At 45.2% G+C, this 71,937-nt stretch overlaps 1 protein-coding gene across 2 annotated transcripts; it reads right to left on the bottom strand.

Moving 5' to 3' along the window:
- Nucleotides 1-11,447: 11,447 nt before the first annotated feature.
- ARHGAP20 (Rho GTPase activating protein 20) lies at nt 11,448-71,617 on the bottom strand. 2 transcript variants are annotated; one of them, XM_032208168.1, is made up of 15 exons: nt 71,519-71,617; nt 61,573-61,658; nt 43,864-44,034; nt 38,225-38,374; nt 36,342-36,383; nt 35,042-35,126; nt 32,182-32,259; nt 28,059-28,125; nt 25,932-26,114; nt 20,973-21,151; nt 18,431-18,592; nt 16,991-17,100; nt 15,828-16,017; nt 14,927-15,038; nt 11,448-12,578 (listed from the first exon to the last, which is right to left on the bottom strand). In XM_032208168.1, exons 1-15 carry the CDS (start codon nt 71,615-71,617, stop codon nt 11,515-11,517), a joined length of 2,778 nt encoding a protein of 925 aa, XP_032064059.1. In that variant the 3' UTR covers nt 11,448-11,514. The 2 variants fall into 2 exon arrangements, with proteins under 2 accessions (XP_032064059.1, XP_032064061.1); XM_032208170.1 differs by lacking the exons at nt 35,042-35,126; nt 36,342-36,383; nt 38,225-38,374; nt 71,519-71,617 and having other exon boundaries at nt 61,573-61,631.
- Between the last annotated feature and the right edge of the window lie 320 nt (nt 71,618-71,937).

The following is a 71,937-nucleotide window of genomic DNA, read 5'->3' as shown; positions in this document are numbered from 1 at the left end:
AGGAGATGGGCTGGAAGCATCGCGCTGCCGCTCACTCATTAGCCTGCGATGGGGAGAGAGAAAGCCAGAGATTCGCTTGGTTAATTCTGCAGCCAAAGTCATTGCAGGGTTTCTGAAGAGAAGGAAAGGATCTGAGAAATACAAATAAATTGGATTGGTGCGGTTAGTCAAGGGCATGTTACAGAAGCATTTGACAATTTCCCTGGAATTATCTTTTAGAAGAAAAACTTTTGGGGCGATTACAAGACTGACAGACAAAGAGTAAGTGGCTGCATCTCCTCCGCTGGCTGCTCACTCTGGCACAGCCACACCACATCAGCTGCTTCCCTTCCCCTTCTTCTTTTTCCTTTTCCCTTTCCCCTTCCCCTTCCCTAGGGGCACACAACCCTGTGTGGGGATCCGCTGAGCAGTAAAGCCTGCAATGGAAGCGTCTCTCCCGATGCATTCCTCTCTGGTGTGGAGACACTCCAGCTTTTCCCCCTGTTAGGTTCTCTTTGGTGCATCACCAGCTGCCGAGGGCAGAGACTGATGTTCATTGTCAAAGCATTTCCTGGATGGCCTAATTAAAAAGGAAGAGCTCACTTGATTAGACATATAATTAATAAAGCCTGAGCCTCTGGTCTGGTGAAAAGTTGCCCAGAACATCTGTGAGGAGAGAAATGATGGTTTGGGGAGCAGGGTGGGTGTCCCCTGCCCAGCCCACCCGAGCCCTCCTGCACACATGCTGCTGGGAGCCTGCCTCTCTCCTGCTCAGAACCTGTCCACTTCAAACACAGACAGAAATTTGGGGGAAAAAATATTTAATTGAGAATAATCTATTACGAAAAATGTTTCTTGTCTGTCCTATAAGTAGTTTCCTTCCCTTAATTTCTTACTTTTGGAGTCACCTGGATAGCAGGAGGTTGAGGAGGCAGAGGATGCTCTATATCAGGACTTCTGGTGCCAAATAACACAGCAGGCTTACAGGAGACACGAAATATGCCATGGACAAAAAGCTGCACTCCAAGGGCAGTCACCAACAGATGAGAGACCCCCGTGGCTGTCTGCTCTGGAAGCAGCTCCGTGGGGCTCTCTCCTTCCTCATTCACCTACAGACTGTTTGGGGGATGGAGCTGAGAAGATGCTTCTGCAGACAATGCCAAGGTGAAAGGGATGGCAGGCTGGGATCTGGGCTGGAGGCAGGCATTTGGGTGCCACCAAGGTTTAGGTGTGTATGCAGAGGTATACTGACAATACTGGAATAACAAGACATCAACTGAGCAAAATTGACGTGCACTTATGAAATGTTTTGATTTAACCCTTGTCTTCCTAGAGAAACACATTCTGGCCACAGATCCCCACCCAGTTTTGTTTGTGACCCACAGCATCACCTGCAAGGAGCTGAGGGTGAAGGCAAGCTGTGCAACCACCAGACACAAGCCTCGTGCCTCCCTTTGTCGTGCGAAAAGCTGCTCTCGAGTCACTCCTGCAGCAGTAATAATTGCCAATACTGCCAAGAATTTGCATTTCTGGTTATCTTAAAGCTTGGCATTTCAAATGAGAGATTTCACAGAGCTAATTAGCACACGGGCTCATTAATTGCTAGAAAACGCTCTAGGTAGACGGAGCATGCAGGCTGTTAACCCATTTCCCAAAGGCAAATGCATCTCTGCCTCTTTAAGCTTTACCCACAGCAACATGAAACCTTGAAGCCACTCAGGAACGCAGCTCCTACCATCGACCTGATTTTGCCTGTGTGCTGTGGGACCCAGACGCTGCATTATGGGGTGGTGGCACGTCCCCATAACCACACCGCCTGCCCACGCAGACTTGGAGCTGGCAAAACCGAGCAGCGAGCAAGGCTCAGCAGAGGAAACCCAAGGGGTGTGGGAGCAGCTCTGTGCTCACGCTCGCTGCTGACTCTTCCTCAGAACTGACAGAGCTGGCTGTGGCTTTTTGTGGCAGTCAGTGAATGATAGTAAATAATATTTCTTTGTGCTAGGAGTGAAAGTGCCCTCTATTTGGACATCACTGTGTGATAACGCTTTATATTTCATTCAGCTTCGTGGCAGAAGCGCACTGAATAATTCATTGCAAGTAAATTATCTGAAGAATACAGCCCTTTCTTGCCATTTGCCAGCCCAGCCTGCTTCCTTTGATGCCCTTTTCCGCAGCCAGCAGTGTCTCTTCAGCAATTTGGGCAGCCAACACTCAGCACGCGGCTTTTGTTAATTGTGAGTGCGTGCCTGCATGTGCCGGGGGGGGGCAGGAGGAGGGTGACGGCCTCTTTGTCTTGCTAACGGGATCAGAGAAGCTGTGAGCGGGAGAGATGGCAATAAGTAATGCTGAGCGTGTTCTTCATCTATGAATATACAGAGTACGCATGTGTGCACATGTGTGTCTAGCTTTTCATACACACGGCTGTTCAGAGGGCACAGGTTCCCGGTAAATCCCGTGGTGAGTCTGCACAGAAGGGATGCAGATGACACCCTTTTGGGCTGATTTTGGTGCTCTGTGTTACCTATAAAACTCATCTACTCCATATTCAGGCAAATAAAAACTTCTTGTACACAGCCACAGCCAGTAAAAAATCCCTGCTTAAAAGCAGAGGGATGTCCCCAGGCTGTCCCCAAGGAAGGAGGCAGAGCTGGTGTCATCTCCAGCCCCAAGGCTCCCATGGATGCTCCCACCAAGTGGGCAGCTCTGTCCTCATGTTCCTGGTTCCCACCTCCAGAAAGGGTTGCTGCTACAGGAGATTTTGCCAAAAAGCTTTAATTTCATCAGCACTTGATGTTTCTGGCAGTGGATCCCCCAGGTCTGGTGGCACGGGGCAGCCTCTCAGGAGTGGCTCCACACGGGGCCCATCAGAGCTGCACTGGAATGGAAATTCCCCTGTTGGCAGCCTGAACGCTGGGCAGGTGGCAATACGTTATTAAATCTTGAGTTTGAGTCTCATGGAAAATGAATGCACAAAAGAAAATCATGAGTTTTCCAAGCTTTTCACACAAAAGTTCTGCTTGCCGATTTCTGTCATTTTGCCTATTTATTTTAAAGAATAAGGGCACCTTTGTAAAAAGGGAGTGATTTTCTTGTTAAAAATATCAGTGTAAGTATTTTTTTTTTCCTTTGGAAATAGCTAAGCTGACAGAAAAAGAAATCTTAGATTCATGTTTTCAGCTATTTCTTGTAATCAATAACACCCACTTAAAAAGCAGAAATTAAGCATCAGCAAGGGAACGGGCTGGGTCCGTCACATTTGGGCTGACCTATTTAGTAGTCACATTTGCTAAGGGGGAAAATGAATCAAAGCAATCCGGTCTCCTGACCCAAATCTGATGCATTACCTTGGGTTGGTTGGGTGTTCACACCAATGCCCTCCAAGCACCATGTGAGGACAGCACCCAGATGCCTTGGCTGTGGTCCTGCCATCAGTGGGGATTTTCAGGAGATGTAAGAGCTGGGGGGACGATGTGTGGGGACGTGATGCTCAGAAGATGCTGAGAGCTGAGTTTCTCTATCCTGGGAATAAGTCTCCTAAACCTGCTCCTTCCTGAGATTCCTTCAGTAGACCCGTGTGGGATGTGAGATGTTTTCATTTTTTTGGTTTGACTTGCTAATGTATGGAGATTCATGGTAAAATGGGTGTGCTTCTCCCCATGGATCTGCCTGCTGAAACCGAACCCCGAACCACCGCGTCTGGCACACGCAGCCACATTGTGGAGCTGAGCTCTTCTGGTGTCACCTGGATAGAAAATGGAAGAATTAGAGACAGACAGAAATAAAATAGCAGAGGGCTTTTAATAACAAAAGGACAGTGAGTTCTTTCAGTGAAGATGACACGTGATGTCTGAACTGCTCTGGAAAAGCAAGAAGTGTCGGGGGCTGAAGGCTTGCTGCTGTGGTGGCTTACACCACAGATCCTGATGACTCCAGGTGTGGTAAACACCGTCCTCTAGGAGACAAAAGATCCACACTCCATGAGGCAGTTTCTGCCTAAAAAACAAAAGGTGGGATCAATTTTCTCCCAGGGATTGGGCATATTCTTTATTCATGATTTTAGGAGAGCAATGAATCATTTCTCCTTGAGCCAGCGCCTGCATTGCCGATACATGCATGGAGAGAAGGAAGTGTCCGTGGAGCTATTCAGGGAGAGCGTGTCTGCTGAATTTAGGTGTCTAAATATAGGCAGAGAGGATCTCCCCATGGACTCCCTGTAGGGCATCTGCTTCTTCCTGCTGACTACGCTGGAACTGCAGGCACTTTCCCGAGGGGAAGGCTGCATTAATGCTGGAAATGTACATGAGCAGTGTTAGGTTTTTTTTAATAACTGCAAGTAAAGCAGGCTTGTGAGGTTAGGTGTTGACCACCACCATGTCACTGGAGGTCACCATCTCCCAGACATAATTTTGGGGGTACTATTACCCAGAGCAGCCTTCCAGGCTAACCTTGGGCTACAAGTGGGTTTGCACCACCTCCTGCCTGACCTCCTGTCTCCCACCATGGTACGGCCTCAGCCTCTTCTCCCCTCATGGACACAGGGAGCATGGGCAAGGACCTGCCCTGCCCCGGGGCTCCTTCCAGCCCCGTACACGCGCTGCTCATCCCTGGCACTGCTGTGCCAGAGGCAGAAGTTATTTGCTCAGTTCCTTGCACAGAGTTGCTGCATCAAACCCCATGCTTTGGCCGGCTCTGCTTTATTTCAGGGCCTGATTCTGTGCCAGCCATGGAAGAAAATCAGATTTGAGAGCATTCATCACTTTATGAGAGTCCATGAATTCCTAACCGAAAGCTAAGTAAATTCATATGCGGAGTGTATTAAAGCTATAAATATTTCGGAGTGATGGGCCCGGGCTAACAGATCATTTTACAAGGGAACCTGTTGTGCACCCACGTCGTGTGGGTCTCCCGACCACGTGGCGGGGTGGGATTTTGTTCCCAGGGACCTGTTTGCAGACTTGTGGCTTTTACGGCCTTTTTGAAGGTGAGAAAAGTGAAGAATTTGCACAGTAAAAATTCCTGGCAAAGTCAGAGCCTCCAGTTTCTGCGTAATAAACTAATTACTGTGCTGTTGAATTTACACACCTCAGAAAACTATACTGTAAAGTCATGTCCCAAGGTAAAAAAATGCAAAAAATTCAGACTTTGGCTTTGCCAAACAGTTTATTGGACAAATTCTTCATTTTTTTTAAATCTAGACAGGACGCAGAAGTACTGAATACTTTTTTTTTAGTCCTTACCACACTGAACAAATATTTTCAAAGGCTCTACTTTTCAAAATAATAGATAGATCTCTGTAACAGAAATTAAAATTGGAAATGGAAACTTGATAGGGAGCAATTTTTCCAGCAACACAAGAGTAGCTGGTATGGTTTCTGATTTATTTAGAAAATAGGCACGTGGTCTCCAGTCTAGCAAGAAATATAAGCACATAAACAACTTTATTGGACTTCTTTGGGACTATTTGCACATTTAAGCCAAGCCCAAGCCCAGGCATGTTGCTGAGGTTCACCTTGCAGGCTCCTTATTCTACATAGAGAAGTACAATGTCATTCGGATGCTCATACATGGACTATTTTCTTGTGGGCAACGAAAACTTATCAGAGCTTGAATAGCTCTTGGAAATAATTAATAGAATAAAATACATAGAGCAAGTTTTGCACATTTCTGGAATTATTTGGATATTTAGTAGAGGGACAGCAGCGACGTGGAGGTATTCAGATGGGCCTGAGCAACAAAGTGCATCTTTATCTCCCCTTGGCTTCAACTGCTCTGATCCATGGAGACCAAGTTCTGCTTGAAAAGGAGTTTTTGGGGCATGGAATTCCTTGGCTGCCTGCTCATTGAGGCAAAGGTGTTTCTGGAAAAGGGATGGTGGTGTCAGACGTGCGTTTCATAAGCAGCTGTGCCAATAAAGGACCTGACCACGTTCCTGCTACCCCACCAAGCTGGCTTCCCCAGCTCTGCAAGGGGACAGCCCGTCTCGGTGCTTTCAGGGGTGTTTCAGACAAAGCTGGTTTGTTCAGGTAAAACACTCACAGTAGGTCACTTGCATTTACAAAGCTGCTATTGCCTGTTCTGAGGCCAGGGGTTCGTTCACATGAGGGGCTCCCAGTAGCAAATTGTATGGAAAATGGGCCTCTGCAGGAAGAGGAGGAGGAGGAGGAGGAGGAAGAAGAAGAGGAGGAGAAGGAGGAGAAGGAGGAGAAAGAGGAGGAGGAGGAGGAGGAGGAGAAGGAGAAGGAAAGGGAGGAGGAGGAGGAGACAGGGAACTTTCCTTCTTCCTTCATGGGTAATTTCAGAATTACAGCTGCCTTTGAGAGTGGATTTGTAGCAGTTTGATGGAAACTGTTTGTGACAAGAGAATCGAGTGCAGAGAAATAATTTCTGCATTGGAAACACCTCTCTCACATAGGGTCACTGAATGGCTAAATTCTGAAATATTTAACTTAATGCAGCTGGCAGTAGTTACCAGACTACTTGTCCTCGAGGAACTGCTGACATTTGCAGTGAAGCCATTAAGAAACCTCAACAAAATAAGGCCTGGAGCAAACCTACTACTAAGAAAAAAAAAAAAAAACAAACAAACAAAAAAAAAAAAACAAAAAAAAAAACTACAGAGTGCATTGTACATATTTATAAAACACAAGTGATGACCCAAACCTTTAGGCCCTCAGTGTGGCAGCCATGCCTTAACAGGAATATTCAGCACCTTTAACCAAAAAGTATTCCCCTTTGGTCCATCAATTAGTTTATCTCCACAGCGGCCTCCATGCAGAGGCATTGTTAGCTCCTGAGAGTAAGGGAAATCATGCAAGCGCTCCTGTGAATGGCAGAAAGCTGCCTGGGTGCCCTGAGGTGTTACTTAGAGCTCGGTTTGGCCAGCAGACGTCCTGCTCCACCACCTTCTGCTCTTGGCAGGAGTGGAGGCCTCCCCCATGGGGATGTGGCCTTGCACAAATGCCAAAGCCGAGGCCTAGCATGGCCGCTCACTCCCCTCTTCCCAAATCAGCCCTTGCTGAGGGACGCTGGGTCCTCCTTTAGATGATTCCTCAAACACATGAGCACATCAGGTTGCCCAAGGGTGTCACTGAGGTTATCTCCCTATTTTATTCCGGTATTTTGGGTCCAGGATATGGGGAGATGTTAAATATTGAGGGAAAACATGTATCATAGACATTCAGTCCTAATATAAAGACAACCTGAATATTGTACATAAGACTACAGCTTTTCCTCATATTTTATAATTTTTTGAAATTCTTTAAAAAATCATCACCATTGTCTGTTACAAAAGGTTTTATTTAGGTGTCTGAGCCAGCTACCTTTTCCTCAATTTTCCATCCTGATGACTAGCAGTGAACTGCCGAGGCATTGCTATCTTTGCTCCAGACATGAACCAGGTGGAGTTTTAAGCCCTTGTCAGGAGGCTGGGCCAGAGACCTCCTGAGTTCCCTTCCAGCCTGAACTATCAGTGCCCCTACATTTTTATGGATCACTATGAGTGTGTCTGGCTCTATCAGACTCCAGATCTGGGGGGCAACAATGCGAACAGCCATCACTGTTTGCACCCTGCCGTGTCCTGCTTAGGGTGAGGGGAGTTTTAGACAGGACTTCAGGAAGAATTTCTTCATGGAGAGGGTGGTTAAGCATCAGAAGGGGCTGCCCAGAGCAGTGCTGGGGTTCCCACCCCTGGAGTTGTTAGAGACGTGTGGACATAGCCCTAAGGGCCACAGATTAGTGATGGGACTTTGTAGGTCAAGCTGATGGTTGTACTTGATGTTCTTGAAGGCCTTTTCCACCCTAGATGATTCTTTGATTCTAAGACGAGTCATGCAAATAAAAACAGGGAATGGAGGAGGCAAATAAGTCAGCCAAATGCCACAGAGCAGAATGGGAACAAAGCTGGAAATGAATTGTAGACCGCCAGATCCTGAAGCAACATTACATCTCCGGAACAAGGAAGGAGTTGGACCAGCAGGTATTAACAGAAACCTGGTGGTTGGAGGCAGGGATATAAGGACACCTTCAGTTTAAAGGCCACGCTTCAGCCCCGAGACCTATAGTCTATCCTAGTTGAACTCTATAAACTGCTTTAAGAAGAGAATGGATGATAGATCTTCCCTCTTCCTGAACTGGGAGAGACAAAGCTTGCAGGGAAGAAGCAATATCATTTATGAGACTGACAAACAGATTTGAAAGAGCCCTTACCAAAAAATACCATGAAAATTCAGGCACACGGTTCCTTTACTAGGGCTAAAAACAAAGTCAAAATTTTTCAATGGAGGTCGAGAACAAATTGCCCTAACTTTATACTATATTAGTCTCTGAAACGACCCAAAAGGCAAGGTGGATAGTACTTATGAAACACGTAGGATGCTCATCATTTACAAGCTCAAGAACCCCGCTGGGACGGAAAGTCCAGGCAAGAGAGGCCATTAGTCAATTTGCTTCATTTTGTTCTTGACAGCAGCGAGTGGGGAGTCACTGCCGCTGCTTCTTCCCTAAGTCTTTCTTTCTTTATTTATTTAGTTATTATTTTTATTTTTCTGTGAGGCATTGCTGCTCCAGGAAGGAAAACGTTGTGGAAACGTCTCACTGACCACTTGTCACTAAAACTCAGGGATCTCCTCCAAAGCAGCCCCCCTCTACTGCCAGTCGAGGGAGGCTGGTGGCTTGGGAGACTCCTTGAAGCCTCCTGCAGAGACCGGGCAGGGTCCTGGGCATGGACCAGTGTCACTCCTCAGGGCTGAGAGGCCAGCCTTAGCCTAAGTCTTTCATGGGCCATAAGCAATGTCATTTGAAAAGTTTTCAAATTTTCAACATTTTCATTTTAATATTCCCCAAAACCCAGCCCTCTGGGGTGCTCAGGGGAAGGAGCAGCAGGGACCCGTGATCCACTGGTGTCTCCCCAACAAGAGCACACCTGGAGCCACTGCATATTGGAGTCCTCAAGGGTGCATCTGACACTCTGGAAAGGCTCAGTACAATCCATTTTGGCTCTTAGCAGCATTTAATTCCTTTAGTAAGCTCTGCAGACAGTGATCTTCTCCATTAGTGCTTGTTTCGGTGCCTGTCACTGAGCAAGCCTCACACAGCAGCAGGGTGCATGTCTTTCAAGACAGGAGTGCATTTTAAATCGTACTGGGTCCACATCCAGCTTGTTCACCATATGTTTAAATTTGAAAGCACTCTAGCTTTAGCTACAGCTCAAAAGCAGACACATAATTTGTTTCACATCGAGGCACTTTTGGATATGCTTTTACTTCAGACTAGCAGAGATAAACGACTTGCTGGAAGATATCATTTGTAGGACAGAACATTTATATTGTAGAGACTAGAGATTTTTCTAAGGCTTTATTATTGTTGCAATGAATCAGCATTTGCTACTTGATGTAATCTTGGCAGCATGGCAACATGCTTTTTGCCATTTTGAAAAGAAGTGCAGAGTAGCTGCTTTATTTCAAAATAGCATCATTTTTTCTTTTAAAGGAGGTGCATGCTTAGACCTGTTACATGACAGGTCTCAGGATACACACAAAGGGTTTTACCTTTGAAAGGTGACTATTACAGATCAGATTCTGCAAATCACCATTTTTATTAAAATAGCTAAATACGAAAAATGCAAAAAAAAAAAAAAAAAAAAAAAAAAAAAAAAAAAGAGAATTTCCAGTTAAAAAAAATGAGCTTGTAAACAATTATACATGCTGGTATACTACCAAGTGCATGATATTTTATTGCATTATGTAGGTCTCTACAAATGCCTTTCTGTTCACTGACATAACCATTTGCAGGATTAGAGCCCAAAATAGTAAGTCTCTGATTCTGTATTTTCAAGTTAACTCCCACCCTGAATCTGCTGGAGATAATCCGTTCTGTCTGATACAGAGCTAGAAATCTTTTTACACTGATAATACTTGGAAATAGCTTAGAGCACTGGACAATGTTTATATATTTTTTTCAGAAATACTGAACAATTTAGGAGCATAAGCACCTTTACCAGAGTGTGGCTGAACAGAACAGGATCTGAAACTCCACCGTTGGCCAGAATTAACTGGAGTGGGGGATGAAAATGGAAAGCTAATTAATGAATTTATGCAATTTCAGAAGCACTTTACGCATGCACGCATGCACACATGCACAGATGCTTAGTTTAGCACTGCTATTCCTTCTTGCCTTCTCTACAATCCTGCTGATGTTAAAGAATAAATCTTGCTCCCCTCTCTGACTTGCTCCCCACCCCAATATCTATTACCTGAAAATCTCTTTCTGCACCTCAATATTGTTCACATTATCCCCTTAGCTGAAAACGCTACCCACTCTCTAGATGAAAAGCAAAAGGGTAGGAATTCTTGTTTGAAAATTACCCAAATTTACAAATGCTAATAGCTTTCATGACACATATAGTATGAATGATGCCACCCAAAGGGGAGGAAAAATGCTGCGGTCCTTCCCCAGGCAAGATTTGCAGTGGCATCACTGGGACTTCTGCTTCAGCGATAGCTTGTAGAACTATAAAAACACCTAAAAATCATTACAAAGAATATAAACTGAAATTATGACATAACAAATAATATTTAATATATAGCATTGAATGCATACACATCAGTACCAGTGCTGTAACAACAAAACAGAACTCATAAAATTAGCAGCAGTTTTTGCAAGTACAAAAATACACATTTTTTCAGAACATATATAATAGCAAAATTTATCAGGATATATTATACAAACTCAAAGCATTTAGATAATGCATTACTTTTAATATATTATATGATGTTTTAGATGCTGCATAATAAAATTACATGTGTTCTGCTTGCAATAATATATAATGCCATTTACAGCAATGTTAAACTATTCACAACTTAAACATGAACAGAACAGCCAACGAAGCACAATAAAAGAAACACACGGAGTTGGGAGGTGTTAGTTACAAGCTTCAGCATTTATCTTTACATATTTTTGAGCTTATTTTTTTTTCTTTCTTTTGCAGTGTGAAAGAAATAACTACACCTATTGAACATACCTCAGAAACGTACAGAAAACAATACACTTATTCCTTGGAGGACAGTGAAGGTAATACCTATCAGTTTCAGAACAGTAGTATAATACCACAGTTATGGATTCTACGCTGACTTTGCACGCTACATCAAAACCACAAAGGACCAGGACCCACATCCGCAAGGCTCAACACACAAGTGGTCAAGGGGGAGAGTCCCAGCAGGAACCCTGCTGCCTCGAGAGGCTCACAGAACAGGTCCCTTCTCTTAGCTCCTGGGACCTTATCAGATTTTTCAGGAGGTTTCTGTTTGCTTGCTTTTAGCAATTTTTGTTATTCTTACAATATTCTTGCAAAGCTTTATGTGGGAACATTAACAGTTTCCTAGAAAAAGAAAACCCACGAATTCAGGGACTGCTCAATTAAATTTGAGCAGCCTGGATATTAAACTTAAAATGAACACACACTAACACCAAAGGCATTTTCTGTATGGTGTTTATTTTAAGCGTTAAGATTCCTCCGCAAAAAAGCTTTGGTCAGTCTCTTCAAACTTTGGATTGCTGTAATGCTCTCCTAGACCTCCTCTTTGATCTTGGATCATGAAGTCTCTCTTTTCCTGTGACTTTCAGAGGTAATGGCTGAATGTCAGGCTTAATCAAGTAGCCGTCGACTCCTTCAGTAGGTTTCAGGGCTGCTGGCCTGCTGTTGGGCTCCACCAAGCCCCCCTCAGCCAGCGCCTCGGTAGGTTGTGGAGATGGTGGCACCCTGGTGGGTGTGACCAAATAGTCATCGGCCGCATCAGCGGCAGTCTCTTCGTGTTTCTTTACTGACTGAAAAGTGCTGATATCAAAAGGGGAGGAGGTTTCAGTTGGGGTAAACACAGATTGGTCTGAAAACTGAGAGAAAGCACTGTCCAGGGAGCTCATTGACGACACAGACGGAGATGTCCCAGGAGAAGACAGGCTAGAAGAGCTAAATCCTGAGCAAATATTTAATCCCTCTGGCGTTGGAGGCAGGAGGCAGTGGGACAAGTCTTTCTTTTCAACATTTTGGTTTGTGTTGTCACTTTTACCAACGTTAATCCCTATAATCAAGCTCTGATTGATAAGCTTTTGCCCTTCCATCTGCAATGACCGAAGCTGACGAAGATAGTCTTCGTCTTCGTGAGACAGGACAACGTCACAGCTGGCCTTGCGCGCTGCCTTCTCGTGACTGCCACCACTGTGGGTGAAGCTGGGGGCAAGGAGGCCGATCGCGGGCTCTGAGGAGCGCCTGTGTCTCCTCAAGGCTTTGAGGACACCTGAGGTAGCTGCTGAAGAGAAGCCCAATGCACCGGAGCAGAGAGACTCCTTCTCCGAGTTCTCTTGCGAGGAAAACTTACGGTGTACATCAACAGAAATCGTCAACTGTTTCGATTTGGTTTTACTTTGGATTTCATCCACCTCTGTCTGCTCCGAATCGCCGTCGCTCAGGGTGAAGACAGACTCCCTGCTCCTGTTGTCCTGATCCCGGTTCTTAATCCAGTCGCTGGAAGAGGAGTCGGCCTCATCGTTCGCCTCATTTTCCAGGCTGTCGTAGGACGAGTCGTTCAGGTGCAGGGAAGCCACATCTGCAGGGATAAACCAAGAGTTAGCATGGCAGCGACCCTGCTGACAGGCAGCTGCATTTTTCTTTTTTTTTTTTGCTAGTATCTTTTACTTTTAGGAGCATTTGTCAGTTAAAGTCTCTTCAAACAGCAATGTCAGTAATTTCAGAAATAAATACTGTCTAAATTTGGAAAGGAAAAACTGAATGAGTGCTAAGTAGCAGTTCAGTCAAGAAACACAGGATAATGGGACAAATAAGGGTGAAGTTTCTTTGTGTGTGTTTTTTTTTTTGAGTACTTCAGCAGTAAATAATCCAGCTGTGAACATTAATTTATATACAGAATATTAAATCAGCAATTTATTGAATGTTTCTTTTTGTTAGTGAAAACATCATTTAACCTTTCTTTCCCTCTTCTAGAAAGATGAAGAAAACAGGGCATACTTCATGCTTCTACGGTCTTCCAGAAATTACATTTTTAAGAGCAGCACTAGGAAAAAAGTTCCAGTCTCTGTTTAAACAGTCACCTCATCTCAACTGAGCTGTGCACACCTGCACCCTGCTCCATATATGCGGTAATTGGCATTACATCAAATCTCTTTTGCTCAGGGCGATGCTAAGCGGGGTTATCTCACACTGCAGCAGAGCTCACACATGGGCAGTTACCGTGCCTCAGTGCCTGCCTGAAAATTTGCTCAGCTACCGTAACCCACCGTGGGTCTGAGCTCTCGGTCCCAGCACAGCAAGTCAGCAGATCAGAGAATCACAGAAGGACTGAGGCTGGGGGGCACTGTCACAGGTCAGCTGGCCGTTTGCTGCCAGCCCTGCCCAAGCAGGGACACCCAGAGCAGGCTGCCCAGGACCACGTCCAGGCGGCTTTTGGAGCTCCCCAAGGAGGAGACCCCACAGCCTCTCTGGGGGTCACTGAGCAGAGCCTGGCTCCGGCCTCTCTGCACCCTCCCATCAGGGATTTAGGGACACGGATGAGATCCCCCTGAGCCTCCTCTTCTCCAGGCTGAGCAGCCCCAGCTCTCCCAGCCTCTCCTCACAGCTCCAGTGCCTTCATCATCCTGGTGGCCCTGCCTTGGGCTCTCTCCAGTGTGCCCAGGTCCCTCTGGTACTGGGGAGCCCAGAACTGGACCCAGCACTCCAGGTGTGGCCCCACCAGTGCTGAGGAGAAGGGAAGGATCACCTCCCTTGACCTGCTGGTGATATTTTGCCCAGTGCAGTGAAGAATACCATTTGCCTTCTTAGCAGCAAGGGCACATTGCTGGCTCATGTTCAGCTTGGTGTCCACCAGGACTCCCAGGTCCTCTTCTGCAGAGCTGCTTTCCAGCTGGGTGGCCCCCAGCATGTACATGTATTGGTGCCTGGGGTTGTTCCTCCCCAGCTGCAGGACTCCACACTTCTCCTTGCTGAACTTCATGAGGTTCTTGTAAGCCCTCCACTCCAGCCTGTCAAGGTCCCTCTGGATGACAGCAGGGCCTTCTGGTGAGTCAGCCACTCCCCTCAGTTTCATGTCATCCACGAATTTACTACGGGTGCACTCCACCCCACTGTCCAGATCATTAATGAAGATGTTAAACCAGGCTGGACCCCGTATTGCCCCCTGGGGTACTCCATTGATTACTGGAATGCAACCTGGCTGTTCAGCCCAATTCCACATTCTTCTACTCTTAGGGAATAGAAATGCATTCAGAGTAGAAGTAGAAATGCAGCTTTAGACATGTATTAAGGAGGACCTGAACTTCCAGTCAAAATCCATGTTACCACATTGCTAGAGAAAGGGGTATTAATGATATTCTGGAACATGCTGCATATCAGTCAACTACTCTGTTGGACAGTTTCAGTCCCCAGTTTTGTGACTTTTCTGTGCTAAAAGCAAAATCTGCCTGTCCCATTAAAAATCTGGAGAATCTCTCTCTTTTGATAATAAATAATGCTTTCAGCACTCATATAATGATGTGACAGGTGTATTATAACCATTGTTGATCAATGGCTTTCAAATATTCCGAGAAGACACATGCGGGGACACAAATTCTGTATTTGAGATGAAACCTTCTCCAGATTTCTTTCTTTCTTCCTTCCCTTCTTTCTTCCTCCCCTCCTTTCTTCCTTCTTTACATCCTTTCCTCCTTTCTCCCTAACACCCCCCATTTTTCAAACATTGTAGCTCAGATGACTGGAATAGGAACGGGGGATTATTTGGGACAGCACGTGGAGGTATGCTCTAGCTCTGTGGTAAGCTGAGTCACTATCACCAATACTTTGGGCAAGGTGAAGGAGACAGCAGCGGTATCTGGGAACACCATGTGAATCAATCTTTTGCCTGGCTGTGTTTAGCTGATGGGATCAAAACATTATCTGCATTACCTGAGCCATTTTCTCTCTTGCATGTCATCAGTATTTCTCCAAAGAGGGAGTTAATCTCCTCTCCAAAAATCCTGCAGCAATTCTCAGTGAGGAACTGCACCAGACTAGAAATCTGCAACAAAGCAACGGCAGAGAGACGTCCTGTCACTTCTTGCATTACTACATTCAGGGCAAACACACCATGCAGAGGAAGAAAATGAGCAACAGCCATCCATGAAGTACCCTGATTAACACAGTCTCAATGCAGAGGCTTACCCCAGACGACCTGTACCAGACCTCCCCATGGTGGGCCAGCCAGGGGCTCTTGCCATGAGCCATCCCGATGAGCTATCTCCCAGCACTCTGAGCCGGGGCATGAAGGGATGTGGCTCCATAGAAGGACAGAAGGAGCCAGGGAGAGCAAGGTAGCCTCTCCTGGGGTATCATCCCATCTCTCCTGTTATGCCCTGTCTCTAGAGTTGTTTTTACCACGTGTTTCCCACATCACATCAAGTTCCATCTTTTTCAGTAAAGGCAGATGACATTAATTCCCCACTATCTCCTTCCCTGCTACCTTTTGCAATCCTCTCCCCTACCCATATCCCTTTGTACCCTGGAATAGGGTCCAAATACTCCTGTCCTTCTTGCATATGGATCTTCCATTTTTCCTCTGTCCTGTTCAAGGCTATAACAACAGGAGATCTTTTGGGTGACAGAAGTCCTCTGCTAAAGCACTGGGTATCTCTTTTGATCTCTCTCCCCTTCTCCCAGGCAGATTATGAGAATGAATCGATGAATGTTTGTGGAACCGTGGTAAGAGGACAAGGATCTGAAGGGGTACTAACTATTTTCACATTTGTAAGCAACAGATTGTTTGAAGAGGAAGATGGTTATTTTTGCTTAGTACACTGCAGTCTCCTACCTTTTTTGTGAATTCACTTTCCATATCAGGAGTGGAGGAAACAGGAGGCCAGAGCAGGCTAGGTGCAATGCAGATAGCTAGATTAAATGCATTCATCTGGTTCTCTTCAGATCGCATTTCTATACCATGTAGTACACCAAAGATGTAACGTAGGAGAACAACGTTAGCTCTGGGGAGCTGCTCTATTAACCTGAAAGCATATACAAACATAATTCTTCAAATTAGTGACTGGAAAATACCAAAGCCTTGAAGATAACATTTTCCATAGATACACACAAGTCAAGACAATGAAAATACAGGAACAAGGTAACACGGTCCACTAATTGAAGCAGGTAGTGTGCTGATGGGGCGTTCTTGCTCAGCTGCTTGCCCTCATTATAACACATCTCTAAACAGTTTCCTGGGCTGCCACAAAATACCCTAACAGATAATTAAAATTACAGTCTGTCAGACTAATGAACCACATGCAATGCATGACATGAAACTGTGTTTCACTTAAGTTGCCTGATAGTTCTCTATTCAATTAACCAAGCAGTTCCATTGCCACTACCTACCATCGAGTTGCCATAGCCATGTATACACGTACAGAAGTATGTATGAGGTCAGCTAGTGTACAAAGCTCTGCTTCCCATGACAGAAACTTTGCCCACTTTCTGTTTTATATCACCTTCAAGTGTGTAGGATTCCCTTGCCACTATGCTCCAGTGTTTTATTTACAATCCCATCTTGGCTTCAAAATGGTCACTAAAATTTGAGATGAATGAGGGGGAAATACGAGGAACTGATTTCAGCTGCTCTGTCACCCAGCATGCCCAGGTTCCCTGTGGATGACTCTGGCTTTGGTACCTGGCAGAAATCCAGATCTTGGACAGCATATTTATAAGTATTATAAATATTTTATTAATAAAAAACAGTATTTCATTTATTTACTGGCATCCACAAAAGGCAGAAAAGCGTGACAAGAGAGTCATAAATTTGCCCCATACAGGCTCTCCCTTAAATATAAATGTGTGTTTGAATGCTCTGTTATATGCAAAGATATTTTTAGCATCTATTTAAAGTTGTGGGTTTTTAATTGCAGGTTGTAAATTGAGTGTTTGGGATTCTGCATTCTGGGATATAATTTTACAGGAAGAGAATACGGAGAATATAAGTAACTCTACCTTTGGATGCTTTTTATCTTCTCTTCGTTATTTCCTTGATCCATCACAGAGACCCACTTATCACAGAGCTGGGATGACAAAATGCTGCCTGGGATGTTGCGAAGAAAATCCTTATCCAGAGAAAAGAAGAAGAAAACGTGAACAGCTGTTCTGGAGTGTGGGAGGAAACAGGAATAATCTATGCAGATACAAGAAGATGTATCAGTAGGACAGCACTAGCTGACAAGCGTCTTGATCCACACAGCATCCAAAACCATCAGAAAATCATCTGAGATAAAGAAGTTCTTTGAATTATGCTGAAAGTGGATATTTTCCTGACTTGTCCTCACCCTTTCCTATCAAAATAGAGGTATTGGGATGCTTCATCTGCTATTGAACTAAAAAACAACACCTGCATTGGGGCCAGTTATTTCGATACAGTTTGTCTGCCTTTACTTATCACTTGAGTCCATCTGTAGCCCCTGTTTATTCTCCTCAGATGACAACCTTCAACCCCACCAGACCATAAGAACCCCAAGGCATCCCTGCCTGCCCCTCACTGAGCAGAGTCCTTTTTGATAATGGAGTATTTGTACCAGTCCGGGATAGTCTTCCTGTTCCTGTCTCCAAATACCTCAACTACTGGCAGGCAAACTGTTGCAGCTTGGGAAGAAGCCCAAATCCCAGCTTCCCCAACACATTAGGGTAAGAGAAGCCATGGTGTGCATGCATAACACATTTGCTCTCATGTGGTGACTGCCCTCATGCTCTTACAGGTGTGCCCTAAACCCACCAGCAGACACGCAGCAGTGTAAGTCTCACCCACGAAAACCTCTCATGTGGCAGCAAGAATGGTTTTCTGTGGTAAAACTATTCCCCCAAAGCAATGCTTGCTGGAGAATGGATATTACAAATTCTTTTAAGCTAAAAGCTATACATAAACAGATGTACTGTAATAAAATATGAAGAGAAATACACTCCTTGTGGCTGGTGTTCTGCTGGAGGTGTGCGATGCTTTTTTGCACAAGCAACATTGATTTTAACACACAAGTTTGTAAGAAAAGATAATCCATGGGAAAATTAACCGCAGTATTTCAGGCAACACTGTATGTTCACAAGGGCCTGTGGTGTAATGTGTTATTGATGAATAAAGAAACAGGGCTGCAAACTGGCCTTTCTAGGATTTCATTGACTTTAAGGAGAGATTAAGAGAGTTACAGGACCAGGATGTAACTGAGACCTCAGGAAAGCTGGCAGCAAAACAAGCTGACCGTTCCTCCTCCCCATCCTAATCCAGTGGCAGCTTCCCTCAGTGGCCCTCATGTTCATGTGCCAGCCCATTCTTAATTCAGCCTAACAACTCCCCTCTGGGCCTGGCCCTGGTGAAAAGCCCGACTTGTTTGTGCCCAGGATCTGTGCTGCTCTCACCCCAAAAGGGAGAAAGGAACGTTCTTCACGTACCTTAAACAAAGATGCTGTCACAAATATGGATTCACAGGCTAAGTCCACTTCGGCACCCGAATCGAGCTTCTCCTTGAGTTCTTTGCAGGTTTTTGCACTTCCAGAGCGTCTGAAAATACCCTCGGTGGAAGGACCTTCTTGGTAGAGGAGGGAAAGCATGTCCTAAACAAAATCAAAAGGCAGAGAGGCTTTCTCAGAGACATATTTTATTGTCCAGCACCACTGAAGTGTGGTTTTACCACTTTTGACACAGGCAAGAACCTCCGAGTCCTCAAAAAGCTCACAAGTTAAAGGCAAATCAAGGCTCACCCTCCAGGCTATGCCAAACTGCACAGCAAAGCTATGGTCCAGAGAAGGATTTTGGAAAATGTCCCTTCAAAAACACGGTGCCACCACTGAGGAGCACGAACCTTGTGAATGATCTCTTCCAGGATTTGTACAAGTTTTAGCCAAGTCACTGAAATAAATAAACACTGTGGTATGGGAAAAGGCTACGTGTGCCTAACGCAGTGCCCTTTGCAGGAAGACAAAAAATCCTCCCCACTTGTCAGTGTGCTTGGTATGAGCACTGACCAGAGAGGAAGACTCCTGTTCCAACTTATCAGCCTGAGGTCTGGAGAAAGGAGATGTTATCCAAGCTGGAAAGTGCTTCTTTTGTTAATATCCATCCGCACTTCCACATCAGAGCTGGATTTTGCAAGCAGCTCAGGGGAAACAAGTAGATTTCAGCTTCTAAAATAACACGAGGGCCTGCTTTCTTCTGCTAAATAAGAGAGGAAAATGAGCAGAAGAGAAGATGACAGAGTTTTTCCCGGCTGTTTCATTCTCTGCAGCCTCGTCTGGGGTGCCTCTCAGACACGCTGATCACTTCTCTGCAGCCGTGTTCCGAGCAAGGTAGGATTTGTCAGGTTTGTCTCTTTTGAGGGAAAACGCATGCAGACAGCCTCTGAATGATGTGCAGGCACGCAGTGCTCTGAGGACCAACTTATCAAAAGGGATGGTGGGAGAAGTGTTTGCCTGAACAAACACTTTAAATTTTATTTTTTTTTTGAATAGAATGCCCACAAAATAAAACGGGGAAGGTCCTCGTACAGTAATTAACCCAAAACACATGAATGAAGCTACAGGTGTAAGACAATTTGGTGTAGCGATGCCTAAAAGAGAGCTCTTCAGCTGTGAAAGTGAGCGCAGGGCTTTGCAGCAGGGCTACTGAACACGCCTGCAGCATTCAGCCCTGATGTTTCTCTTCTCTTGCAGGTGTAGCCCACACAGTACCTTGGATGCAGTTTTCCATTCTCCAGAGACGCATGAGAAATCAAAAGCGAGTTGTATTTTGGGCATAAACACAGTGTGTTAAGATTCAAACCACGAAGTCTACCAAGCTCTGATGCTATACTTAGTAACTTAGATATGTTAGATGTAACTTAGATATAAATTTCTGAATATTTATGTTTTGGAAAAATTTCCAAAATGCAGCACTGGCTCCTCTCTTAGACGGAGGAAAAGAGAGACCAGATTCTTACTGAGCCCATCTCTGGCAGGCTTACTTAAATAACCTAAATGATAAAAATGTACAATTCCCCCTTGAAAGGAACTAAAACCCAATGCTATTACAAGACTCAAAAAGTCCTGGTATGATTCACTATTTGGGCTATGATGAAGCATCAAGCACAAGCTTTGGAGACAAACCATCTGTTACTACAAACTGATGTAACCCCACTGATTTCAGTGGGGTTCTGGCGAGCTGTGCCAGCTGGGAGGCAGCCTGCTAAGAGGAAGGGCCCAGTCCTGCAGGGATCATGGTGGGCGCTCTTCACTCCCCCTCCACAAACACTTCAATTACTGCATTAATAACAGGGCAGTCCTCAGGACACCCTCATGACCAAAAAAACGCTACACATCTGCCTTAATTGTGCCTAGGATGGGCTCTGGGATGTTTCTGCTGTCCCTGGACTGGGTGGAGAGGGAGTTTTGGGCACCCACAGCACGAGCACTTGCTTGACACAGGGTGAAAAGATGCTGAGGAGTTCCTGAAGCCTCCAGCTATGCCAAGTGTTTTTGCAGTGGCGATGCCAGATCAAAAATGAGGACCCAGAGTGCTGGGATGCCTCCAAGAAAGGCTCTGAAGCTGCCTGCTTAAGGGCAGGAGGCATTTCTATACAAGCATGGGCTGCCTGCAGTGGGCAGCAGGCACAACCTGATTGGAGTTAGGGGTTTTACAGAGACTTTGGGAGTGGTTTAAGAAATGTGCATGAGCATGGTGTGTACTTACAGAGTGTGAGTGAGGATTAGGGAGCTGTAAGGAAGCTGTAAGGAAGCAACAGCCTGGAGGAGTTGGCCCATCACACACTTCTCAGGCTGCCTGGTACCGACCAGGGCTGATCACAGCGTATGTTAAAAACCCAAGTTCTTGCTGGGAAGCATAAATGAGGCTTCCTTCTGTTTGCTCTGCTCAAGTAGTTTCAGTGTCCCATTTAACAGCATCCCCATGTTCTCAAAGAAATTCCACCACTATAAGACCAGCCCCGAGCCTGGGACTCACCAAGAGAGGTTTGGGCAGGTTGTCATCCTCACAGATGGCTGTTAGCAAGAGGCCAAAGAGCTTCCCAGGAGCAGCAGATGTTGAGGAGAGGGGCACGTTGTCCAAGTGAGTGCCTGGGCCACGCCAAAAAGCCCAGTTTATGATAGATCTTTTCCTTTTAAACGACTTTTGGCTCAAGTCTGGGAAAAGAGAGAGGCGTTTATTAGAAGAAATGCATTTCAATCCTAATTCCAGTGTTTGTTTTGCCGTGGCTACTATGGTTTCAAAGGAAAAAATGACACGAACCAAACCAACTCCTTGGCACCCGGCTCAGCCTAATCCCCCACGTGCATACCTGTGCGTGTGTGCATGTGGAGACTGTGCTGCCCTACCCACACTCTGAAGAGGCTCACCAAGACCTGCACTGCACGGCTCCAGCATGGCTCCAGCACCTCCCCTCAGTGCAGGATGGTGAACCTCAGCCCGGCGGCTTCCCATGGAGGTGTGGGCCGCAGACCTTGTCTGGTAAAAATGGGTAAATAAACACCACGGCCCTCACCTTGGCTGACCATCCGGAGGCGTCCTAGGTCTGCTGGCAATGCGGGAGATGCTCTCCACAAGTAACACCAGAGAATGACAGAATCACAGAATGTCTAGGTTGGAAGAGACCTCAAGATCATCAAGTCCAACCTCTGACCTAACACTAACCAGTCCCCACTAACCCATATCCCTAAGCTCTACATCTAAACGTCTTTTAAAGACCTCCAGGGATGGTGACTCCACCACTTCCCTGGGCAGCCCGTTCCAATGCCTCACAACCCTTTCGGTAACAAAGTTCTTCCTAATATCCAACCCAAACCTCCTCTTGGGGCATCTTTAGCCCGTTCCCCCTCACCGACTGGGTGAGATGTTGTCAGGCTATGAGAAGCTGCCACCTTTGCTCTCCTCTCTGCAGAAGCAGCGTGTCCTCACTGACCACGGCTCAGGGATGCTGCCTGCCCTTTGATCAACGCCTTCCAGATGGCATTTCAGCACGCTGCCAGCATGCCGATGGGCTCCATTGGTCTTCATTTATTTTAATGCATTTCAGGAGACAGCTAAAGAGCACCGCTAATTGAAGCCCTTGTTTGCAGTGCATGAAGAAGGAAATAGTGATGTTAAGACCCAGAGGTTTTTAACGTGACCTCTCTCAACATCCGTGAGTTAAATGCTTCTTAAAAGCACGGGCTACTGTTCAAGGGGAGCTGACACCATTTCCAATGGACGTGCTAAGTGGGAAAAACTTATTCCAACATGTTTTTCCTTTTCTAGACGTCTTCAAAGCCACTCAGCTTCGATTTAGTAGCTCACCCACCCTATGCACCTTGCTATCAGCTGGTTCTTTCACCGGGTCAAACATTCAGCTTTCTGCTGCTGTGGAGGGCAGAGGGTAGAAGCAAGGCTTGCAGAAGCATGGACTGCAGTATAAGACCACATTTTTTTTCTCCTGTACTTCATTTCATGCATTTTTTAGCCCCAATAGTGATTTTCTGTTATACATCATTCCATTCTGGAGGATCATGCTCCCTTCGGGAATGGGTGGAAGTCTTTTCACTAGCGGTTTACGGGATGAAAAGTTACAGTTTAATGCAAAATGTGAGCATATGAATGCTAAAGCCCGATGAAAAATTCTTTTCATAAAAAGTAACGAGGACATACATTTTAAGCAGTCCAAAGCTCCATGAAATATCAGCTTGGCAATGTCTGAGGCTTTCCTTGACACGTCTTTTTTTGGGAGAACATAACGAAGAAAAACTTTCAAAACAACATTTTTTCTTTCGGATGAGCAGGACATGAGCATGTGACTGTGCCTCTTGCAGTTCTAGTCACCCAGTCACAAATACATTTTGATGTTTTTTTTTGTTTGTTTGTTTGTTTGTTTTTTTTCTGGTAGACCTGTAGATCTAGCAGGAGTAAAAATTAAGGAGAGATCCTATTTTGGAGACAAAGGAATAGCAGAAATAACAAGGAAAAAAGTCTTAAAGACCTTAAGTCTCTCACTGTTTGCTCCACTCCTGAAAGCCAAAGCCCAAACGGACAAGGTGACCGAGGGGAAACTGCTTGAATGCAGTTCTCCTGGGGCAGGAGGAAAATCTTGAGTGGTGGTCTTCAACAAACCAGGATGCAAACCAACAACTAATGCACAGCAGCGAAATGCCACCTCGCTCACAAAATCAACACTCACCAATAACAGAGCTCATGTGTTTCCTATCCCTGCTTCGAAGAGGTTTGAGAAGTGTCAGGGCAAAGAAGAGATGGGAAAGGGAGGACGTGCACTTTCTTTTCTTGAACCTGTGCGAAGTTACACTGGGTGCCCAGCCTCCTCTCAGCCCAGACAGATGCACAACTTCCACAGGGAAATGCCAGCGCTGCACCCCAGGCCTGGCTATGGGGGATAATTCCCAGCCCAGAATCAGAAGAAAAAAAAACACTACTTTGGTTGCAGATCCTGCTCAGAGCTCACAACAACAGCCATCTGCCTAGGGATCAATTCTACTCGTATTTTATATGAGGGAATTTAGTCCATTCATTGTAGTGTCTCAGCCACTCAAGTGCCATTTCCTCTGCCTATAGACTGAAACTTCCCAAGAAAACCTCAGATCTCTTCAAAAACCCAGCAGCCTTTCTGACCAAATCCCTTTCAAACAGAAAATCCCTTTTCAAGCAGAAAGGGATTTTCTTTCAAAGACCTCCTTTCTGTATTGAGACCACCTTGCTTACATTTTGCTTTCTCTTCTAACAGACGATTAAATAACAATTTGGATGGCAGATGAGCCACTGAGAGCAGTCAGTTCCTTCAAGTCAAACCGCAGGCGTCAGCTGAGAGCCTTGCTGGAGGTGCTGCTCAATCTCGGTTTCCAGGTTTTATCACATTTTAAGGAAAAATCAACAGAATTATCTCAGGGCTCAGGTAAGTCCCACCACCAGAACAGCAATCACTGCTTGAGGAGGAGGTACGGCCTCTTGTCCCAGGCTGGATTTCCATGGAGGGATGGAGGGAGGGTTACACGGCAGGTGGGCAGCAAAGCGTGGGCTCCCAGACCCTTCTCCCTGCGAGCTGCCCTGCACGTGGTGCTGTGCCTGGTGGTCCCCAACAACACCACAGCTCCTGGCTCGCTGATCAGAAGACAAGCCCCAAACCAGATCACAGCCCTGGCTTGCAGGCGGGTACCCTTCTCCATTTTCCCAAACCAAAACAGGTGAGCAGGAGGCGTGAAGAGCACACGAGCAGCAAAACAATCTGCTTTGCAAGCAGCCAGCCCTATGCATCACTCGGAAAGGTTCTGCCAGCCAAGGATGAAAGCAGAAAAAGCCTCTCCTCCTCCTGTGTATCCCATCCCTGAGCACAACTCGCAGCCTGCCCCAGGCGTCTGCTGCCCCACGCCAGCCCGGCCTCCCCTCCCGCGGCTCGCAGGGCGCTGCTGACAACACATCTGTGCTGGGGCTTTACGGGGCTGATTTGCATTCCTATTTTCTCTTGCCAGTCAATGTCAGCTGCCAAGCGGGGCCTGTAAACCTAATTACACCCCTTCGCTAGATTGCCTCACTCTTGAAATATGCCGTGAAGTAATATACGATACAAATTACCAGGGAGGGGGGGGATGAAGGAGCATGGAAAGGAAATTAATTTATATAAAATGCAATCAATTTCCCGAATAATTTGTAATAGGCACTGATATAACCTTGCTATATTTAATTTCTAAAAACATTACAAATGGATTCTACTCGTACATTGTGGGAGATCTTGGCTATTGGGGCTTGCATAGGATAATGAAGTGTGCTTTTTATTAGTGTACAGTCATTAATGGTGAGCTAGGGCAGAGCTCCTAATTAAGCTTAGTGTGATAGCGTGTTAAGCAAAAATAAAAACACATCATGGGATGCATCCTCATCGTACAGAGTTTGTAGTCTAATGCCCCAGTCTTGTCAAGATCTACTCATCTGTTTTCATAGAATCACAGAATGATTTGGGTTGGAAGGGACCTTAAAGACTGTCTAACTCCAACCCCCTGCCATGGGCAGGGACACCTCCCACCAGCCCAGGTTGCCCAAAGACCCATCCAGCCTGGCCTTGAACACTGCCAGGGGTGGGGCATCCACAGCTTCTCTGGGAAACCTGTGCCAGGGCCTCACCACCCTCTGAGGGAAGAATTTCCTCCTTATACCTTACCTAAATCTCCCCTCTTTTAGTTTAAAACCATTCCCTCTTGTCTTGTCATTGTCTGCCCGAGCAAAAAGTTGCTCTCCATCTCTTTTTATACGATGGAGAGTTCATGTTTTACTCACGAGCAGTGAGTAGTCACTGTGTCATTGACAACAGAGTGCAAAACAGAGAGCAGGTGCTCATATTTTTGCAGGATCAAGGCCAAAGAAAGGAGAAAATATTACTATCTTCATTTTACTAAGGGAGAACTGAAATAAAGAAGTTGTATTTGCTCACTTTGTCTAGGTTCTCAAATTCATGCCCAGGCTGTGCCATGTGAGGGGTCCTGCTGAGGGAGGTGGGTGCTTGTTTAGCACCTTGTTCAGATAAAGGATGTTGCCAAGTGTTGTATGGGAATTCTGTGCCAAAGTGAAGCCTTGACAGTGAACCATTGAACCACCCTGCCTTGCTACAGAGCACAGCGAGGGCTGCAGGGAGAAGCCCAGCTAATAGACTTCAAAAAAAACTGCAGGGGTGAGATTTTGTCTTTCTTTTGTAGGTTTTAGAGCAACCCCTTGACAGGCGGCTTGTCAAAATGTAACTTACAAAAACGGCACACATACAGCAGCACGCTCAGATCACAGAGAGCTACACAGCAGAATCCCCGTGCAGCTGGAGCCAACATCTGCCCGCTCCTCTTCGCCTCCCACCCCTGTCCCAGCGCGTTGGCATCCCGCAGCAGAGCCAGGACGTGGGCAGGCTGTGGAGGAAGGATGCTGGCAGGCAGGGCGACGTACCGTGCAGCGGCGGGCTCTCGGCCAGGCGGCTGGGCTTCAGCACGAACTGGCACTGCAGCTCCTGGGGCAGCTGCTCCGTCAGGAAGGATCCCTGGAGCTGCCGGGGGCAGGCACAGTGCTTCGACCCGTGGGGCATCGCGTCGCGAATGTGGCTGATCTTAATGCCAAAGGGGTACTCGTGGCCTGTGCAGAGAGAAGTTGTCATTGTCTGGGGTTGGATTGGCTGGAGACTTGCAAAACTCACATCTATCTCAGAGGAAAAGCAGATTTTGCATGCTGGCCAGCAGCAATTTTTTGGTAACCTCAGAACTGATGCTTTTCTGCATATTTACACTGGCACAAATCACATACTGGCTGATACGAAGTTACTGCGTTCAGGGTAGCTAGACAGATGTGAAAGGAGACTCAGGCCTGTTACAGCTGTATCACATAAAGGCCGGTCAGAAAAATACAAGTGACTATTTCTGCAATCAGCGTTCATTCTTTCGACCACTTTACTCGCACTGCTCCAAGTTCAGGTACTCGCTTCTCACACGGTTCTGGCAAGAAATGCGATTTTGGGAGCAGTCGCCTGTCAAATTTTTGCTGAGCCCGCAAAACCAACAAAATCCAGAGTGGAAGTGATCTCCCCTGCCTCTCCGTGGTAAGTGCAAGCACCTTCGGTGCAGCCAAAAGAGGCACAATCACGGTTCCTGCCTGAGGCTGGGGCAGGAAGGAAGCGTTCATCACGGGGCTGAGGCAGACGAGCTGCAGGCTGCACTACCCAGCATCTCCAGGGACTACAGAGAGGTAATTCATTCCAGGGGGAGCTTTCAAAAATGCCAGCAGAAAGATAGTTTTGTGGACCTGTCCAAGGATGGGGCAGTTGAAACATATTAAATCTGAAGCTGGGAAGTTTTAGTTAGCTTGCACTTCGACTTGAATGCTGCTAGTGGAAGAAACAACGTTTGGCATTCGAGGTGGAGTGAAACTGAAGCAGAGCTGAATGCTGCCTCTGATGCACACCTATGCTAAAAGCCGGCCTCATGTGATAAACCTTTGTGTAAATATCAGGAGCAGCATAATTTTGCTGTCAGATTCTTCTTTTCCAAAGGCTGTACACTGAATTTGCAGTGAAAGGGTCAGTTGGCTAAAAAGGGTCTTCCCCATTTCCGAACTCTCTGGTTCTGCATTCAAAACCCCAGCTGTGATTTTATCAGACTGAGCTACACAGAACAGTCTAAAAGTCAAAGTCTGGTACGTTTCAAAGACAAACCAGCTTGCAGTGTCTATAAGGTGTGCAGGTTAGACATTTTATAAATATTAATGTTGTCTGACTCCAGCAAAGCATTTGTAGTTGAGGCTGCTTTGAGAAGGAATGCTAAGATTTACCAGGGTTAGATTTGCAGGAGGAAAACAGAAAATCCACATATTTTTCCTGTTCTAATCGTCTGTGAACTCTTACCTAGCATGAGTAATGCGGGCTTCTATGGGGCAGGGTTCTTAATAATGGGAAGGGATTTATTCTCGGTGAACCACGGGCCAAAATTAAATCACCCCATCCCATCACTTCTCAGCTTTGAGTTGATTCCTGGCGAGGGAATGTTTTCAAAACCATTTGAGAAAGCGAATAAGCAACAGTTTGCTCCTAGTCAGAGGGGAGCTGTCAGCCAGGAAGGGAAACACAGGGCTGGAAAGTGCTTCTTGAGTTGTGGAAGCAGGGAATGTTTCTCAAAACTCTGCCGAGTTGTGCTGAGGAGGGGGGCAGAGTAAACAACGCTATGGAAATGGAGGAAGAAATACAGTAGAGCTGGAGCAGCTCCAGGGAAGGAGGAGGGGGAGTGGAGAGGCTGGATCTGTACAAAGACGGAGGCTCACGCAGCTGAAAACAGCAAAAACGGTGCAGGAATAAATGAACTTTTTCCAGTGAATATGGCACAACCAGACCCAACTGCTCTTCTAAACAAAAGATCAGCATCTGACTAGCTCACAAAATAGGCAAACTTGCATGACGGGGAAGTAAGAGGAAAAACGGGGGAAAAAAATAAAGAGGAAGCTTCACGTCAGTATTCTCTGCATTTCTTGCTTCCTTCAGCACTAAAAACTAATGAATGAACACTGAAAAATAAAATCATGCCAACAGCTTACCAATAAGAGGGTACGGAGCATCTTCTCTTCCTGAAATCACCCACAGCTTATAGTCTTTTTCAGAGCCCTGTGAAGGCAGAATTAAGAATAAGTTTCCCAGCCATTACCAATAGCTTTGTGTTAGGTTTATCACAACACGATACCCTGCACCCTGCCACCAGCACCAACGGGGAGCCCTGCTTACTTTCACGGTGCCCAAATTTGCCACCATCCAGGTTTCTGAATTCTGTCGCTTGCAATGCAGTGTGAGCAGCACTGGTCCATCTCTGAGCTGTGAGGGTGGCCAGAACCCATCCTTTCTAAAACACTGAGCAGCTTCCTATGGGGGTTTTCTCTTTTGGTAGGAAAAGGGGATGATTTGCCCCAGTTCTTGGCACTACTCCTGGATGCAGAGGGGTTGAGGTCGCAGCCTGCCAGGACTCAGGATTGCTTTTGAGGCCTCACCAACACATAAGCCATGCTGTCGGTGAGTCAGTCCCCAGCCCATGTGCCTCCCTGCGACCAGGAGGATGCAGATGAGGCAACCTCCAGCCCAGAAGTGACAGCTCTGATCATCCTGAGGGGTTACGGATAAGCAGGATGAGGCAGAGGACTGATGTGGAGCACATGATTTAGGTTGGAAAATGAGGAGACATTTCTGCTCAGAAAGAGCAGTCAGGCACTGGGACGGGTTGCCCAGGGAGGTGGTGGAGTCACCGTCCCTGGGGGTGTTCAAGGAGAGGTTGGACGTGGTGCTTGGGGACATGGGTTAGTGGGTGATGGTGGTAGGGGGATTGTTGGACCAGGTGATCTTGGAGGGCTTTTCCAACCTTAGTGATTCTGTGATTCTATGTGGAGGACAGCTCACATGAGCTAAGATGACCCTTCAGCTCCACCCTGAGGATCAGGGCAATCGTGATGTGCCCTGGCACACAGATGCCACCAGCCTCTCACCTGAGACGTCTGCTCCAATATTTCCCCAGCTTCTCTACATCCCCTGCGAGCAGGACGAGCTCAGCCTCACCAGTGAAGAGCATCCCACGCTGCACGTGGGAGAACGGGACGGGGCAGGAGCCCTTTCACCTGCAACCAAGCACCCACCACTGGGGCCAAGGCAAGAATGGCATCCAAGGGACTCCTGTAACTCAATGCTGTCCCAAAACAGCCTCGCTGGCCCTTTGATGCATTGTTTTGTGTTCAAGGACTTGGGAGTGTTGTGTGGTGCTTTAAGGCTGCTGAACCCTCTTTTAAAATTCACCACGGAGAGGATAAATCTACATCAAAGGAGACAATTTCCAGAGGATCGGAGAATGTGAGCAACTTTGGGAAAAGCCCTGAAAAACTGCTGATTGGAAAGCAAATCCTAAATACTGCCTTGAGCACAGGTATACAAGAGCACGTTGCAGTTTAACTGAAGGAGGAGAATGGCGTATTACTTCAGATATGACAAATAGAGATAGAAAGAATGACATTTAATATAAACCCCTCTCGGGACAAAGAGTAACAGCGTGTGGATAAATACACATGTGGAAAGTGATCTCTTACACCTTAAATCCCTTTTCAGCAACACTGCTACGACAGGGTAATTAAAGGCCAAATTTTTCTGGCTACAAAAGGTGATAAATACCTAGCACTGGTATTTATTTAGCTCTAAAATTAAACCCTACCTCCTTTTAAACAGATTTGCCTACTATCTTGCATTGTCTGGCTCTTTACCCAGTGTTCCCAGAGCTCTTGAGGCTCTGCTTGGCGCACGCACCTGGTGTAATGCTGATATGCCCTCTAAAATAAAGCCTTTGCAGTTTGCTCGCTGACTGACAGAGCTTTCTGGGCCATATTAGCACTGCTGTAAAGTTAGCTAGCAGGAGGCAAAAGGAAAATAAATAGGCTTTAGAGACATCTCTGGAGCCTCAGGGCAAGCCGCCAGGAGCAAATAAATACAGCTGAGGAGCACAGGAAAAGGTATTTACTTTTCCTTTTAAATGTATATGGCAAAGGGTTAGTGGCTGTGAAGGGGAGGCAGGGGAAGGTGAAGAGCTAGGCAGTGCGGTTTCAGGAGGCAGCCTGCTCATCTCCCAGCTGCAAATGTTGTCCTTTATGGGCTTTGTGAGGCCATTTGTCAGTATGAATGTGGCAGCCCCAGAAAAATCAGCAAGTGGATATGCAAGTACGGAGCTGGGAAACCCAAGGTCCTTCTTTCTGCTCCCCTTGATCATTTGGAAGAGAGGCTCGATGCCATTTTGCAAGAACTAGTTGTCGTTTTACCAGAGAAACCATGGAGGGAAAAACCCTGACGCAATAAAACAGAGTGAACTCAGCAAAAGTAACAGCCCCATTAATCACCCAACATGTGAAATGTAGTTTTTATAATTGCCATCGAAAAGTCATAGAGCTCCTTTCAAGTGGTTCTCTCTGGACATAAAAAAAACCCTTGAGACGGTGCCTAAGGAAAAGCTCCCTCGCAGTTAGAGAAATCCTTGGAGGGGGCTGGGTGTTTGATTGATACACAGGCTACAGCTTAATTTATTTAGCTTGTCTGACTCTACTGCTAATCTTGTGATCTGTCTCTAATGAAAAAGGCTTTATGCTGTGAAGACGCAGTGAAAAAATGTAGTATATTATTAGGGCAAACAATTCAGCGGGCAAGATTTTACATCTTTCAGACGGCTTTCATTTTTTTCTCGCTCTAAATGAAAACGTGAAGAGGAGGAAAGGCTTGAGAACACGTAGCTGAAACCGAACCAGCTCCTCCTCCTGCTCACCTCAAACAAAATGTTCTTTTTTGATACTACCATTTTCCTGATTTTTCCAGACATGAAATGAGGAAGTGCAAATGATACCCATACAACAGGTAAAAACGAAACATCCTAATAAAGACTTGCAGTTGTAACATAGCCCAGTCTCTTGATTTTGGGTGCAGACTGTGGGAGACAATGGGCTTGATTTTAACTCACATCGTGTCTTCTTCACCTCTGTCACCTCCAGAGCTACCTTAACCGGACAGACTACAGGATCTTGAGCTGGGGCCACAGCCCTGGTGTAAATGGGATGTCAGAGCCAGAAAAAGATGGGATGGAAATTGCTGTGCCCAGGAAACACCAAACTAGAAGAATAAGCCTCTGGATGCACTAAAAACCTGTATAAATCAGGGATAATGCATGCTAGGGCAGGTAAATTCTGAGGCTACTAGAACTTTGGCTGGGGGTCCCTGGAAGCCTCAGGGAAGCACAAGAGTGGCTCTGGGTCAGACTTGTCAGGATCCTTGCATCTAGATGAACATATGCATCCAGACCAACACATTTAAAAATATCGTTACCCAAACAGGAGACTGACAGGCCAGTCAAAAACCTGCCATCCAGGAGCTTCTATGACCATCAGCGTTGGTTAGAGTCACATTGCAAAACAATGGGAGAAAAGGAGTCAGAATTCTTGCCCCTGACACTGATTCCTGGCAACACCTGAGGCACTTCCTTCTCTGGTTTAGAGAAAAGGGAGCCAGATCAGACACTACTGGATCTCCTGGGGATAGCTGCATCTACTCAGAGCACTATTCTGAGGTATCTTAGGTATCCTGGGAAGACTTCTTTCCAAATAGTTTCAGGCCATTGCTTAAATTGGGTGCATTCAGATTCTGTGCGATCACTCGGCTGCATTTGTACCTCACATGACACTGAAGATCCGCGGATATTTACAGTGTCTGATCTGGACACTTGAGAGCAGTGCCTGTATTTGTAATCTGAGGACACAGCTGACCATGCGTGTTTGCACATTTGGAAACTAACAAACAAGCAGGTCAGTAGGTTTTCTGTTCACACTGAAGTATGCAAAAGGAGCTGCATCAAACTCAGTTTTTGTGTTTCGGTATCTCCTCTCATGCATCAGCAAAATAGATTTAAAAGCAACTTCAAATATGACTGATTCCTTACAGGGATGGGAGACTTATTCAACACTTTTAAGGCATTTGATTATCTCTGGAGGTCTATATATTAACAAGACACTTTTGCTTCATTTCATCAACACTGCAATGCTATGATAAAGGTTTTAATTAATATTAATATCCTAAAACTTGGAAAAGGTGCAAGAAGAGATTTGATTATTAAAAGTGACTACAAAAAGACTCATTAAAACCTGTGCAAGTACTTACAGAAATTCCCAGCTGCTGCAGGGCCATGAGAATTACATCATTTGCTGTATCAACATTGGTTACAGTTAGGGTTTTTGACTGTGAACAGAAAAGAGGAGAAAGTGGTATTAAAGATTTGGATTTGCAAAGAATATCCGAAGTCCAATAACTCTGCATAATTCATTGCTGGAAAAAAAAAAAAAAACAGTTGAAATTTTGCTTCATAAGTAAGTTATGCCACAGAGAAAGACCCAGCTGCCCGAGACAGAGCTTTGATTCCTCTGCCTCATCGTACACTTTCTGAATTTGCTCCCTGCTTCCCCAAGAGCTCCATCAAACAGGCAGAGTGCCATGGTTAGTCAGGACAAGATGTATGCAAGTTGCCTTTGGAAAAAAAAAAAAAAAAAAAAAAAAAAAAAGGAAACAAAAAGAAACATTTCAGTGATTTTTTTCAGTGAAAAAAGAGGTTTTTGCATCAAATGTTAATCACTTCCTTCCTTTTCTATTGAAGATCTCCCTGGTAAGAAAACACTGTACATAGGCTGTTCATCTCTATATCCTTTGCCACCTTCTATATAGAATTCTCAAAGCTAGATTTGGCTCAATACCAGGAACACTTCCTCTTGGTAGTCTGTCCTCCAGTTAAAAACACTGCCTTGCTAGCATCCTCCTGACTCTGCTGACCGGCAGATCGGAAAAGCATGGGGTGGCATAAAGCCCCTCTTTCTAAACAGCCACGGCACCCAGCACGAAGGGCTGTGCTTTGTGTTGGAGGAAGCACGGCTTTCTGCAAGGCAGCGTTCCCAGAGGGAGGCTGCAGCACCTGCTGCCTGGCACCAGGCTCATTCCCGTGCAGCGGGACACCGCTCCCTACCTTCATGCTGCATCGTGCCCCTCCGCAGGGCTGGGTGTCTCAAGCACACCAGGATTAATGCCTCCATCCCCAGCCCCGCTGGGATGTGGCAGCACCACTGCCATCGCCTTGCAGAGGCAACAGTAAGGGGGGAGGGCACGTCCAGAGTGTTTTCTGCTGGCATTATCACAACTGCCCTGGCCTCAGGCACCAGTTGTGAAGCCCTCCTGACACACAGGCGAGTTTGGCTCTGCTAACGAGACTGCACAGCTGCTGGATTGGAGCTGGGTCATGGCCAGTGCAAAGCCCTGGCAGAACAAATGCGTGCCCGCTTGCAATAAACTGCCTAAACGGCCTGAAGAAAGGAGGGTGGCAGAGCCAGGATGTAAATATTCACTGCCAGTCCCAGGACGGTTTGCTATACCCTGCTGCTCTGTGAATTTGTACCAGTTTTACACTGGCCACAGGATGTTCAGGTGAAACAACCCCCTGACGTTCTGCATTTAGGAAAGATCTGAGCTGTACGTGTGTGTAAGTCCCCGATGGTAGCAAACTGCCATGGCAATCAAAGGAAAGTAGTGAGAGAACTGTATATCTTGCCCAAGGACATATCTGAACGCTCATACCATAAAAAATTTAACATTTGCCCAAAGCAATGACATCTGGCTCTCAGGAGTAGGTCAGCATATTTGCATAAGTTTTGCTCTGGGCTAGAATATGATAAAATGGTTTGTGCCTTGCATTCACCATTCCCTCTCCCCCAAAACTGAAATAATTCTTGGGCATCTCCAGCTGCTGCAGCATGGGGAACACAGCGCCATAAGAACTATTTGCATTACAAAGTTTCCATCTGCTCCTCCACTGCTTTATTACCGATAATAGCTAGACTACAGCGTGTCGTTTCTAGGATTATCAGGATCAGAAAAAAAACAAACCAAAAAAACCATATTTGGCACATAAGCTAATTATAGCTAAGGAGAAAAGGCATACAAAAAAAAAAACATCACACAAAAAAACAACAAAGTTCAACATGAACTTTGAGAACATGCACACCTTGATCTGCAGTCCTTCCTTTGAACTACCACAACGATTATTATTGCTCATTAACATTTCTCTTAGCAACCCAGCAATTCTATTATAATTCACCTCAATAATAATTTTCTGAAAAAGGCTGCTTTTTTTTAAGCTTCTTCCTGTGCAAGTACAGAATTCTAAGCAGAGATTCACTGTTGGACAAAAACCTTCGATGAAGTTTAACTTCTGCGAAAACTTCTCAAGTTCTTGCAAATGCTCTTTAGGCTTCTGAAGATGAAATACAGATCTTAAAAGCTCTGTTTGAAAGAAAGGACAAATGTCTAAGAAGCAGAGGAAGAATGGATGGATTATCGCTAAATGCTAGGGTATCCCTAGGGAACAGCCTACCTTCAAGAATTTCCTTTAAATTGGTCAAAAATGGCTTAGTAAAAAAGGTGCAAATCACCCCGTGGACAATCTTTCTTTACCAATTTACTTTGTGCCTACAATGTACCAACATCAGTAAGCTGATGAAAACCACGTTTAAGGCAATTTCAGAGTGTTCATATACAGAGCTTTACTGATTTACGATCATTATAAACAATAAAACAACCCACTGCAACTTTGCAGAATTGAATGAAGGCAGCTGTGAGTTTAAATCAGTTTTAAAAGGAAAAAAAAGGAACATTGTAGGGGCATTTCTTAAAATGCTTCTGCGTAAGTTCTTCTAGATGTGTTTCTTGGGGCTTTAACTCATAGTCTTTAGCTTTTGTGTTGGATCCAGTATTTCTCACCAGGAACAATGTCTTTAAAAAAGAACTTTTACATTAGAGACAGGAAACACACATTTCTGGGCTGCCTATCCTGAGTCTTCTAGTGGGGGCTAGATTCTCAAGAGATTGCAACCCAAAAGAAGGTGTCCACTCCCCATCCCAATATCCATAGGATTTACAGATGAATAGCATTCATAGGTGATGTGAATTTAGATCCCCAGATTAGCTTGAGAGCACTTACATATGCACAAGTTCCAACATCCTTTGCAATTATCTTCAGAGGAATGCTTTTAGGATAGTCTTTTTCCTTCTCTTCTCTTATTCGACTGAAAACACATGTACAAAAAAGTAATTCTTTAATATTGAAAACACCAGACTGAGATTTTAAGAGTGATCAAGCAGTAGCTGGACAAGAAGCAAATCATTTTCAGATGTAGTGCAGTAGAAAGATCACTGACAAAAGGAAAGCCTCCAGCATTATCTGGAAGGTATGATGACCATGGCCCCAGTAACACCCTGTTGTAACAAAATTGATACATTACAGGAACCAGATTAAGCAGCAAAGAAACCAATCTTAAAATCTACATGTGGACTTCCCCGCAATTTTAATTTTGAAGAATCCATCAACATGGCATCACTCTCCTTTTTCAGGTAATTCAGTGATTATTTGGGACCATGACAGTTATGAAGGATACAAACTCCAGAGGAGAAGAGTTGCACAGGAGAGACTATACTATGAAGAATGGGCTGCAGCAGTAACAGGATGCTTTTAACCAAAAAAAAAAATAGTAAAACATACTGATCACTGTGATGCCTTAGGCTGCACTATCAGCTTCTACTGAAATCGGTTGCAGCCCATTGTCCAGAACAGAGAAATTGACTGAACAGGAGAACAGTGGATTAGAAATCATCCCCAGCAAAAATGATTTAAACAACCCCATGAACTGCAAAGAAGCAGATAAAGCCACAAATCTCAACCATAAGATCTAGGTGTAGAGAAAACAAAGCCGATAGCAATATTCTGTGCAAAATGCTGACTAAAATGGGACAGTCCTGTTTATCCAAACTCTTGTAATACCCTCTGCATACATTCTATATACATTTTATAAGACCAAAGCCAGCCCCACTGCTCTCCACTCAGATAGGATACAGCCAGGCAGGAGCAGCAGATAGGTTAAAGCAGAGGTTCCCAAGCTTGGCTTGATTAGATGCCATCAGTGTTGAAAAAGCCCCAGGCTCAAATAGAGCAATGGTGGCAGTGCCTCTTACAATGTAGGGCAGGAAACATGTCACAAATTCCTCTGGTTTTGTGTCGAGCCATGTTAAGGCACAGGGAGAAGAGTTTTCTTCCTCAGGCAATGAACACTGCATGTAGGGTGCATACTGTCTTCTCCAGGGAGAAGGTGTGGGATGACTTTTTTTCTTAACATCTCTTTGAAAGAGCTTTTATCTATCAGTATGGCATAGGATGACAGCTCGGGGATCACTGGTCTAGATGACTGGGACTCTTTGCAATGTCTTCAAAGACTGTAATAAAATACCTTTGCAAAAAAGAGAGCCATGTTTCCTTTTGTTCTGCCGACCTGCAAGAATTACAGAAAAAGGGACAAATCAGATGTCATTCTAATACCAAAATAGCCCTTGTACTGCCCACAGTGAAAGGGACTGCTTATTGGTTGCAATTTCCATAAATACATACAAAAAATAATTTTGGGGGGAGATTTGAATGAAAAAAAAATTGTTTCCCTGCAAAATGATCTGAGAAGCCTCCCATGGAGATCAAAAGCTCCAGATATCATCTTTATCACAGAAATCAAAGCTTTACCAGTGAATTTAGTAAGAAACTGATGTGCAAATAGAGAAGCAGACCACTTTAAAATAAAGGCTTAATTCAAAACTTTAGAGGTATTTCCTCAGGTGTATAGACTTCTTTCTTCTTTCACTATTTTATTTCTCTTCTTATATAATACTTGGTTTTCCACCACATTAAAAAGTACATATAAACCACAATAAAAAAGTCCCATTTTACCTAGAAATGTTTAACTTTGGACTTTTTATGGCTTATCTCATTTACACACTTTCAAGGATACAAACCTATCCAGTGAAATGTAGCTAATAATAGGACAGTGCAAGGAATTTAACCTAATTTTATGTCAACTTTCTTGATCTAAATCCTGGCCCAGATGGAGTAATTGCTATTCCCACTGCTGCTTATGCAAATCAAGTTCTTCACATTTTCAGAGCAAGAATTTAGGCAACTACAAACCTACTGAATGATGCTGCTTCAGGGGCATGCACATCATAAACACTAAAACTGTGATATTGCTTTGGATGCTTCAGTTCTGCAGGATACCTACATACTCACGCATGGTGTCTCCGACTTTCTGTGTACCTCCAGACATAAAATAATTTCACTTCTATAAAATCTCTGACTCTGTTCTGCTTGATGCTATTGCTTTCACACTCACCTACTTTCTAATAGCTATAAAGGATCACGTACCGTCTCTAGATCAAAGCTCATGTTTATTGGCAGGAGTTCAACTGAAAATCAATAGGAAATTTCAGCTTTGTTTCAGGATTATTAAGCGGGAAAAAAATCATAAATAGCACAGACAGCTTAACAACAAGCAGTTTGCATACAGCATTTTCTTTGGATATGGACAATGTGACATACAAATTAAGCTGCATGCGTCAGCTTTTGCTCTCTGTTGGTAAAGGGGAAAATGCATTTCCCAAGACCCAGCCAAATCACTTTGGCTAAGCAGCTGGGATTTAAGTGGGACGGTGCTCTCCCTTACCCACAGTGACGACAGAGCCCTCCTGCTGAGAGCAAAATTAGCCTAATCATTGAAATTACCTCTATAGCCTTTCTGTGTCCTACAGCCAATGCTGCCAAAGATGGACCAAAAATCTTTGATATTCTGCTTTAGGAGGAATTTTGACATTTTCTCCGGCACAATTTAATTAAAAAGAGAAACAGGACAAGGTCAGTATTTCACTCTATGTTTCCTGCTACTTCCAATACAAGCTTTTCTGCTTAAAATTGTCCTGTGAGGGTCTCTTTGATCCTTTCATTAGCTTGACTGTTTACTACAGCTTGTTCATTTTATTAATTAACCAATGTGTTTGTCGAATTATATCCAAAAAAAGAAAATTCCAACTGAGCAAGCTTGCAGCACAGAGTATGCCCTGCCAAATCATATTGCTCACAAATTTTTAAGTGATAGGGGAGTATCACTGCCACATTTGCAGAGAGAGATGGAAAATGAGGCACAGAGGGTGACTGGCTCACAGCAATAAAGGAACGAGTTTAAGAATCAATACATTCTGGCTTCCTATTCAATGGTGCTGAAATGAACCTGTGATAGTCACCTGTCAACCTAAAAATGTTTCAGTAACTTGGTAAATAAAACATAGTCCTTACCTGAAATTTGCCACACAGTTAGTGGTGGGCCAGCCCAAAACAAAGGACCTTTCTGGGTCTGTGCTGCCTTCGCAGACTTCTTCCGTACAAAATGCTGTCCACATCTCACAGAGACGTGCTTGGCACTTCAGTTTGAAATGAGAGTGTGACCTGCCGGCAGAAATTCACAGGTACGTCACACACATGAAAACATAGCAAGACAGGTTACACAACCCAGTTTTTCTTCTTCCTTTGGGAACATCTGAAAGGACTTGATGGAAGAAGCATTCCTGCTTTAGTCAATGAAAACAATGTCTTGTTTGGGTTGTGTGTAAAAATAGAGCAATTTCTGATCTAAATGGGGTCAACAGATATTTTATATGTGGGATAAACAGGTTGCTTATGGCATCCCTAGACATACCCTTTCCTGTGGGGAAACTTCTGCCTGGAGCTCCCCTCCAAATCATCTCCACTTGCAATGGACTCATCTTTAAGTGACTTCAATGTCATTGAGGTGTTTATTGTATAGTACAGTATGATTGCTTAGCTCCAAGGTCAACAACTATGGTGACTTTGAGTAGCAACAACTAGGCCAGACTGAATGTAGCAGTCCTGAAGAACAAGCACAAAACTGCTACCTGTGCTCAGGGCAGCACAGGTCATACCTGGCCTCCATGAGCTAACTGTGGTAAAGAATGAGCCAGGACTTCACAGAAACACAGAATTGTTGAGGTCAGAAGAGACTTCTGGGTCCATCTGATCACATCTGACACCCAGAGAAGGCTGCCTAGGACCACGTCCAGGTGGCTTTTGGAGATCCCCAAGGAGGAGACCCCACAGCCTCTCTGGGCAGCCATTTTGGTGGCCTTACATTGACTCTCCAGTACATGCAGGTCTTTCTGACACTGAGGAGCCCGGAGCTGGACACAGCACTCCACGTGTGGCCTCACCCGTGCTAAGTAGAGGGGAAGGATCACCTCACTTGACCTACTAGCAATACTTTGTCTGTTACAGCCAGGAATACCACTAGCCTTCTTTATAGCAAGGGCACATTGCTGCCTTGTGTTCAACTTGTTGACTCCCAGGACCTCCTGGTCCTTTTCTGCAGAGCTGTGCTCCTATTAGAACGCTTCCTGTGTTGTCAAAATATCTACTCATTTACCAAAACCAAAGATACTTTACATGATTTCCCCAAACTTTTAAAATTTGTCCTTCCTTGTATTTTATCCTACTGAATGTTCAAGTACAGTAAAGCTATGAGCCTGCTGGGCCAGCAGGGAAAAGCTGGAGGGAAAATGGCCCTTCCCTGAGAATGCTCTGCCCTTCTAACTGAAGGACTGCTAACAAGAGCATGTCAGCTCATCACAGTGTTGCAAATGTGGATGGGGACAGTGCCAGGCACCACGGTGATTAGTGCTCTATAAATAAATATGCCAGGTAAGCAGTTTCTTACAGCTCTGGTACACACGGACTACCTTCTTGGAGATTAGTCTCATTTACAAGGTATTTGATTTAGGACACACTGAACTAATACAGTCTGCAACGCTAAAGCACTCGAAGCTTGTGGCTTTAAAGAGGACTTAGATGAACTTGCACCACCCTGACTGGTCTGAGGTTTCCAGCAGGCGTTGTGCTAACAGGTATCTCTGGAGGGAGCATGGACAAAAACCCAGCAACATTTGCAGTAGTGGGTAAGAAAAGACCATGAGTGCATATTACAACTGGCAAAAAGATGCATCTGAATTAGACCACTACAGAATACTGTAAAATACCATCTCAAGTTCATGTATTTTTTAAACTATACCTGTGTTCCCTGTCAGCAGTACATTTCACTTCCCTTTAATCTATTACACTTCGTTACCCCACTCAAAAGAAGCTTAAAATATAGGGGAATATTTCAATCTGCACCCCAGCAAATCAATTTATGACCTAACAGGTAAGATGAGTATAGAAATGGCTGTAACAGGCCACAGAATGAACTGCAAAAAATGTGTATTTACAAAAAAATACAGACGTGAATTCTGACACAAACGTTAATAAATGGATGCCTGGTCCAACTCTATCAACAAGACTGTGTTACGCCAGGAATCAATCTGTCAAGCCTCCCTTTCCCCTCAATTTCTTTCTTCAAATACCCAGTAGAGTGAACTCTCTACACACCATTTCACTTTTTTAGCATTTACAGTTCATAAAGCCAGACCCCTACAGTGCCAGTAGCGGGTGTTGGCAGGGTGTTGGCAGAAGCACAAAGATGCTTTCCCAATCACGCCTGATGTATATTCTTACCCCATTTGCCATGCCTAGTCACAGCTCTCAGCTATTATCAGTATTCAAGTGGCCTGGTTTCCAGAGGCGCTGAAACAGTAGCCTCCATTAACATCTAAAGAGCCTGAAGTATAATTTTATCTCTATCTGCCACGTCCTTTATGCAGTCCATGGGTTTTCAGCATTTGGGAAATGCGGGTCTTCCATTTAAGTGCCAAAGCGTTATCTCTAGAAATGAATAAATCTTCACTGACTAAGGCAGCAGCATGGCTGAACAGTTGAAAAATTGAAAGAATAACAATCTATTTTTTAAAGAATTTTTACCTAAGAGGATTTTTAAGGAAGTCCTGTAAAAATCAGACAGATCCAGACCACACTGAAATCAAGAGAAAATTCATGAACATTGGTGGTGTAGGTATTGATACACCCCAAGCTGTTTCACTTCCACAGAGCAAATTCAGTTCCTTTTGCTTTCTTTAAGTGGCAACTGGATACCTTGCGGCTGTTAACAGATGGAAGATTAACTTGTCACTAGATTTGCTAATCTCCTTCATAGACTCTTCTGACAAAAGCATTAATGGAGCTACTGGGAGACTGTTACCCTAATTCCATGTATTTACTCAACCACTAATGTGTGTACCCAGCCACGCTGAGAAAATAATATTAAAATGTATGTGTATATATACATGCATGTGTTATGAAGGAGAAAGAGGAAACCCTTTCTCTGTGCTTTCCATACAAAACCTTACATGAGAAACCTTGATCAATTAACTGAAAGACCCTTGAAATACCTACTTTGCCAAATTAAAGCACACACTCTCTGCAAGAAATCTAATCAGTAAATAGAGAACAATATAAACTTTTATATTCTTAATATTGGTTTAGTGAGGAAAACTCAAATAATTTATGACAGACCTCACATGAAGGTAAATAAAGGAAGGGGCAGAGAAGAGACAAGCACAAAGCAAGTATTAGTCTAATTTTCATAAGCTGGGCTGATGGATGAACTGAAAAGATGCCTACATTTCAAAAATAATTAGCAAGTATCAGAAAACAAACCTACAGGCACCTTGTCCAAAGTCACATGCAGACCAGCTGTGGAGAAGGCTCACCCCACACATTTCCATGGGAGCAATGCTGATTCCTTGCCTTTAAGCAGGAGCTCAGTGCTGTACTCAACCATGAGCCACAAGATACTTGGTGCTATATTCAGAAAAAAACTTGTACACATTTGCTGATCACACAAAGTCTGATGACACGTGAGCTCCCTTTGTGCAGTGACTGGCTACCTCCAGCTGAGACAACACTGCCAGAGCACTGAGCCATACCTAGGCTATCCCTCAGGTGTGTATATGCCCCAAGCTGAAAAACTATCCAAAGCAAAAGAATATTACAAATCCTTAGCACCTGCACACGGAATAATTCTGAAGTTAAATCATATTCAACTGTATCATTAACTCTGTCTAGATATTATCCTGGTGATGTGGTGTCCTGGCTCTGCATCCCCTAGTAAAGTCCTTAGCAATCATTACTACAGCTGCACAGCCATACATACCAGCCAAGTTTTCCCTCTATTAATAATGGTATTTTAGTATGCTGTACCTTTAAAAACGCTGTTTTTAAAACAGTGTTCATTAGTGACAGCTCTGATGCTTTAATTGCTGACAGGGCTGCCACAGAGAGAACATCCCGATGAGTTCTTTAAAATACATGAAGCGATACCACTCAGAATACTATTTTTACCATTTCTACCAAAGATGTGCTTTTTTTTCTCCTTTTTTTTGCACACACGAAAGTACAATTTGTTCTCTTTCACCTTCTTCAAACATTGCAGACTCCTCACTGCATCAAATCAAGTTCTGTAAGAGCCATTATTACTCCCCAGGAGCCATATTTCGGAGTGGTTACACGGAGTAGGGCTTTCCTATGCAAACAGTCCCACTGGGACCCATTCAAACCCGCAGTACCGCACAGCCCAGCCTGGGGCTGTAATGTCACTTCTGCTCAGCACATTGACCACGGTGGGAGGGATTCATCTCACCTGGCTTCAGTCCTCTGCAGTTTAGGAGTTTACACCTCAGGAAGTGGGACTGTGCCCACTGAACAGCCAGGGAGAGCCCCCCAGCAGTGTGACTGCCTTCAACACCATCAACACTTTCCTAAAAGTGTGAGTTTGCCACAGGGAGGTGCTGGTTTTCTCCCAGTGACACGCAAGGAGCCTACGAGCCTGGGTGAGCTGCAAATTCCTAACATCTGAAAGCTTAAATTAGGTGAGGTGAACCCCATCCTAAATACGACACAAAAACAAATAAATGCAGTAACAATATTACTGCTACTGTGGTAGAATAGCAAGATTTCCCATAAATACCTTTACGTTCACCACCCACCCATAGCAGAGCATGTTTTGGATACAATATTCTCCGTGTTGTCACACCACATAAGGTTAAGGAGTTCAGCTAGGGGGGTTACGTTTACTATGTGTGATTCAAAGGGACACAGCTCAGATTTCTACAGAAAATGCAGATTTATTCTGGCTTTTCCCAGCAGTCACCGAAACAACTGCTTAAGCGATAAGACACATTGCGAAAGCCCAGGATTCACATCCAGATTACCCACCCTGTGAAACCACAAACAGTGCCTAACAGGGAACGAAGCTGCATCAGAATCCTTTACGATTCTTTCCCCCTAACAACAAGTGAAAGCACCCTCTAAAATTGCCTGGAACCACAAATGCTGCATGAAGCTGGCATGCTAGATGCAGCTTGTAAATCTGATTTAATTGTGAATGGTAGAGTGAATAATCAGAGCTCAGCAGCAAGCCTGACTGCACATGCACACAACCCAGACTGCTCTGCACTGCTTCCCGTCCCTGTCCCTGTCCCCACACTTCTCCTGGCACAGCACAAGACCAACACAGTGGTACTGCCTGCAGTCTCTGCTTTGATACAGCTGCCCATTGCTGGAGTGTATCAAAGCAGCTCCCTGGTAAGTTTTAAGGTCTGTAACCTCTCTGTGACACAGCCACCCCACAGGACTGAAGATGGCCTAAAACACGGCTGTTAGTTCAAGGCAGCCCCATGGACACCACTGAGCTCTGGTGAGACTTTTCTATGGCACTGAGTCCCCAAAGCAGGGAACATCACCCAACGCAAGCAGTGTGTTCAGACATCTGCTGCTCCTCTAAAATGCTGCAGCCTGGACTTCCTCTATGGGTTACGGGGTTTTCAGAAGGGCCTGGAGAGGTCAGACACCTAACTCCTGCTGACCAAATAAAAGGCTGCTGTATGATTTAGGGAAGATTTACTACGAAAAACAAGCATTAAGGGAATCCATGTTATGCTTTGCTGAGTAAAAGGGCTGCTCTGTAGGAGCACTGCCCCAGGTGCCATACTCACTTGGACTTGGCAACAACCAGAAGGTCTGTGAAGAGGAAAAGGTGTCGCTCCTGGGTCTGCAGGCCCGTCTTCAGCTGCACGTGGCCGTCGAGGAGGAACGTCCTGTTGTGGCACATGAACGACTGCACAAGGGGACATGCCTCGGGGCTGATGGGGGAGAAGCAGCCTTCCCTGCGAAAGGAAGAAGAGGGGATAAAGGAACACAATTCAGCCGATTGCCCATGAGTGAGGACCAGCAGTGACTTCCCACACCTGCCACCAAAGGGAATTTATTTGAGCACATTTCAGTGGAGGGTTAGACAGACACTAATGACACCTCATCCATTTGATTCTTATGCAAAACACGCTAGGGACTGTCCTTACTGAATCTCTTACAGCACAAGCACATGGGTAGCATTTAGCAAATGACAATAATTAAAGTACAGCCTTTTCCATTTTGCCTATTTGTATCTGTCTCCCTTTGTTTGTGTCCTTAGAGGAAATACTGCACCTTCTGCAGGCTCCCCAAAGAGAGAGGAGGCATTAGCATGATGAATGGATATCCTCAACCCCTCCTTGGTCAGAAAGGGACTCATATTCAGGCTTAAGAGCACTTTATAGAAATTATTCAGAACCAAGGGCAAATATGAGGTGCAAATGAACCTTGCTGGAGATGGGGTACCTGCTAGATGCAATACAAGGGGCTGCTGAGCCTCCCTCCCTCAGCACACGACCCACGAGCACTGAAGCAAGCTCCTGTTGCAGGGTTTGGTTGTGTGCCTGGAGCAGGGCTGTGCTGTGCTGGAAAACCCAAACCTGGGTCTAGGGGAGGCAGTGGTACCGTTCAGGCTCCCTGATGGAAGTTGCTTATCTTTTCCAAGCAGGTATCGAGTAGGTTGCAGTCAGACTTCACTGATGGTAGTGACAGGATTCCCTCGGTCCTGATCTAACTTCAGCCGGATATAAAGCAGCTCATTAGTTACTGAAGCCGAAATAGCAGTTTCTCTATCACGATGGTCAGCTCACTCACCCAGACAGGATCTCCTTACTTTTTGAACCTTTCTCTAGCAGATGTCTGTTTATTCAGAGCTGAACTGCATCAATGTGAGGGGCTGAGGGGCACACTCTCCTTCTCTAAAGCTCTTCAGGATCTGATTGCAGCTCAGGCTCTGCCCTGGAAAGCCAGAGATGTGGCTTCCAGTTCTCCCAGGCAGATGAGAGAACCGAAACTGGGTCTTCTGTACCTTGCGTGTGCCTTGCCAAAGGAACCTCCAGCATCTTTTCCCCAGATTTTGTAAATGTACCTTTTTAATCATTTCATTTCCCTAGAGGTGCCTCCAAATGAAACACTTCCTTTTGGTTGAATGCAGCAGCTCTGGTTCTATTCAAATGTATTTACTTATTTTTCCTTGTTAGAAAGAAAATAAAAGAAATAAAAAAATAAGCTAAAACGTGGTTGGATCATCTTGGCAAGGAAAGGCTGAAGTGAGCAGCTTTGAGATTACAGTTTATTCCTGTCCCCACTGGAAAGAAAGACAAACACTTACTGATTTTGCTGGGGCTTTATAAGAAATGGACATTACAAAGTGAAAGTCTCAAAACACATGGGAGGGATATGAAAGAAAACAAGAGTGAGCAGAGAAAACTCTAATCTTCTTTGAAGATTACAAACCTCCTAGCACCTCTCTTAGAGCCTGGCTGATTTCCCACCCTTCTCTCCTTGATGCCTGTGGCTGGATTACTCAGGAAATTATTTAGGAAATCCTGACAGCAGGGAGAGAAAGGATAAGCTCTGAGATTGGCCTACATTAGAAGGACACGCTTTCACTGATCTGCAAGGAGCTGGTGAGGATCCTGGTTTCCTTGGTTTCCACCTTCTGGTTGGGAGCCTGAAGTTTTTTGAAAGAATTCCTCAACTTAATTGACAGTTTCTTGCTTGTCTTTAATTACCAACTCCTTCGGGGAAAAAAGAAAGAAGAGGAATAGCTTGCAGAATGAATAATGCAAACTTAAAGTTATTCAGTTGTTCCTACACAGAAGGGATGTTCAGGAGTGTTGAGGTTAAGGCAGAGAAAGGGGCTTTGGTCCAACACGTTGGGTGTTTATAGGATGTGTGGCCAGCAACATGAGTGGGAGGAACAGCAAGCACCTCTCCTACCCCACCACTTCTGTGTGACTGGGATTTCACCAATTCACCAGTTCATCCATGACTGGTTACAGGGACTCACTTTCATCAACTTCCAGCAGCACTTGGCCCAGAAACTTAGGCAGAAATCGGGAACGATGACCAGCCCACCTGTGTAAACGCCATGCGTGGTCTTTACCTCAAAGGTTAAGCAGCGAAATACTCACTTATGTTTGAATCCAGTATCAACAATAGGCAGAACAAAACCTTCAGTGTTCTACCGCTGTAACCAAATCAGCAGAAACAGTCATAAAGCCATGCTGAAGTGCCTGCCCCCACCCAACGCTCCCATAGGCTCAGTCTTCATTCATATCAACAACTCATCTTCATATCAACAACTGATATGTTGAGGCATTCCTCTTGGCATCCTTTCATCATCCTGATTACCAATCAGGATCTTCCCAGGAACTTCCCACGTTAAACTAAGCAAAATCTTTGTCATGCGGATGAGCAAGGGCTGGTGCAGTGGGTTTACTGATGCCACCAGGGGTCAAGCAAATTGAACTCGGTTTTTGTAAAAGGAAAATGAACCATCATAAATTGGTCATTTTAATGAAATCTGGCTTTTGGAGCCACTTCCTTCCATACATCTCTATCATCTGAACTTTAAAAAGAGATTAATAGCTTACCTGATGAGTCTTATAACAAAAAAAAAAAAAAGAGAATTTTTTTTTTTTTTTTTTGGAAACAAAGCAGAAAAAAATCAAAGCCATTAATTCAACCAGGCCTTCTAAATCTCATTGACTAAGGAACATGGGGGGGAAATTCAACAGCAGTGACAAAAATGCATTTCAGAAAGCATGCTTTTGATCCTCTCAATTGATGTTCCTTTGTTACATGTCAGGGATGAAACACAAGTTTTGTTACAATGAGGAAAATGCAGATCAGCTACACCCTCAGGCGTGGGGATTTATGTAAGAGAAGTGATTTTGGAGTTCAGTTTTTAATAGCTCGCTGATTTTTCAGGCCATTAAATGAGTCTAATTTTTAAAAAGTGCTAAGCACTCTTGAAAATTCTTTCTAATAGAATTATGCAAAATTCATTCCTTAAGCCAATGAGACTTCTGGTATCATTAATAAAGTAAAAGCCAGTGTTGTGGGGCATTTTCTGTATTCTGAGTTTGTTAAGAATGAGCTGTGAACTAATTTCTGAAAGATGGGGTTATTCTGCAAAGTCAGCAACCAGTCACGTTCCACTTCGAGTAGGAGCCTGGACAATACTGAAATTCAGATGGCATTGCCATTGTATTTGTCTAGTCTCAAGTGGGCATTTCTTCACAAACTTACTATTTTGGGGCCTGAGATTTCCATGCGTGGTTTTAACCAAGAATTTGAGGATATCTACAGAGTTATTCAGGAACAGATTAAATCATTGTACTGCCTGAAATTAGTGGAAAGATAATTGAAGACTTTTCTCCTGGCATTTCCAAGGCCTAGATTTTACACCTATTATTTTTCATATTAATCAAAATAAGCATTTTGTTCCTTTTTAAAATACGCAGTGATTTAAAAGAACACTTCAATTTTGTGGGTGTAACGTATGAAGTCGAAAGCTATCAGTAGTCAGCCAAACACTGAAAATACATCCCCACGGCATTCAGCGTGAAAGCAAACACATCAGTGCTCACTTCACCAATCCTCTATTTACCAGAAGCCACAAAAGCACAAGGAATTCTTGTTCTTCCCCCTATGGAGCTTCCTTGGGGTTTTCTCAGTAAAACATGTATCTGAACAGTATGATCCCCAAGGTGTTTATTTTAATTCTTAGTGCAATGGAGATGTCAGCTTCATTGTGCTTTTATCTGAAGTGAAAACAATGGAAGAAGTTGTATTTTCCAATGAGAGTTTAACAGCCTATGTTAAAAAAAATCCACGATCCAAATGTCATTTATGCCAACGGGATAAATGACATTCCCCCCTTGATTTCAGTGGATGATGACCTCATTCCATCGATGATTTAGATTAAGCTGTAACATGCCTGACAGGAACAATCTGTTCTCCAAGGTCCTTAATCTGGAATGAGCTATTGCAGGTATCTCAGCTGTATGACATCCCTCTTGCACACTGCTCATGCTCCATCCTCAGTCTCACTTCGTTGTTTTGGCTACTGTCCTCTGCCAGACCTTCCCTCCTCTGACGATAACTTCTGCAGCTAAGGATACAGCCCTGATGCTCTCTCCATGGCTGGTACCTATAGAAATAAAACAACACTCTGCTCTTTAACCTCTGAAGTTAACTTCATGAAGTCAGCCTCATGCCAAACCTCCTCGTGGTGCTCGGAGACCACAGGATTATTCTGTATATCTCAAAATCCAGGTCTGGATGGACCTAAAGAACCCACAACTTATCTTTAGGCAAAATCCAGTGCATGAATTTTCGACTTCTGCCTCTACTTTCTCATCACTGAGTCACAGCACTGGGCTAGAGCAACCCACTGAGAGAAGCAGGAGCTATTCACACCCGCTGGAGGCTAGTGAAAACAGCAGCTATCTGCACAGTAAGAAACGTCTGCAGTCCAGCCCACATTACGGATTTTTGCCAAAATGGATAGATCAGTCAGGGACGACATGTGATTTGGGACCAGCTGAGATATGCCCAAAAGCAGTTCTGTCAAATTCCTGTCATTTTCCTAACAGAGCTTGTACTGGAAATCAGGTAACAATATTTGTGCTTTCTTCCTGTGTCTCCTTTTCAGACACTTGGGCTCCTAAAACCTCCTGTCAGAAGAAACTTCAATGTCAGCTTGGAAGACGCTCGCTTCATGTTTTTGCTGATGAGGCAGGCTTTATTAGCTGGAGCTCTGAAGCCAAGGTTGTTTGCTGTTGGAAATTGTTTAACACATAAGGCACATTACCCGCATTGTGTGGTTAGGCAGTATTTTGCATCCAAGATAACTAACTCGTTAAGGTACTGAGAACTGTTCTTTAATCAAGCAAAAGAAAACAGCTTCGATGCAGCGTGCAGCCCCATCTCCCCTGAGATAAGGCAGAAAAAACCCAAACCTGTTACACAGCAGTGAGCACTGATCCGCGTCCCAGGGCTGCTCAGAGTGCACTCAAGTGCAGCGCTAACATTTCAGGGCTTCAACACCTATCTAATTTCATCATAAATGATGGGTTGGATGTGTCTCGTACCACATCCTGGCCAACCTGGCAGCATCATGATAACAGATCATCACATTCTGTGTGTGAAAAGAAAAAAGGGAAAAAACGCAGTGAAAGAAGAGCCTTTCTAGTACACTGAAACCAAATGGCTATGCTTGGGACTGCAAGGCAACAGAAATGGTCCTGCAAATGCTCTTGATGAATTTAGCCTCTGTCACACTGGTAGCTCATTATGGTGCATGGCTTGAAAAGAATCCCTGCCCACAACAGAAAGGCTGGGGGAGGAAAAAAATGGTTGCAGTCACTTTACACACAGCAGGTCTTCTGAAATTCATCAGCAAGGGACTCTCCCTTTGAAGAACAGTTGTGGGACAATCAAAGTCCTATGTAGTTCATTTGTTTGTTTGTTTTTCCATTAGCTCAAATCCAGCTATAGATGGAAAAAGGCAGGAACTGGCAAATGGCTCTGTGTGTTAACACCTTCTAGCTGGAGATGTCCTTGTGACACAGCTTCTGGCTTGGCACAAACTCACAAGCCATTTTATAGATGGGGTAAGATGTTGATGATGAGGATGCCCACAGCTCTGCCTGCCTGCCCTGCCCTCACCAGCTCTTTGGCATGGCCATGCCAAGTCCTGATGGCTTCAGGGCTGAGCACTTGCAGCTCCTTTGCCATGAAAGAGGCTCCACGCAGACACGGCTCACCCACACAGAGCAATCTGCAAGCTCAGAGACCTATTTAGACAGGAAGATTAAAAAAATTAATAAATTTAAAAAGTAATAATAATCTTGCATTTGTAAAGGTGCTAACCATTCACTACTGCCACTGCCTTGCAGCCATGACCGATGCACCGGGGAGCCACCCACATGCTCAGGATCTTTCATGCGTCCTCCCACTTCAGCTTCTCATGATTTGGAATACGCATTTCATCTAGGCTTATGCAGCACTTTATTATAATAAATAATAATTATACCCAGAGGGTGAAGGTAAGCACAAAACGGATCAGCCTGGAGGGTAGGAGTGCTTTCCAGGAAGGTGGTAGGTAAGGTATGAGCTGACAGAAAGTTGGTATGCTGGTGTAATCTCAAACTGACTATTTATAGAAGGGACTTGGAGAGACAAGCATAAAACTCTTAATCACATGGACTACCAACCCATTTCTGAAAATCTGCTGTCAACTTGATTCCTGTTCTGCTAAGGGAGCTTCTTTCTGAGGATGCTGGGCACGTTTGCTTTTTGTTATCTATGGTAAATCTTACACAGTTAGAGCAGTGCTCTGTGAAAACAGCACAGCATTCCAGAAATAGCAAGTCTATTTTCTGCAGCACTCTGTTCAAGCCTCCTAGGCCATCACTATCATGTACAGTAGCTTTTGTGCAACAAAACACGTGAGATCTGCTCAGTTTTTCAGAAAGCATTATTTATTTTCTAAGTAATAAAATATATGCTCCTGTTTGAGTAAGGGTGCCTTAGTGGCTGCAATGTCTTTTTTTTTTTTTTTTTTTATGAATACCAAATTTGAACAAACCAGAGGCACTCTTCACACTGCTGTGTTGTCCTTTAAGGGCTATGTCTGTGAATCTCACCGAAAGATGGGCCTCAGTTGGCAGCTCCTGGCACAGGACTGCCCTCACTCTACCCGTCCCAGCCCCAGCCCCAAGCCAGCTGCAGCAGCAAATGCTGCACCCCAGATAAAGCAGGGAGCCCCAACGGGATGACAGAGCCTTCAACCCCACCTCCAGCACAGGCAGGACAAGCACCTAATGAAAGATTAATATTAATAGAGCAAGTTTCGCCCCGATTAATAGATAAATTTACATTTTAGGGCTGAAATCAAGGCTACCACTTCTATTTCAGTCATCAGGTACTGCTTCTAAAACTCAGCATCCACATTTTAATTCAAAATATATTGAGAAATTATTCCAACTTATATTATTCTAGAATTCTGAAAGTTGATTTGTATTTGAAATCGTACTCGCATGATGTCAAAATCTTGTTAAAAATTAAAAAAAAAATGATTACAGTGAATGAACATGGTTTACACTATATGCTCAAGGTGCCAAAGTGTGTATTTTTTTTTCTGCAGTCTTCCACAAATGAGTAAATGATTAAGACTGCAGTAAAACAACATATAGCTTTAGGGTAAAAAGTATCTTAAAAAAAAACTCCTCACACGTTTCAGAATGGAAGCTTGGCAGCTTAACAGCAAACAAACTACACTTAAGTAATTTCTACATAGCCAAAAGGACAATATTTTCTGCAGAGCAAATATGTACTGCAGTGTAGTGGCTGGAGACAGGAAACATGCTTGTGGTTTGGTTTACTTCCAAGCTTTTTTTATATATATATTTTATTTTAACAAACAGCTGCAAGGTGTTTACACTGAAAATTTAGTGTAAGGGCAAAATTCTCTATTGGTATAAATTAGCACCACACAGTTCGGTCATATTTTGCCTGTTTCCACCAGAAAAGAATTTAGTGCAAGTTATTTAAGCCCTATTGAAAAGCTCTTATGGTGTGGAAGTCCTCCAGTCCTGCCATGCAGCTCAACTGGTGACCACCAACTCCAAGGGATTTTGGTTTGACTCCCCGTGACAGGGGGAGAAGTTGAGGGGAGGATATATTCACCTACAGAAGTCAATAAAACCTGTTTTGCCCTTGGGAAGAATCCATCCTCTGCTCCTCACTGCAGTTCCCACTGAATTTGGAGCTTCTCGTGGCCTACAAGAGGCCAGGATGCACAGGCCGCCTCTGCCACTTCCACCCTGGCTCCATCCTACCCCTTCCAAGGTGGGACATAGGGGAGTGCTCCGGGATGCCAGCTTCGTCTGTGCCCCCCTGAAGGGTCCAGTATTATTTCAGTAGTGTGGTTTCTGTCCCACCTTAACTTTTTTGTGAAGCAGCAATCATAATTGGGACACCTAATCCCACTTAATCACAATAGGGACATTTGAAGGCGTAGCTCCACTCAGCTGTTTGTGAGTTACCTCAGGGATGAAATTAACCCTTCGCCCAAGTGGGGGTTTCAAGTGTCTTCTTGCAAAATATATCACAAGAGTTCAGTGCAGGTCATGCAGTAGCCAGGCATTTGGGGCTACCAGAAATAGCCAGGGCATGCTGCAGAGCTCAGCAGAAACAGGTATGGTCAAGCTGAGGTGTACGTGTGAAAAGCCTGCTGTGAGCATCTCTAGGAATCCCTTCTGGGCCATGATTTATGGCTGTCCGTGAGCCTGTAAGCATCTGCACACCCCAGTGTCAGCAGCTACCTAGTACACAGGCTGTAAATGAGCCAGAATAAGGCACTTGTGGGACTGTGTCTTTTTAACGAGGAAGCACAGCAGTTTCTAGGTGACTGCTCAAAGGTTTATTGCCTGCCAGTCACCTCACGCAGTTACTGGGTAATACCAGGGTGGCTGCTTGGCCCACGGCTCATTCCCCTTTAGTTTCTGATTTTCCCATTCTTCCAGAATTGGTTCACCTAGGCTCTTCTCCTCGGTTTCTGCGACATGGGGAGAGTCTGTAGTTGGGCGGCAACGAGTTTGAGGAAAAGCAAATGCATTCAAAACATTACAAGACTTCAAAAAATGCGGCCAGGTAAAGCAAAGGTAGAATCTGCCAGTGGCTGTTCCCTGGTTGCCCTTTTTCAGGTGAAAACCTGCTGATTCTAAACAAAGTAATCACATCCAAAGCGACCTATAAATAGCTGCAAGTGCCGCCCTTAAAAGATAAGCCCCGGCACCACGCTTTATCCTCCCGGAGCTGCTGCCACCCGGCCTTGTCTCTGTCCCCACAGCCATGGGGTGAGCTCCACAGGGCTCCACTGAAGACCTGAAGCAAGGACCTGCCCAGCCCTTGTCTTGGCATGAGCTTTTTGGGACCGATTCCCTACGAGGGACAACCAATACGGGTGCCTGTGTCAGGCGGGATTGTCACTTCACTGCACCTGTCCCGGCTGTAACAGGAACAAATCTGGCTTTGGTTTGCTTCAAGGGCTTTAAACCATATTTTGATACTCATACTACAGCGCAGGAATTATCCTATTACACTGAAGAGATTACTTGATATGCCTGCCGCTGCCAGCTCTCGCATGTGTAATGACCCAGATTCCTTAGGAACAGCCAGCAGACAAATTAGTGGCAGCCACAGGCACCTGTTCACTCCCTTATAACCAATGCCTATACAGTCCAGGAGTTTTTCAGAGCGACTCAGGCAGGTTAGTCAGAGGCTTCTACTCCAGCAGTGGCTTAAGCTGGGTAAAAAAAAAAAAAAAAGCTGTTAGAGTCCCCAAAATCCCTGCACCTGATGATAATTGGTAATTATATAAGTGAGAAGTGGGCACAGGCAAGCTAGTGGCAAAGAGCAGTAGCGTGGAGCAGGGGGAAACACATGAGCCTTTTACATGATGACTTTTTCCCTCATGTTTCTTTGAGCCTTTGATTTACCAGAAGAGCTTGCTTGTGTCTGATGAGTGACCTACTTGTAAAAATTCAGTGTAAACCTGTCCCACTCCTGGACAGCCACACTGAACGTGAGGCTGCACATAGTCGAGGGCTTGGCAACCAACCATGTCTATGAGAGGAGATCCAAGACATGAGATGCTCTGAGCAGTCTGGGAGACAGGTTTACTACCAGAACAACATGCAGAGGGAGGAGAGGGAAGGAAGGTGGATGAAAACACCTCAGCTCTGTTTATTCCTTCAGGTGAGGATCTTTACCATGAGCGACAGAAAAAGACGTTTCTGCATCTTCTGAGCCAGAAAGTGTAAACACTCACTGTAGTGCTTACAACCACTTGAAGCTATGGGATGTGAAAGGTTGAACCTGGATGTGTCAGTGGGTGACATGCAATAAAAAAATGCTGGGAACAGACACAGTAGTTGCATCAGTCTTTTGGAAGTGGAAGATAAGTTGCCTGAGGATGTAGAGAACTGAACCTGGGTGACTCATTTCCACTGAAAGAACACATTGTGGCCAGCAGCTTCACCAAAAACAACGGTGGTCTGTGGGGACCTGTCTGGCAAACAAGCCAGAGATGCCTAGCATAGCTTATACAAAGCCTGCTAGATGGCACAAACCCTTGTTGCAACGCTGACCGTGGTCTCCACCCACCAAAATACCTGATGAGACAGACTCCTTCACACCTCAGTCCTGATACTGCATGTTCAGACCGCTGCCCTAAACAACTACTGAAAAAAACAGTGCTCCAGGAAAAGAGGACTCAGCCAGAGGGTTTAAAAGACAGCAATGTTTGCAGCTGCGTCTGTGAGAGCCACAGAAGAAATCCAAAGGCAGACTGTTATTTCCGTGGTGCAATTACAAACTTCCCACCAGCAGTTTTGCAGACCATGAGAAAGCAACTGGAAGAGGAGAAGTGATGCTGTATCAGCCGGGAGAGCTCAATCTGTATTTAATGCTGGTCCTTGTCAGAGGTGGGAGCAGCAGAAGCTGCACATCAGCCTGCACATCATTAGAGGCTTTCTGCTTGTTTACACAAGATAAATGACCACAAAGAAGTCTGAGTGAGTCAGTCCTGTGATTTCCTCAGGTATGCTGCTGCCCAAACTGCTTGGCCAGACTGTCACTTGGCAGAGATTTTATTGTCTAAAACCAGCGATACATAATGGCTGGACAAGGGCTGTATTTTGCCAGGACTCAAGACTTAATCCAAAAATACCCCAAATGGCTGAATCCAAAAGCACATGTGGGCAGTGAGACATCTGGATGAGCTGAATGAACCCTGCACTCATCCTGATGAGTAGTGCCCCTTACAGCCTTTGCTTCCAATTGTCACAACTCTATCCAAAAGGGAATTGGCTTAAAGCACTAGTGTTAAACTATTAGTCATTTATTGTAAAATTAATCCCTCATTTAAACTCCAATCCCTCCAAAACCCTGCTTCCAGGCCCACATTCTGTTTACCTTCAGTTCTTTTCTTTTAATAAAAGGGCAGCATATCTCTGAGAGCCTCAGCTCATTTCAATCTCCAGATGTACAAACATCGCTACAAACCACTTTGTATATAATAAATGAAGAACCGATGTGTTTTATCAAAAACAAACATATGCACACATACACACACATGCTCACACACAAAACAAAACAGAAAGAAACCAGCAGGGGGACAGGAATGCCAGTCTTGCAGTTAAAAGGCCATTTGAGGCCTCAGAAAGTTCACTTTGTTCCTTGTTAACAGTTAATAAAATTTTATCCCCAGCTATTACTACATAAAAATAACTTTTGCGTTCAAGCACGTGGTTTAAGGAAACAATACTCCAGTGTCATAATTAGCTTAAATCAAGAGTGAATTAGAAATTCTATAAAAATGACAACTCGAACAATATCATCATGTTATTTTAATTATGTGCAACTCATTTAAAAAGAACAATTTGATGCAAAGTAGTTTTGTCTTTCTTAAACTTTTCACTATTTTTACACAAATTCATGTTTCCTTGCCTTGCTTATAGAAACATGATATACTGAGGGGAGAACTCTGGGGAAGTTCTGTGTCAGAGATTTATGCCCATTCCAGTTATGGATAAGATGTTAAAGCGTCAAAACTTTTCACGAAACAGAAAATTTCAGAAAAAATCCTGGTCCAAAATGTCAAGGTCAAATTAAATCTACAAATTAAATCCAGAAGTGAAGAGCTCTTCATTTGCATTCTTGGCTGAGTCTTTAGGAACTGGATTTTTGCTCCATCTTGATGACTAGAAACTTAATTTCTAATGAAACTTTTACCATAATGGCAGCTTCTCACAAAAAAAAAGAAAAAGAAAAAAAAAGCCCTGAGGTTTCAAAAGGGCCTGGAAGGGCTGCCCTCCACAGCATGCATCTTCCTGCGGGTGAACTGAGGCATTGAACAGCCCTCGTCACTTGTGACCAGACCATTTGGGTGTCCAAGGGCACAGGGAGAGGTTTTAGAGATGTTATTTCATTTGTGTGTGTGCATGCCTACTGTTCATTAACCCAATGCCAGCCTGCTGCAGCAGCAGTGGTCTTGGGCGGTGAGGTGAAGCAATCCCCCATGGACAAGAGCTCCATGTCTTTGATCTCTTATTTGAGCCAGTACAGATCTTGTACGCCCAGTGCTTCACCACACCAGTGGTGAAGACACTGAAGTGGTGAAGACATCACACTTCAGTGATGTCTGATTTCAACCCACTGCCATCCCCAGACCCCACACTACCCAAGTTATAAAACCATGGCCTTGACTCACCCCATAGCCACTGCTGCCTGAGTGGCCATAAATCTTCCAGCACCTCTCACAGTGCTGGGTTTGAAGCGACTTGTCACCCTGCCATCCTCTCCCCTCACCGCCATTGTGCAGCCTTCAAAGGCACCCCGCAAATGCAATGCCTTCATTTAAAACGGGAATAGGCTGGGACAGTATTTGACAGTGTATTATTCCTCCTGTCCTGGTTTTGAGCCCCACACCACCACTAGTGGTGTATAATGGCTCCAGAGGTGAAAACCCACCCTGATTACAGGTGTAACCCTCACAGGCGCACACAGAAGCAGGTACACACACAATATGACAGCCTTTGTTCCGCAAAGGCCCTCAGGTTTAGCCACCAGGCACTATTTGTCTCACACGACCACTGGGCTGTACCCTGTGGCAGGGCAGCCCTCAGCCCAGCGGGCACCATGTTGTCCCCACTCCTCACCCACAGCCCTGTCATGGAGCCTCACCAACCCAAGGCGTCTTGCAAAGGTTATGTTGCAGAGGCAAAATTAATTGCTACCATGGAAACGAGTGAAGAATGATCAAAATGATTACAACTGGAATACCTATTTAAGTTAGTTATTCACACTGAACTTTTAGTCCCTTCCTCTTCAAAATCAGATTTGTCTGAAACACCGAATACTCATCCTTCCTGTGAAAAAGAGACAGTTAAGGCCTTCTGGCAATTTACATTTATTAGAAGTCTCTATTTTTGTCTTCATCTAGTCACATAGCTTGGATCATCCACATATCTTCTGACTAAAACCCTGAAAACACAATGTCCAAGACTTCGGGAACACTTTGTATTTGACTAGAGCCAAGTGGAACGCATTACTAGATTACACATATGATCTTCGTTATCTGGGATATTTAGCATTTGGCACTGGCCACTGGAAGATAACATGCCAGAGTCATCTACTGTACACTGGAAGAAGAAAGAGCAGCCTCTCCATGAGTAGCACGACCCTACTTTTACCTACAGACCAGAAAAAAACACCTCAGAGATTTCTCAAATCCCCAGCCTACACTTTGAACTTCTTTGACTGTAAAACACGAATAATAAAACTGGGGAGGGCTGGCTTTTTAGGTATTTCCTTTTCGGGTTCTGTAAAGGTTTGTTCATAAAACCTTTTAAAAATGATATCTAATTTTATTTTAAAACCAGTCTTGCTTCCAGCTTACACCAAAATAATATCATAAAGATGCTTAACTCTGTAATAAAGAGCAGTTTCATTGCTGATATTTTAATGTCTTTAGCATGCAGCGGCACATATCTATAAATGGTTATGAAGACTCAGATATGTAAATTATATTATTAAGGCATGTAAATAATTATATTATTAAGCATGTAAAAATATCACTTTGGAAGATCTTGTGAGGCACGCATTAGCAAAAAGGAAGCTGCTAGCGACAGCAACACAGAATTTGGCTGTCCCTGTCACGTATCCTCCACATGAACAGAGGTCTGCCAACACAGAGCAGAAACTTAGTAGCTTGGGCTGTCACATGTGAGAACTGTTTTGAGGGACAGTGGAACAAAGGCTGCAAATTTGGTTTGAAACAGGTCTTTATTATTAATGTCAATTATTTTGAGAAGACAAGACCCAACGCTTAAAAATCAAGGCCTCACACATTTCTGTTTCAAACCCATAATTTGTGTTGCACTGAAATATATCATTAAGTTGTGCAGTTTGCATTAAAGGACACCAAGAAAAAAGGAAAATTAAGAGGAAAATTACAACTGTGCAACAGGTCTAGGGCCAAATACAACTAACCCAAATCCTTTACTGATTTCATACATATTAATGGCATTAAAAATCAAACTTTTTTTCTGCATCTGAGTATCAGCCAAGAAAAATATCAAAAGCTTACTTTTTTGGTGTATTTCTGGAATAACTTTGTTCAAAGTGCTTCCAAAGAAGACATGGGATGATGTGAAACAGTCTTTGCATGCCTATTCATCACTACTTTGTGAGGAAAGATAAACTGTACAAAAAAAGGAGCAAAACCAGGAGGCAATGAATAGTCTGCATATTTTCAACTGTTGGTTGTAAGGGCCGGAATTCCAGTACAATATCTATACTATTTACTATTTATTTACAGTTACAATTGAGTGAGATGGGGATTGCCTGGTTGCTCATCTGTACATGATCATGCTGTTCAAAGTCATCTCAAAATTCCTCCACAAGCCAAGTTATCATGTAACTCCTTTTATATGGCTGATGTAGCAAGGCAAGATCTGTAAAGAAGGTCTAACTTTCATTAAACCAAATGGTATAGCAGGGGAAAAAGAAGACAAGCTTCTAAGCACACAAGACTTTCCAATTAGCTTCTCTTTCAGGAGTGAAGAGCGCAGTGGAACAAAACTGTGCCTGCTTTTTCCAGCTAGATCTTCTTGTCTCACCTGCATCCTCCGGCTGTCACAGCTACAGCAATACTACCATTAAAAAACCTCAATCCTCCGAATGCTGAAATAGCCATCTCCAGATGTCACAATGGTTTCTTTGAAAACCATTAATAAACTTTAAACTGCCCAAAGGTAGGTCTCAAATGGCTGCCACCACATTTTATGAAAATGCCCTGTATATAATCCAAGGGCACCTGACATATAAAATGGTATAAAAATACAAGCTGACTTGTGCTTCTAAGTATTTCCTGCCCTTTTAAACTTTGCACTTGTTCATTAATTTCAACAAATGTTGAGGTGAGCCAGCTGCTGAGGTGAGAGGATTCATATAAATCCCTCACAGATGTTTGCTAACTTCAGATAGGAGCTTTATTATCTACAAGTCATTAATCAACCATTAACAAGTAAGTGTTATGGAGTCCCGCTATTAAGGTTCACTGCCAGAGGAGAATAATGGATTTTGCAGGCTGGCTGTGTCTACAAGAAAGGGAACTAAGAGCTGAGACAGTTCTGAGATAAAACATTTGGAGGAGATTAGAAAACAAGGGAAGTCATTTTGTTGCTCTCTAGCTTGCCTTAAGAGAAAGCACTTCACAGGAGTTAAGCATTTACACAACAAACTGAGGAGAAAGTTCAAGCTCATCCATCAGTTTCGTGATGAAGAGGAATGTGTTTTGCACAGCCAAACAAGGAAGTCAGGCATAGGTGAGAATTATTGCTCCTGCGAACAATAATAAACACTACATCATCCAAAGTGTTAGTCTCTCACTGATAGACTTCAAAGCCACAAAATCACCTGCTCTGGCCTCCAGGGTCCTCAGACTTCACCAGACACCTCTCACTAAGGTCACAGACTTCAGTTCAAAACAACAGGAGCAGCTAAACCATGGCATGCCACAGGCAGAGGACAGGCAGGGCTGAGGCAAAATCCAACAACAAATTCCAGCTCTGGAAGTGGTAGGGTCTGTCAGGCAAAGCGTTGCCCTTCCTGCAGAACAAGGCAACTTTTCCCACTCTTCAGTCCTCTACACCACAAAGTTTCTGCGAACTAGTCTTACAGAAAAAGAAAAAAAAATCCTTCTGCACACCAGATCTGGAAAGAATTTTGACCTGGACTATGTAAGGAAGACATAGTTACACTTACGAAACAGTGTAAAATTCTTAGGTGCAAATTTACATGCTGAGTATTATCTCACTTAGAGGCTCTCCAGCTATGGCCAATACTTATGGGCCAGGAAATAAAACAACAACAACAAAAAGCAAAATTGAAGAGAAATGATTATGTCTGAACCCCAGCAGGCAAATGACGAAGTTCTGAAATATGAATTCTGAATATAGTTAATTTTCTTTTAGTAGTGGCGACTGTCTTGAAGGGAATGTCCTCCCTTCAAGAATGCATTAACTGCTTGAAGGGAAGACATCTGCTCCATCCCTGGAGGTGCTCAAGGCCAGGCTGGATGGGGCTTTGAGCATCGTGACCTGGTGGGAGGTGTCCCTGCCCATGGCAGAGGGTTGGAACAAGGTGGTCTTTAAGGTCCCTTCCACCCCAAACCATTCTGTGATTCCATGACTCCCTGTGCAGACACAGGTGTATAAATGGCAGGAAACCCTGAAGTTTGAGGGCTGAGGGATCCAATCTCTTGTCCTCTGTACCCTTCAGTTATTGCTGCCCCCACAGCAAGAGTCCATCTCTAATTTCAGAACCTCAGTTATGAATGTGTGATCTATGCCCCACGGGTGGTATCACAACTACGCACATTACAAATACGGTGAAGAAACAGTAGTAAATGGAAGATAAATAGGATAGTACAGACAATCAAAGCATTTCAATGTTCCCATGAAGGGGTTACAAAATACCTATTTGACTTATTTTAAAGACTTGGAAACAAAGTCGAAGAGAGGCCACGGAAGAAATTTTACAGCCAGAACCAGAACACATGTTGCTGGCTCTCGGTCCTATGCTCAGGCCACTAGACTACACAAAAAGGTGCAAACGCCTTTAGGAATTCATTTCTAAGTTTTCTCTTTCATGTCATAGCCAGTAAAAAGACCTGCAAGTAGTTTCAACTCATTTTCCTTCCCTATTTTGCAACTCTGATGTTTTCACAGAATACTTTCACAGGTTTCTGAAATACTGTGGAATTCTGTGTGATGACAAATATGAAACCAGGTATTGGTTAGATCAAACACAGAAAACTTTCCAAAGCTCACATACTGATTACTTAACACACCACAGTGTAGGAAAAAATATTCCTTACAAAGCCATACTTTAATTTCCCTCAATAATGTTTCTTAGTAAAGAGCTCTACACAGCTGGAAGCATTAACAGCCTACCAGATGGTTCACTTCTTGATAAACACTTATGTTTTCTAAGTTTAAAGTCTAATGAACTGTAGGTGCAGGAAGATAAAATTACGTATGCAGAGTGGTCCAAATGGCAGGTCAGGAAGCAGAGACGGACACTGGAAGAGCTCCATAGAAGCTCCCATTTCTGTGGTAGCTTTACATTGGGGTGGGAAGGGAGGAGAAAGGCTGATCCTGGCGGAAGATACGATGTGCTGAATGCTTCACACTTGCACACACCCACACGCCCAGTCCTAGAAGCTCCTATGGGAGGATGAGAGTAGGTGGTGACCACCAGACCCTCGCCCACAGCATTGTCCTAAACCAGCCTGAGCCTCCACAGCTCTGGAGAGATGGTATCATGCAGCAGATCCATGGCAGGAACCAAGCTCAAATTAAATGGTACAATCCCACAATAACCGTGCCCGAGATGTGCCTAGTACTGCATGTACAGCCAGCAAAACTCACCTTGAGACGGATCTCGATCTGTTAAGAGCTTTGACAAAGATCAAAGATGGTGCAGACTGGCGCCTTTGGGCCAAGCTCTTCATTTTCTGTTTGGAAAGAGAAACAAAATGAAATCGTAGGTGAGATTGGGAACCATTAGTGCATGCATACGGACTTGTCACAGACTCCAATTTCAGGCCATGGGAAAAAAAGATAAGTTACTGCCATCAGAAGCCCTGGGAGAAAAAAATGCTTGCAAAATATCACATATTGAGAAAAACGGGAGCACAGCCAGGAAGCCCATGATACAGAAAAGTTGATCATTAGTGTCCATACAGAGATGCCTGAGGTCTTGCATACATGAAATAAACATCTAGAGCATTTCCTAAAACACTTTTTGACCCTTAAGAATCTATTGTACTTTAAGTGTATCAGGAATCCAGATGGTGATTCAACTTTCAAATGCTTGATACATTTCTGTGCCTGGTCTGACATATATCATAAATTAAGGTCTGAATTCTACCCCCCTAAGACTACCTGCTACACAGGGCTAAAAGTTTTTTCCAAATCTTTAGAACTCTAAAGAGGTACAAACAGTTTTCTTCCCTATTAATCTAACTGGAGCATTACCTCTCGTCTCTCGGTAGTCATTAATGACATTTTTTTCATTCCTGATCACGTATGGGCCAAAATAGGGAAGTGAGAGGCAGGGCAGCTCTCAGAAGGCACAGAAAAACTAGGAGGGAATAGGCAAAAGGAAACACTCAAAGACAGGGAATGCAGCAGGAAAATAAATAAATAAATGAATAAATAAATAAAAATAAAATAAAGCACAGGTAAGAGATGAAAATATCAGTAGCTATCAAGGGAGTACGGATTCCCATTGCGTGAAGTTGAATACTGCAATAAAAATACCGAGCAAATAAACAACGCTGTTTTCTCCAGAGGCAGAAATTTTCAAAAGCATGTGCTGAAGACAGAAACACACATTGCCCTGAGCACAAATGTATTCACCACCGTATTTTTTTTCCCCTCCTGCAGCCAGAAATAGGACTGAGGAGCCCTGGCCCAAACCCTGGAGCTGCTCTAGGAAGCAGTGGTGCAGCCTCCTGCGGCCGAGGTGCGTGACCTCTTCCCTCACTGCCTCTCCACCAGGAGGATGGTTGTTACCTTATTTAGCTCAAATATTTTTCATAGTAAACCGGTGAACAAGAGGAATGAGGCTGAGCTCCTCCCGAGACCCAGACAGACCGGTGTCCTGTGCTGGTCCTTCGCACCAGGCTGGGCACCGCCGGGAGCACCCAAACAAACACGCCTCTGACAGTCATGAACTCATTGCTCACAGCTAATCACTAAACAAGATTTTCTATTTAACCATCAAATGCCAGGAACAAATACATTAGGGAACAACTGATTTCTGCCCATTTATGCTCTGGATGTGGGATGCATTTTATTTGAGCAGGTGCACAGTAAGCTTCACTCTGAGGATAGAAATTCGACAGCACTATGTGTTTTGCTTTGGGCAAGTGTATCTCTTTTACTCATTGCAATGCATATGTTAGTGTTGTTTGGTGGTTTGTTTTTTTTTTGTTTGTTTTGTTTTGTTTTTGTTCCCCTTTATTTATGTAGAGCATGCTTGTTTATTTTTTTAGATATTCAGTTACACAAATACAACTGTAATTTCAGTTCACCCTTAAAAATGATCCCCTCCTACCCGTTTCTGTCATCAAGAAATAACCATCTCAAGACCGATAAATTAGGTCTGAGACCATTTAGATGTCTTCTATCCAATTGAAAGTTAACTGAGCAAAAAGGAAAGAAAATACTGTGCTACGTTTTTCTAGTGAACGAAATCAGTACACCTTACAGCTGGAAAAACTGAGAATCTGCTAGCATTTCTAAAAGTGGCATATCTATAAATGTGAAGGCAGAAGGAAGCCTGTACATCAACACAATCTAAAATCCTACAGAAAGGAAGCTATAGATGTCACCTAACCATCAGTTTTTGTAGGAGTTCATACAAAGCATCAACTCCCAATCAGAAATTCACTGCAAGTCTCAATTTTTGGGCAGGTGGCTTTCAGGGGGTGGTTTGAACTGGAGCATCTCAGCTCCTGTAAACGCAGTGGGGGGGTTGGTGATTATTTCTAGAGATCTTATATACTTTGACTGCTCAGGTCCGAAAAGAAAGACACAAACAAATGTAGCATTTTGAAATCATAGAATCACTTGGGCTGGAAAAGTCCCTTCAGATCATCAAGCCCAACCATCACCTAACGCCAAGTCCACCACTTAAACCCCGTCCCTAAGCGCCTCATCCACACATCTCCTAAACACCTCCAGGGATGGGAACTCCACCATTTCCCTGGGCAGCCCATTCCAATTCCTAAACACTCCTTCCATGAAGAAATCTTTCCTGATACCAAATCTAAACCTCCACTAACACAACTTGAGGCCGTATCCTCATGTCCTAGGATGCTTCCTCGCATCCTAAATATCTCTCTCAATTATGGCAATCTTTTTCATGCTTGGGCTAGCAGTGTTCAATAGTGCCTGTGAGATTCCAGCCTCGACTTATATATACAAGGACTAAGGTAAATCTTAGGACTACCACAAGTAGTCAAACTTATGGTAGTCCCAAGGCAGGAGGGGATCCCAGGAGGTCTGTAGTCCAGCAAGGTCTGTGTTACCTCCAGGCAGGAGGTTGCACAGCCTTTCTGGGCAGCCTCTTAGTACAGACTGAAGCTGTTAAGCAAAACTTTAAGAAAAAAAAAAAGAGCCTGAAAACATGAAGAAGATCACTGATGCGATTTGGAAAAGGAAAATCTTCACAGCAAAAACGAAGTGAGTCAGGTCAGCTGTATGCAAATAAAAACGTTACCCAGAGACATTAACTACAGAGATTGTTTACAACCTCTTTAATTAGGGGTTGTTTTGTTCTTAGTTTGCCATGTACAGAGTCTGCGTGGTGAAAATAAGAGTCCATCTTGATGACTTGACTCGATTTTATTTTGAGAAGGAATAGGACGAATTCATTTTTGGCTGGGTTGGACCCACATGTCTGCCCCCCTCCGTTTCCCCGCTGCTACATGTGCAAGGATGTCCCCCTGGCAATGTGGAGAGGAGCAGACACATCCTGGACAGCTGCAGTGAGAGCAGATGTTTGGGAGCAAAAGGAGATGCAACGACCAAGTACCGAAGCATGGGACACGGAGAAGCATTTCACAACGCGTCCCACATCATAACCTCCCATTTTTTCATGTAAATATTAGAAGGGCCAACACAGGGAGAAATCCTCATACTTGCTGGTTGAGTCACAGCCATGTGAAATGTATCATAAAATCAGGATCCATAATGAATGTTTACAGTGTGCCAGATGCAGAGATGATAATCTCGTATCAGCCGGGACAAACCAGAGTTATCTTTGCCTTCCTCACTTTGAAAACCTTCAGTTCCCTACCCCCTCCCCTCGAGTTCAGGTTTAACTTCATACTTTCTGCATTTCTGCTGGTGGTTGCCTCGACTCCTTTTTTAACAGAAACCAAAAGGGGCTGCTTTTGTGGTTGTAGGACCGGGGGTACGCTTCAGCGTTCGGCTAGCTTCTGCCTGCTGCAAACAGACATAGGGCTACAGATTTCAAAAGAATGAGCTTACCCCAGATAACGATCACACCTATGCTCTGAACCACTATTTTGTAAACTCCGGTGGTAGGTGGTTTATGAGCAGATCAGCCCACGGGGCTGAGGGCAGCAACCTCGCAAACCACGACTGGAAACCGTGCTGGCTCTGCTCATGAATCAGAGCCCGTATGGGGAGCAGGGTTAAATTTAAAGCACTACTTCCAATAGTATCTCACGAGTCGGTGGCTGCAGGAATAACCTACTTCTGACTGCCTACATCCAGCTAATTTGGCTAGCAGTTGAAGTGGATACTGATATTGTATGGAATTTATGTAAATGAATATATCTGAGGTGGGATATTAATCCCCACTCCACAAAAAAGGAAACAGCAGCATCTGCGTGCTGCCTTTAAAAAGGCATCAAACCGAAGATAAAGCACTCTTGTGATTTGTGTACATCACTTAACCACGTCAAGCTTAGAAAGCTAATGGCAGAACATAAATAAAATAAAGAGCGCATGAAAAAATGCGTGGCACTTACATTTCTTTTGCGGTGAAAAACAACTTGGGAACCAGATACAGAGCATTTATAACATTTTGCAAGTGCTCAGAGCAGCAAAACCCTGTGCAGCTACCCTGCTGCAGCTCCTGCAGAGGTGTAGGAGGCAGCAGGTAGGCTTGGGCAGGAGAAAAAGGGGCTGCTGGGCTGGGCTGGGCTGTGCTGGGCTTCCCCAGGAGCACAGCACCCATCCTGCTGGGTTGTTGCACGTGGCCGACACGCGGGAGGGTTCCCCCCACCCAGCTTCAGCCTTGCACACCTGAGCCACCCACTCTGTGCTCCTTTTCTGGTCCCCAGAGAGAAAAGGACACATTCAGTGCACGGTTCACCTGTCCTGCTTTATTCGTGAAGATGAAACAAGTCTTGACCTAGAAGTGCCGATTTCCTCCACCCACTGCAAAAGAAAACTAAGGTGACCAACGGGGCTGAATTAATCAGCTCAATCCTCTCTTTGCTATCTGAGTAAAGGACAGGGAGCAGAAGAATTTGTGAGCTTAACACCCTACGGTGCAATCGTCTTCGTAGTGAAGGGCTTGAGTTAAGGCTGAAGAAATGGTTTTACCTGTATGCTATGCGAGGGATTCATACATGAAATAGTTGGAAAGGGCACTCGGCTCCTAACTGACAGGTGGATGCAGCAGAAATGCCTCCTCAGCAGTTCACAGACACCCTTGCTAAAAGCCTCCCCAGAGATGAAAGGATTTCAGGCTCCTGATTTACAGGCTCGCTCCAGAAGTGGGTCAAGGCTGGGCCATGTGCCTGGGTCATTTGACTGGGTGACAGGGATGGCACCCAGATGTACTCGGGATTGTGCTCAAGTGGCTAAGCTCTCCCTCCCGCTGCTTTATTTTTCTAACAAAAAGAAGTCCGATTTTAACAAAGCCTGCTCTATAAAACTATCTACGTTAATAACAGCGAGGGATTTCACCCATGCAAACTCTGTTCTTGTTGTCTGAGCAACAAAACAGATCCGTGAGGCACGTTTCTGGTTCAGCCAGGCAGGAACGAAGGGGCAGAACACAAACCTTTACAGACACCCGCACAACAGAGTTCAGCTCGCTGCCTGACAAACAGTGAAAAAATCAGCACAATCCTCATCAGCCAGGAGGTAATTTTCTGAGGCAAGTGGGCATCACTCTCTCTATCACTGGGCTTCTTACGAGAGGCCATAAATCCCTTCTTCCACCATGCCATAATCCGACGGTTGTCAGACTCACAGTGCACAGCTGCCTAAAAACACCACAAATGACAAGAATCTCTTATGCTTGGGGAGAGCAAGAAATGGCCCTACGGTGACCCGTAACATTCCTGGGCCCTTATAAAGAGGGTGAGAAGATGGCTGCGTGTGCACCGCTGGCTCGGGCAGCTGAACGTGTGCCCGAGAGACGGCCAGGTCCTGTGGGGAGCCCTTTTACCATCACCACAGAGCAGGTGACAAAACTACGTGCTTGTGTTTATGCTGGCAGGGTACTTCTACTTACAAGGGCTTTCCTAAAAAGAAAGCCATTCTGGATGGAGAAAATGATGGCAAGGAGGAAAGAGCTACCAAGAGAGGGGAAGAAAACGCTGCTCATCTTGGACCAGCAGCTGCTGGAGAGCAAGGGGCAGATGGAGACCAGAGGTGGAAAGAAAAACCTGATGGAAGAACCTGCGGGTAAAAGATGTCCTACCAACCACCACACAAAGGATGCTAAACCTTGGCAGCACGGATGTAGATGTGTTGGAAGGATCCCAGCCATTTACATCAAGGGCTGGAGATGTGGAAGATGACTACGAACGTGGAGGAAGGCAGTGCTGAGCCTTTAGCCTGGGGTCCTGCTGGCAGCTGCACTGCGCCCGCTGCCCGCTGAGACTTTGCCTGTGGTGGCTGCGATGGAGCCCAGGTTTTCCTTCCGAGCCTCACAAAGCAGGAGCTTTAACACAGAGACACAATTCTGCCCCAGTTTCTGTATGGCAAGGCTTTCTTTGGAGCAGTTTACAGGTGACAGAGGAAGCAGACTGCCCCCACTACACGTGGATACTTCGAGCAGCGTTAAGTAAAGAGACAGCGATGTGCTACATGCAGTTCTTGGGTGCTGGCTTCTACATGGCATGCCGAGTCCCTCTCCTTCCTACTGCCATCATGTGGGACTAAAAAGAAACAAGACCAAGAAACATAAGAGCTAGAACACATTGTTTTGTGCCTAATTTTCCATTTCTGTCATGGACAGACAGAGGAGGGATGGCTAATTCTAGTTCTGGATTGAAGCAGCAGCACCAGGCACATCACAGAAAGCTATCACAAGTCAGCACCGCCTGCCGAGGTCATTCCATCCCATGGATGAATTCATTAAAACAGAGGTTTTTCATTTTAATTCATTAAAACAGAGGTTTTTTTCAGTCCTTGTCAGAGATGCTACAGGGTACATCTGCAGGATGACAGGAATCGTCTGATGTCCAACACATCACAGAAGTGATCCTGGGGAGCCGAGACTTCTGGCACCGCGTGGTGTGATTTTGACCACAGCCCCCCGAATCCTCAGGCAGGAGCACAGCAGAGAGGCCAGAAACTCACAGGAAGGAGCAATCAGCCTTAAGGAGCTTTATGTCAAAAATCTATGTATAAGGGCATGAGTGCAAGGTGTCATCAAGCATAATGGCAAAGACATCTTCATAGGGTAAGACAAAGAAGAGGATGAAGACTATGTCTGACTGCCTCCACTCTTCCAATTCAATTTGCTTGAATTTTATCCATTTAGTACACCATCAGGAAAACAAGTTTCCTTTTCCTGACAGCAAACTGCTGCCCTATGTGTGAGCAGGATCACAAAGAAACGTAGTTTTATGGTAGGGGGATACCACATTTTGTCTCAAATAACAAATATTATTGTACAAAATGGTTAACTTTTTGTACACGTCGTGTGAGTAAATACAAAGAACTGCCGAGCCTCACAAAAATTATAAGTAGTCACTTGAAATTTTCAAGGAGGCAGCAAAAAATCCTAAGAGCGATTGCTTATGTTAACAAATATTGTCTTGTGTAAAATATGCGGCACTGGCTGGAATCTAACCCCTCTGCGAAGGGAGAAGTGAAACACCAGAAACTTATAAATACAGTTAAATGACCGCAGCTGTTACTGCTGACACAGATATCCTGGCATAAAAGACATGCTGAATAGTTTGTTTTGATAAATCTGTAGAAATAAGCTCTATCAGTAAAATCACTCTTACTCACGTTACTTCAGCCCACTTCAGAGTTGCATCAATTTACTGGTAGCGGTTACCAAACCAAACAGCCAGTACAAAACTGCTCTGTGGGCCGACCCAGCATCGTCCAGCAACCCCAGTACGCCCAGTAAAGGGGGGAATCTGGCTGAGGATTTTCCAAAAGCATTCACTAAGACACTGGACTTCAATGTCATGTTTCAGCAGGGTGTCTCAAATGCCTTAAAAGCGTTTAATAGGAGAACCCCACAGCGTGCGTGAGGCATGCAAGCAGTGCAGGCTGCTCTGCAAAGAAAGAAGAGGAAGTGTTCCCCCAAAAAATAGTCTAAAGGAGCACCCAAAATACATGAAGTGAGTCCTAGACAATTTCTATCTCTCGGTCTTATGATGTGATCAAGCATGTGATCCTTCAGCTTTGCTTTGACAGCCAAGTGGGAGATAAAATAGGAATTCGGACGACCACAGAACAAGGCAGCAAATCTCAGCTGAATAAATTTCATTTGGCAAAGGTATAGTCGAAATAATAAAAAGAGAAAGGTTCGGTGGCCGCTCACCATGCTGGATTTGGGGGCGTTTGTGTCAGAATGAGAAACAGCATGACATATGTATTTCACCTTGCCATGCTGTGCCACCACGATCAAAGCTGATCTCTTGCCACCACACCAGCAGCACAACCTCTCCTGCTACAACAAAGACCTGCAGGATTGTCAAAAAGTGTGGTGCCTTGGCACTGTGCGGGAGTCAAAACAGAGGTTTTCAGAGAGACTTGGGAGCCTTAGTAGGGAAAAAAATGTTCAAATTGACGCTGAGATCCAGCTTCAAGCCCAAGGTTGAACAAAAAGGTAGGATGCTTCCACCCCAGTGAGGCACAGAGAGATGCTGTGCCGGGATGCTCAAGGGAGCACCAGGACCGTGGGAGGGGATCGGGGCGCTGGGCTGGGCTGGCTGCAGGCTGCTGGGCAGGAAGGTTTCCAAACGTCCCCCCGCCGCCTCTGCCTGCACGCCGAGGAATTCCAAGAGGGCTGCCAAGATCCGTAAAAAGTAACATCCCCGCTCCCCTGTCAGCGCTGGCGAAAACAAGGTCTGCGTTCCTTCGGCAGGAGCAGGAACAGGAAGCTCGAGTGCTGCCATCAGTCCTTGTCCTCAACGCCAGATCCCAAAGCAGACCTCGAAGGAAAGCAGTGCTCGTCTTCACAGCGCTCCAGCATCCCTCCTCCTCCCAGGTGGTGTCTGGCACCGGGGCAGCAAGGTCCACGGCACTCGGTCCTCAGCAAAAATCGAAGAGGTGGAAGAAGGAAAATCAAAGCCACGCGTGTAGCTGTCTCAGATCAGATTGCATGATCAGAGAGGGTGAGCATCTTCTCCATCATTTCATCCAGCCAGGCAGCAAGCAGAAGACACTCCACCACTCTGTGCAGGTGCATCGTGCTCCCTCTTCACAAACCTACCGGGTACGAACCGTGGCACGAGCCTTGGCTGTCCAGGCAAACATTTCACAGCGATCTCTGCCCTGGGCAGGTTGGATGCCTCCTGCCTTGGTGGGACACGGCACACACGGACACATCCCAGGGAAATTCACAGCATCGCCTCCCAGCCCAAACTGATGCTCTGGAGGAGGAGAGGGACCGGGACCCCTCCTGGCTCCACAGCTCCCCAGCCAGCCAAGCCCCCGGCACCGCTGGGCAGCAGGGCTGGACACGAGCTCAGCCTCTCTGCCACGCATCCTAAATTCATGCCATCAGGTGGAGGGATTTAAGGAAGGACACCGTCACCTGGCCACTCAATCTAATCCCGCCAGCATATTCGGCACCCAGCGGCACCGCACTCCCCTAAAGGCAGACGGTGCCTGGATTTAAGCGGCACAGCGAAGCACAATTGGTGCGGGAAGGCACCTGGCCCCGGTACAAAAAGCACTACAGCACTCGCTATAAACCAAGGGGAAAAAAAGGGGTTCCTGTTGGACATGGGATGAAGGGGGATGAAGGTGGTTGTTGCAGCTCGCTCAGGCGAGCAGCCGGCTGCGTGCAGGAGCCAGCGCTGTGCTCTGGGTCGTGCTGGATGCCCCCACGCCACCCAGCAGGCAGATCGCACACCCAGCTTCGGCTTTGGGACAGCTCTCCTTTTCGCTCGGGCGCCTCTCAGGGAAGCCGCTCGTCCTTTTCTCTCCCCCAAAACACGTGTGGGAGCACCCAGCACGCCCCAGCCCCAGCCAAACCCTTCCCCATCGCCCCCCCCGGCCACTCCATCACCACTCCCGGAGCTCCCCTGTATGACCACCCCACAAACCCCATCCAAGCCACGCATCCCCACGGCGACCCCCGCACCCCACACAGCCCCTTCCCTTGCCCCAAACCCCCCCCGGCTCACCCCGGGCTGCTCCCCGCTCCCCCCACAACCCCTTCCCGGGGCGGGCAGCTCCCCCCTTACACCCTGGAGCGCTGCCCACCCGGAGGATCCCCAATCACCTCCAGGACACCCCGTCCCCATCTCCCCATATCCCCATCCCCACCCCATCCCCGACGCCCCCTCCCCTCTATTTCCCGCAGAGGGTCCCCGGTGGGCACCGGCAGCGCCGCCGGCCTCACCTTCTTGCTGTCGGCGGCGGCGAAGCCCCTGCCCTCGCCGCTCACCGAGGCCGAGCGGGCCGGCCCCAGGTGCTCCTGCTGGGGGGACATCGCGGCCATGCGGCCCCCCGCCGCCGCCGCCGCCCCCGCCCCGCCGCCCGCACCATGGACAGGGCGCGCCACCGCGGGACACGCCCCCTCGACAGGCCACGCCCCCTTCCTCTTGGCCACGCCCCCTTCGCGAAGCCACGCCCGCCTCCGAGCAAACCGGACCCCCCCACTAGGAGGGGGGGGAAGGAGGGGGGGAGTGGTCTTGCGCATGCGCGGTGCGGGGCTGAGGGGAATGGGGGGGGGGTTTGGGGAGGGGGCTGTGGGGTCTCGGGTTCAGCCCCCCCCCGGTCCCAGGGCTCCTGCATAAGGCAGGGACATGGCCTGGGGGG

Source organism: Aythya fuligula, chromosome 1, assembly GCF_009819795.1.
Source record: "Aythya fuligula isolate bAytFul2 chromosome 1, bAytFul2.pri, whole genome shotgun sequence".
NCBI classification, from domain to species: Eukaryota; Metazoa; Chordata; class Aves; order Anseriformes; family Anatidae; genus Aythya; species Aythya fuligula.
Note: the sequence above shows the minus strand (reverse complement) of the source record. Positions and strands in the feature narration are given on the sequence as shown.

Excerpts from the sequence above, each read along its gene's own strand:
- ARHGAP20 (XM_032208168.1), bottom strand. The coding sequence starts at position 71,617 with ATGGCCGCGATGTCCCCCCAGCAGGAGCACCTGGGGCCGGCCCGCTCG. Across the intron at positions 61,659-71,518 it reads CCGCCGCCGACAGCAAGAAG|AAAATGAAGAGCTTGGCCCA; the intron begins GTGAGGCCGGCG and ends CTTTCCAAACAG. Across the intron at positions 18,593-20,972 it reads ACCTGCCCAAACCTCTCTTG|GACATGCTTTCCCTCCTCTA; the intron begins GTGAGTCCCAGG and ends GATTTTGTTTAG.